Source organism: Oncorhynchus kisutch, linkage group LG3 (assembly GCF_002021735.2).
Source record: "Oncorhynchus kisutch isolate 150728-3 linkage group LG3, Okis_V2, whole genome shotgun sequence".
NCBI lineage: Eukaryota > Metazoa > Chordata > Actinopteri > Salmoniformes > Salmonidae > Oncorhynchus > Oncorhynchus kisutch.
This window is the reverse complement of record NC_034176.2, coordinates 53,113,006-53,182,091: the sequence shown is the minus strand read 5'-3', so window position 1 is coordinate 53,182,091 and position 69,086 is coordinate 53,113,006. Positions and strand designations below refer to the sequence as shown.

The window sequence follows — 69,086 nt, the reverse complement described above, 5'->3', positions numbered from 1 at the left end:
GGTCGAACAGACGACACAAGCTCCACACACGTGGCATGCCTTTTACCCAAAGAACAAGGTGGTGGGAAGAACAGAATGGCTGAGAGGGGTAGGGTTGCTAGCGGGAGATTGTAGATGTTGGACTTCTGAGGGGAGCTGGGACGTTGCTTACCCAGGCTAGAGAGCATTGTGGTGGGGAGAGAGGTCTAGATGAGAGGGGGTGGAGGTGGTTGCAGCGGATAACAAAAAAGCTATACGTTTTATTGTCACATACACTGGATAGGTGAAGTCTGCGGTATTTGACTGGGTCGGGCCATAGCAGTACGGTGCCCCTGGAGCAAATTAGAGTTAAGTGCCTTGCTCAAGGGAAATTCGACAGATTTTTCACCTTGCTCAGGTATTCAAACCAGCAACCTTTTGGTTACTGGCCCAACGCTCTAAACGCTAGGCTACCTGGCACCCTGAGCACCTTTGAGAACCTATGGTATACAAGGACACAGGTACAGAAGTGGTTACTGGCCCAACGCTCTAAACGCTAGGCTACCTGGCACCCTGAGCACCTTTGAGAACCTATGGTATACAAGGACACAGGTACAGAAGGTGACCCGAATGGATGTGTTCATATGGGAGTGGAATGATGTCATGTCACTAGCAGCTCTCCATGACCAATCAAATGCAATGCAGTGCAAGAGCCAATGCTACTACAAGCCAATGATTCCAGGGAATATGAACTAAGTTCCCAGAGTTGTTTTGTTCCCTCCAGTAATGTGGAAAATGACTAGTAGGGTTACACAGTAAGTCATTAGCATAGTTCTCTACTTACTATGTAACCCATTGCATATAAACGTAAAGCCTTCACATAAGTATGGTAATGAGACCAGAGTACGGGTTCCAACTGCTGTGTGACCTCGCTAACTGGCATGGTCATATAGGACTGTGCCCCTCTCTCTCATCCATAGTGTTGTAAAGGGACTTTGGAGTGAGTATTACAGTGTGTGTGTGTGTGTGTGTGTTACAATAGGCTACTGTATGAATGTACACCCTAATGTGTGAGTTCTATATTGATGAACGCAGTTCAACACAGACAGGCCATGTCACTCTCACCTCTACACAGCCCTGGAAGTGGTTGACGTAGATTTGAACTTGTTACTGAATTAACAGAATGTGACAGGGCTCCTATTGCAAAGGATGCATATGAAGGACAACCAGAAGTCCGTGTAAAAAGCAGCCAAGACAAAATTGGGAATAATTACGGAGGGAACGTTATTAACAAGGATTAAATGGAGAAAATCGGACTTCTCAGCAAAATACACAGAACCTTTCAAAAATCAAATCAAATAAAACAATTGGTCACATGCACCGAATACAACAGGGGGTAGACCTTACAGTAAAATGCTTACTTACAAGCCCCTAACCGACAGTACAATTCCCCAAAAAAGGATAAGAGTGAGAGATAAAATTAACAAGTAATTAGAGAGGAGCAGTAAAAAATAACAATATATACAGGGGGGTGCCGGTACAGAGTCAATGTGCGGGGGCACCGGTCAGTTGAGGTAGTATGTACATGTAGGTAGATTTAATTAAAGTGACTATGCATAGATGACAACAGAGAGTGGCAGTGGTGTGGGGAGGGGGCGAGGCAATGTGAATAGTCTGGGTAGCCATTTGACTAGATGTTCAGGAGTCTTATGGCTTGAAGCTGTTTAGAAGCCTCTTGGACCTAGACTTGGTGCTCCGGTACCACTTGCCGTGTGGTAGCAGAGAGAACAGTCTATGACTAGGGTGACTTTAGTCTTTGACAATTTTCAGGGCCTTCCTCTGACACCGTCTGGTATAGAGGTCCTGAATGGCAGGAAGCTTGGCCCCAGTGATGTACTGGGCTGTTCGCACTACCCTCTGTAGTGCCTTGCGTTCGGAGAATGAGCAGTTGCCATACCAGGCAGTGATGCAACCAGTCAGGATGCCCTCGATGGTGCAGCTGTAGAACCTTTTGAGGATCTGAGGACCCATGCCAAATCTTTCCAGAGGGGGAATAGGTTTTGTCGTACCCGCTTCACGACTGTCATGGTGTGCTTGGACCATGTTAGTTTGTTGGTGATGTGGACACCAAGGAACTTGAAGCTCTCAAACTGCTCCACGCTTAGCCTCATCAATAAGAATTGGTGCGTGCTCGGTCCTCCTTTCCTGTAGCTCACAATCATCTCCTTTGTCTTGATCATGTTGAGGTAGAGGTTGTTGTCCTGGCCAGGTCTCTGACCTCCTCCCTATAGGCTGTCTCGTCGTTGTCGGTGATCACTATTGTGTCATCAGAAGATTTAATGATGGTGTTGGAGTCGTGCCTGGCTGTGCAGTCATGAGTGAACAGGGAGTACAGGAGGGGGCTGAGCACGCACCCCTGAGGGGGCCCTGTGTTGAGAATCAGCGTGGTAGATGTGTTGTTACCTACCCTTACCACCTGGGGGACGGCCCGTCAGGAAGTCCAGGGTCCAGTTGCAGAAGGAGGTGTTTAGTCCCAGGGTCCTTAGCTTATTGATGAGCTTTGAGGGCACTATGGTGTTGAAAGCTGAGCTATAGTCAATGAATAGCATTATCACATAGGTGTTCATTCTGTCCAGGTGGGACAGGGCAGTGTGGAGTGCAATAGAGACGGCATCATCTGTGGATCTGTTGGGGTGGTATGCAAATCGGAGTGGGTCTAGGCTTCCTGGGATAATGGTGTTGATGTGAGCCTTGACCAGCCCTACAAAGCACTTCATGGCTACAGGCGTGAGTGCTACGGGTCAGTAGTCATTTAGGCAGGTTACCTTAGTGTTCTTGGGCACAGGCACTATGGTGGTCTGCTCGAGGCGAGCATATAAGTAGTATAGCTCGTTCGGTAGGCTCATGTTACTGGGCAGCTCTCGGCTGTGCTTCCCTTTGTAGTCTGTAATGGTCCTGCCACATCCGACAAGCGTCAGAGCCGGTGTAGTATGACTCGATCTTACTCCTGTATTGATGCTTTCCCTGTTTGATGGTTCGTCGGAGGGTATAGCAGGATTTCTTATAAGCTTCCGTGTTAGAGTCCAGCTCCTTGAAAGCGTCAGCTCTAGCCTTTAGCTCAGTGCGGATGCTGTAATCCATGGTTTATGTTTGGCGTATGTACGTACGGTCACTGTGGGGAAGACGTCATCGATGCACTTATCAAATCAAATCAAATCAAATTTATTTGTCACATACACATGGTTAGCAGATGTTAATGCGAGTGTAGCGAAATGCTTGTGCTTCTAGTTCCGACAATGCAGTAATAACGAACAAGTAATCTAACTAACAATTCCAAAAAAAACTACTGTCTTATACGCAGTGTAAGGGGATAAAGAATATGTACATAAGGATATATGAATGAGTGATGGTACAGAGCAGCATAGGCAAGATACAGTAGATGATATCGAGTACAGTATATACATATGAGATGAGTATGTAAACCAAGTGGCATAGTTAAAGTGGCTAGTGATACATGTATTACATAAGGATGCAGTCGATGATATAGAGTACAGTATCTACGTATGCATATGAGATGAATAATGTAGGGTAAGTAACATTATATAAGGTAGCATTGTTTAAAGTGGCTAGTGATATATTTACATCATTTCCCATCAATTCCCATGATTAAAGTGGCTGGAGTAGAGTCAGTGGCATTGACAGTGTGTTGGCAGTAGCCACTCAATGTTAGTGGTGGCTGTTTAACAGTCTGATGGCCTTGAGATAGAAGCTGTTTTTCAGTCTCTCGGTCCCAGCTTTGATGCACCTGTACTGACCTCGCCTTCTGGATGACAGCGGGGTGAACAGGCAGTGGCTCGGGTGGTTGATGTCCTTGATGATCTTTATGGCCTTCCTGTAGCATCGGGTGGTGTAGGTGTCCTGGAGGGCAGGTAGTTTGCCCCCGGTGATGCGTTGTGCAGACCTCACTACCCTCTGGAGAGCCTTACGGTTGAGGGCGGTGCAGTTGCCATACCAGGCGGTGATACAGCCCGCCAGGATGCTCTCGATTGTGCATCTGTAGAAGTTTGTGAGTGCTTTTGGTGACAAGCCGAATTTCTTCAGCCTCCTGAGGTTGAAGAGGCGCTGCTGCGCCTTCTTCACGATGCTGTCTGTGTGAGTGGACCAATTCAGTTTGTCTGTGATGTGTATGCCGAGGAACTTAAAACTTGCTACCCTCTCCACTACTGTTCCATCGATGTGGATGGGGGGGTGTTCCCTCTGCTGTTTCCTGAAGTCCACAATCATCTCCTTAGTTTTGTTGACGTTGAGTGTGAGGTTATTTTCCTGACACCACACTCCGAGGGCCCTCACCTCCTCCCTGTAGGCCGTCTCGTCGTTGTTGGTAATCAAGCCTACCACTGTTGTGTCGTCCGCAAACTTGATGATTGAGTTGGAGGCGTGCGTGGCCACGCAGTCGTGGGTGAACAGGGAGTACAGGAGAGGGCTCAGAACGCACCCTTGTGGGGCCCCAGTGTTGAGGATCAGCGGGGAGGAGATGTTGTTGCCTACCCTCACCACCTGGGGGCGGCCCGTCAGGAAGTCCAGTACCCAGTTGCACAGGGCGGGGTCGAGACCCAGGGACTCGAGCTTGATGACGAGCTTGGAGGGTACTATGGTGTTGAATGCCGAGCTGTAGTCGATGAACAGCATTCTCACATAGGTATTCCTCTTGTCCAGATGGGTTAGGGCAGTGTGCAGTGTGGTTGAGATTGCATCGTCTGTGGACCTATTTGGGCGGTAAGCAAATTGGAGTGGGTCAAGGGTGTCAGGTAGGGTGGAGGTGATATGGTCCTTGACTAGTCTCTCAAAGCACTTCATGATGACGGATGTGAGTGCTACGGGGCGGTAGTCGTTTAGCTCAGTTACCTTAGCTTTCTTGGGAACAGGAACAATGGTGGCCCTCTTGAAGCATGTGGGAACAGCAGACTGGTATAGGGATTGGTTGAATATGTCCGTAAACACACCGGCCAGCTGGTCTGCGCATGCTCTGAGGGCGCGGCTGGGGATGCCGTCTGGGCCTGCAGCCTTGCGAGGGTTAACACGTTTAAATGTCTTACTCACTTCGGCTGCAGTGAAGGAGAGACCGCATGTTTTCGTTGCAGGCCGTGTCAGTGGCACTGTATTGTCCTCAAAGCGGGCAAAAAAGTTGTTTAGTCTGCCTGGGAGCAAGACATCCTGGTCCGTGACTGGGCTGGGTTTCTTCCTGTAGTCCGTGATTGACTGTAGACCCTGCCACATGCCTCTTGTGTCTGAGCCGTTGAATTGAGATTCTACTTTGTCTCTGTACTGGCGCTTAGCTTGTTTGATAGCCTTGCGGAGGGAATAGCTGCACTGTTTGTATTCAGTCATGTTACCAGACACCTTGCCCTGATTAAAAGCAGTGGTTCGCGCCTTCAGATCCACACGAATGCTGCCATCAATCCACGGTTTCTGGTTGGGGAATGTTTTAATCGTTGCTATGGGAACGACATCTTCAACGCACGTTCTAATGAACTCGCACACCGAATCAGCGTATTCGTCAATGTTGTTGGCTGACGCAATACGAAACATCTCCCAGTCCACGTGATGGAAGCAGTCTTGGAGTGTGGAGTCAGCTTGGTCGGACCAGCGTTGGACAGACCTCAGCGTGGGAGCTTCTTGTTTTAGTTTCTGTCTGTAGGCAGGGATCAACAAAATGGAGTCGTGGTCAGCTTTTCCGAAAGGGGGGCGGGGCAGGGCCTTATATGCGTCGCGGAAGTTAGAGTAACAATGATCCAGGGTCTTTCCACCCCTGGTTGCGCAATCGATATGCTGATAAAATTTAGGGAGTCTTGTTTTCAGATTAGCCTTGTTAAAATCCCCAGCTACAATGAATGCAGCCTCCGGATAAATCGTTTCCAGTTTGCAGAGAGTTAAATAAAGTTCGTTCAGAGCCATCGATGTGTCTGCTTGGGGGGGGATATATACGGCTGTGATTATTATCGAAGAGAATTCTCTTGGTAGATAATGCGGTCTACATTTGATTGTGAGGAATTCTAAATCAGGTGAACAGAAGGATTTGAGTTCCTGTATGTTTCTTTCATCACACCATGTCACATTGGCCATAAGGCATACGCCCCCGCCCCTCTTCTTACCAGAAAGATGTTCGTTTCTGTCCGCGCGATGCGTGGAGAAACCCGCTGGCTGCACCGCTTCGGATTGCGTCTCTCCAGTGAGCCACGTTTCCGTGAAACAGAGAACGTTACAGTCTCTGATGTCCCTCTGGAATGCTACCCTTGCTCGGATTTCATCAACCTTGTTGTCAAGAGACTGGACATTGGCAAGAAGAATGCTAGGGAGTGGTGCACGATGTGCCCGTCTCCGGAGTCTGACCAGAAGACCGCTTCGTTTCCCTCTTTTTCTGAGTCGTTTTTTTGGGTCGCTGCATGGGAACCATCCCGTGGCGCTGGTTGTAAGGCAGAACACAAGATCCGCATCGCGAAAAACATATTCTTGGTCGTACTGGTGGTGAGTTGACGCTGATCTTATATTCAGTAGTTCTTCTCGGCTGTATGTGATGAAACCTAAGATGACCTGGGGTACTAGTGTAAGAAATAACACGTAAAAAAACAAAAAACTGCATAGTTTCCTAGGAACGCGAAGCGAGGCGGCCATCTCTGTCGGCGCCGGAAGCTTATTGATGAAGCCAATGACAGATGTGGTGTACTCCTCAATGCCATTGAAGGAATCCCGGAACATATTAGCATCTGCTTCATCTGACTACTTATTTATTGATCTAGTCACTGGTGCTTCCTGCTTTAATTTGCTTGCTTGTAAGCAAGCATCAGGAGGACAGAATTATAGTCAGATTCGCCAAATGGAGGGCGAGTGAGAACTTGTATGCATCTCTGTGTGTGGACTATATGTGGTCCAGAGTTCTTTTCCCTCTGGTTGCACATTTAACATGTTGATAGAAACGAGGTAAAACTCATATAAGTTTCCCTGCATTAAAGCAATACGTCCATTTTATTGTCCAAAGATTGTATGTTTGCGAGTAGAATTGAGGGGAGTGAGGGTTTATTCGATTGTCGCCTACACCTCAGAAGGCAGCCCGTCCTCCGGCCTCTCTTTCTCCGCCGCCTCCTCACGCAGATCACTGGGGTCTGGGCCTGTTCCCGAGAGAGCCGTATATCCTCCGCCTCGGGCTCGTCAGAGTCGTGAAAGAAGAAAAAGGATTCAGCTAGTCCGTGGTGAGTAATCGCAGTCCTGATGTCTAGAAGTTATTTTCGGTCATAAGAGACGGTAGCGGCAACATTATGTACAAAAATAGTAAAATAATAAGTTACAAACAACGCAGATAAACAAACAAAATAGACTATCGGTGGGGGCATGTAAAATGTCTGCCTTCTGCTTTGGTGTCATTTTAACAAAAATGTTGAATTCTTTGGGGTCACTTAGAAATGTCCTTGTTTTCCATGAATACATACATGACATGAGTTGCAAAATAAATAGGAAATATAGTCAAGATGTTGACAAGGTTAAAAATAATGATTTATAATTGAAATAATAATTGTGTCCTTTAAACTTTGCTTTTGTCAAAGAATCCTCCATTTACAGCAATTACAGCCTTGCAGACTTTGGCATTCTAGTTGTCAATTTGTTGAGGTAATTTGTTGAAGAGATTTCACCACATGCTTCCTGATACACCTCCCACAAGTTGGATTGGCTTGATGGGCACTTCTTACGTACCATATGGTCAAGCTGCTCCCACATAAACTCAATAGGGTTGAGATCCGGTGATAACAGACAGAATACCAGCTGACTGCTTCTTCCCTAAATAGTTCTTGCATAGTTTGGAGCTGTGCTTTGGGTCATTGACCTGTTGTCGGAGGAAATTGGCTCCAATTAAGTGCAAAATGGAGTGATAGCCTTCCTTCTTCAATTTCCCTTTTACCCTGTACAAATCTCCCACTTTACCACCACCAAAGCACCCCCAGACCATCACATTACCTCCACCATGCTTGACAGATGGTGTCAAGCACTCCTCCAGCATCTTTTCATTTTTTTCTGCATCTCACGAATGTGATCCAAACACAAGCTTAGATTCATCTGTCTACAACACTTTTTTCCAATCTTCCTCTGTCTAGTGTCTCAGTTCTTTTGCCCATCTTAATATTTTATTTTTATTGGCCAGTCTGGGATATGGCTTTTTCTTTGCAACATTGCCTAGAAGGTCTGCATCCTGGAGTTGCCTCTTCACTGTTGACGTTGAGACTGGTGTTTTGCGGGTACTATTTAATGAAGCAGCCAGTTGAGGACTTGTGAGGTTTCTGTCTCTCAAACTAGAGACTCTAATGTACTTGTTCTCTTGCTCAGTTGTGTACCAGGGCCTCCCACTCCTCTTTCCATTCTGGTTAGAGCCAGTTCTGGGAAGGGAGTAGTACACAGCTTTGTATGAGATCTTCAGTTTCTTGGAAATTTCTCGCATTGAATAGCCTTCATTTCTCAGAACAAGAATAGACTGATGAATTTCAGAAGAAAGTTTGTTTGTTTCTGGCCACTTTGAGCCTGTAATCGAACACACAAATGCTGATGCTCCAGATATTCAACTAGTCTGAAGAAGGCCAGTTTTATTGCTTCTTTAACATGTCTAGGACTGGGGCCGCTAGCGGACTGGGGCCGCTAGCTGGGGCTAACTGGGGCCGCTGGCGCCCTGCAATGAAATTGCAGGGCGCCAAATACAAATCAACAGAAATCTCATAAATCACAATTTCTCAAACATACAATTATTAGGCACCATTTTAAAGATAGAATTCTCGTTAATCCAGCCACATTGTCTGATTTCAAAAATGATTTACAGCGAAAGCTCCACAAACGATTATGTTAGGTCACCACCAACTCACAGAAAAACGCAGCCATTTTTCCAGCCAAAGAGAGGAGTCACAAAAAGCACAAATAGAGATTAAATTAATCACTAACCTTTGATGATCTTCGTCAGATGGCACTCATAGGACTTCATGTTACACAATACATGTATGTTTTGTTTGATAAAAACCTATTCCATTGGCACGTTACGTTCAATAGTTCTAAAACATGCGGTGATTGTGCAGAGAGCCACATGAATTCACAGAAATACTCATTATAAATGTTGATGAAAATTCAAGTGTTATGCATGGAACTTTAGATACACTTCTCAATAACCAGTTGGATTTAGGGGGCGCTATTTTAATTTTTGGATGAAAAACGTTCCCGTTTTAAACAAGATATTTTGTCACGAAAAGATGCTCGACTATGCATATAATATACAGCTTTGGAAAGAAGACATTCTGATATTTCCAAAACTGCAAAGTTATTGTCTGTAAGTGCCACAGAACTGATGTTACAGAAAAAACCCAGATAAAAATCCAACCAGGAAGTGCCTCATTTTTTAAAACCACCTCATGCCAATGACTCCTTATATGGCTGTGAATGAGCTACGAATAAGCTTATGTTTTCCACGTTTTCCCCAAGGTGTCTACAGCATTGTGACTTCTTTTTAGTCATTTCCCTTGAGAATGGTAGATGGTGTCAAGCACTCCTCCAGGGACCATATATGGCATGTGGTCACATGGTGTCTCCCGCAGAAAACCTTGCGTAAAATACTGAGGTAGCCATTTTTCCAATCGCTTCTTATGAGAAACCAACTGCCTCGACGGATATATTATCGAATATATTTGTTAAAAACACCTTGAGGATGGATCCTAAACAACGTTTGCCGTGTTTCTGTCGATATTATGTAGCTAATTTTTCAAAAAGTTTTGCGTTATAGTTGTAGCATTTTTCGGTCGATTTCTCAGCCAAGCATGGTGAAGAAACGGGAGTTTTTTCGCCTACAAAAATAGGGAAATTTGGGAAAAAAGGAACATTTGCTATCTAACTGGGAGTTTCCTGAGTGAAAGCATCTGAAGTTCTTCAAAGGTAAATTATTTAATTTGGTTGCACTTCTTATTTTTCTTAAATGTTGCCTGCTGCCAGCAGAGCCTAGCATAGCATTATGCCATGATAAACTTACACAAATGCTTGTCTAGCGTTGGCTGTAACGCATATTTAGAAAATCTGAGATGACAGTGTTGTTAACAAAAGGCTAAGCTTGTGTTTGAATATATTTATTTAATTTAAATTGCGATTTTCATGAATAGGAAAAGTTTATAGGGGTATTTATGTCCGTTGCGTTATGCTAATGCGTTTGAGGCTATGATTACACTCCCGGATACGGGTTTCCTCGTCGCAAAAGGTTAATGCTACCACTGTGTCATATTTTTAAAAAACGTTACAGAAAAAGCATAATCTGAGAACAGCGCTCAGAGCCCAATCCAGCCAGAGAAATATCCGCCATGTTGGGTAGTCAACATTAGTCATAAATAGCATTATAAATATTCACTTACCTTTGATGATCTTCATCAGAATTCACTCCCAGGAATCGCAGTTCCACAATAAATGTTTGTTTTGTTCGATAATGTCCATCATTTATGTCCATTTATGTCCAGATAGCTTATTTTGTTAGGGTGTTTGTAAACAAATCCAAAAGCACGTTATGGTCCAGTCGGATGAAAAGTTCAAAAAGTTATATTACAGGTCGAAGAAACTTGTCAAACTAAGTATAGACTCAGTCTTTACGATGTTTTTATCATAAATGTTCAATAATGTCCCAACCGGAGAATTCAATTGTCTGTAGAAAAGCAATGGAACGAGAGATACCTCTCATGAGAAAGCGTGTGACTGAGAACGAGGCTGCCAGCAGACCCCTTAGTCAAATAGCTCTCATCCAGCCCCGCTTCACAGGAGCAGCCTGAAACAAAGTTTCTTAAAGACGGTTGACATCTAGTGGAAGCCTTAGGAAGTACAAAATAACCCATATCCCACCGTGTATTCGATAGGGGTGAGTTCAAAAACTTCAAACCTCAGATTTCCGACTTCCTGTTTGGATTTTTTCTCAGGTTTTTGCCTGCCATATTGTTATATTCACAGACATCATTCAAAAAGTCTTAGAAACTTCAGAGTGTTTTCTATCCAATACTAATTATAATATGCATATATTAGCATCTGGGACTGAGTAGGAGGCAGTTCACTCTGGGCATGTTATTCATCCAAAAGTGAAAATGCTGCCCCCATCCCAAACTAGTTAATCAGAAGAACACTTTTCAGCTGTGCTAACATAATTGCGAAATGGTTTTCTAATGATAAATTGGCCTTTTAAAATGATAAACTTGGATTAGCTAACACAACGTAACCTATGTTACACCTATGTAGATATTCCATAAATATCTGCTGTTTCCAGCTACAATGGTCATTTACAACATGAACAATGTGTACACTGTGTTTCTGATCAATGTTATGTTATTTTAATAGGACAAAAAAAAATGCTATTCTTTCCAAAACAAGGACATTTCTAAGTGACCCCAAACTTTTGAACGGTAGTGTATATATTACCTAAACCCTCTCTGAATGCTTTTTTTTTCAGAATCTTTTTTAATACCACACAAATGACCGAAATTGCAGGCTAAGAAGGGACAGAGAGATAGGCTATGTGTTCATCTTATCATATTTCTCCAATGCCAAATCAGTATGTCTTGTTTGCAATGAATCTGAGATATCATTAGGAATCGGAGCATGGCACTTTCAAAAGGTAAGCCTACTTTTCCACCCCAGACAGTAGGCCCCAGACAGTAGGCCCCAGACAGTAGGCCTACTGATGCAGAAAAATGTAAGCTTTAAATACTGGCTACCCTTCTTCCATGGTTTAACCCAACGAGAGGAGGTCACAAGTCTTTCCTTAAAAGCTGTCTGGGTTTAAACATCTTCTATTGTACAGGAAGTGAAAGATGGTGACGGAATTACAAAAATTTTTGTCTCCTCGGCTGTAGAAAGTTGTAGCTCAGCCTCTGAATGTCAAAGAAATGTTATCCCCATATGCATCAGAGTCATGTCTGTCCAGAGTATTTTGCAGCTTGTTTCTAGCATAAAGCATTGTGGAACAAAGCACTGTTATAGATCACCTTATATAACCAGATTAGTTTTATTTTCTTCAAAATCTTAAGCTAACAATGGGTAGGCCTGTGCTTTTCATCATTTACTTTAATAAAAGGTATGCCTAGAGATGAAACGGTACAAAAATGTAATTTCACGATTATTTATAGTGACCAAAATTACCACGGTTATCAGTATTGTCGCGGTGTTGTTAAAATGTGCTGGAAATGTTTTCAAAAAGTACTGATACACACACTGAAATAATTTCACCAAGTTTTATATTGATATCCAACAGACAACAAATAAAATGAGCAGCACTATGCACTTGTTGTGTGCATAAACATTCAAATAATAACATTAACATTAAAGATGGCACCATGTGGCCATGAGAGGTAAACATTTCCCTTGTGCAGGTTTTAATGAACACAACCTTAAATAAGCAAATCAAATAAACAAACAACAAATACCATTAGCAGCACTCACTTTGTAGTGAGGCACGGCAACCCTCATCAGCCTCAGAAAGCCAGGCCTCTCAACAATTTGAAATGGCATCATGTCCTTTGCAATGTAATATGAAAGGGCTGCAGTGAGGTCTTGAGCATTTTTTGTTGTTGATGTGGGTGCATAAGCAGCCTGCCTTTTTAAATGCTTGATCAAGTGTCCGTGTCACAACTGAAGTTGAGGAGCGACCGGTAGCATCACTGGGTTTGCCTGCTGCACGCCCACTCTGTAAACAAGGGAATAGCATTACTAATGTATTATTATTATTATTGGTGTTGTTACATTATTATTATTATTATTCACTTACACACACACACAAGCATGCACACACACACACACACACACACACACACAGTCTTCTGTGTTGCATTTGAGTATATGCAATGACCCCATTGCACAATTGACATAAATACAAATGAGTCTTAAGAAGACAGTGATAGTAATTGCAATGAGCCCAACAATTGACATAAATATAGGAGTGTTGTATATAGGAGTCTATAGTGTTTCTCCTGTTGGAACACTTTTACAACAAAGTCGACGTCTGCCGGATTTTAAATGAACAAAATATGTTGGTTGGGTGACTAAACTACAGAACCTGTTATCGTGTGCAATGGGCGAATAGAGTCTGCAGACACACGACGCATACAGCGACGGAACCACGTGTAGTGTTTTTACAAGAGTAGGTAACACTGAAAGCTTCAGTTTACATTATTGACGAGCTATTAGCAAGTTAGACAGACAAACCATGACATTTTCCCCCAGTCCGAAGTTTCCACATCAATCATTGGGCTAAAAGTTAACTTACCTTGCATTCGCTGTGAAGTGGTGGTCACGAAGATGACTCAAGAAATTTGAAGTGGTGCCCCCTTTCGCAGCAATTGTTTTGCATGTTCTGCAGACAGGGTGACCATCTTCGATTAAGTTTCCCTCAGCACTCTTGTAAAACCCAAAATACGACCACACTTCAGATTTGGTCCGCTTAGAAGGCTGAAAAATCTCCCGAGCGCTGTCACTGCCTTCCACCATGTTTTCACACAAAACAAAACCCTTGTTGCATGATGCGCCTGCGTCAGACTTTTGCTAACTGTGGTTGATGCTGGATAGCATTTACCGGGAGTTTTTCAAACTGTGGTAATCAAACACGGTTTTAATGATAATTCAAATTTGAAACAGTAATACTAATTGCTGGTAATTTTACCGTGGTTTATCGTGAAACCGGTAACAGTTTCATCCCTAGGTAGGCCTATGGCGTACCCTCTCATACCCCCTCAATTCAAGTCCTGGTTTTAACATAACAGCCCTTCACTGACAGTGAGGTAGGCTATTTAAAGAGTGCATTGTGGGTGGATGGATTTACCGACAAATCTATTTACAGTACCATTCAAAATTTGGACACACCTACTCATTCAAGGGTTTTTCTTTATTTTTTACTATTTTCTACATTGTAGAATTATACTGACATCAAAACTATGAAATAAAACATGTGGAATCATGCAGTAACCAAAAAAGTGTCGATTTTGGATTCTTCAAAGTAGCCACCCTTTGCCTTGATGACAGCTTTGGACACTCCTGGCATTCTCTCAACCAGCTTCACCTGGAATGCTTTTCCAACAGTCTTGAAGGAGTTCCCACATATGCTGAGCACTGCTTTTCCTTCACTCTGCAGTCCAACTCATCCCAAACCATCTCATTTGGGTTGAGGTCGGGTGATTGTGGAGGCCAGGTCATCTGATGCAACACAGCCTGGAGGTGTTTTTGGTCATTGTCCTGTTGAAAAACAAATGATAGTCCCACTAAGTGCAAACCAGATGGGATGGCGTATCACTGCAGAACGCTGTGGTAGCCATGCTGGTTAAGTGTGCCTTGAATTCTAAATAAATCATAGACCATGTCACCAGCAAAGCACCCCCACACCATCACACCTCCTCCATGCTTCACGATGGGAACCAAACTTGCGGAGATCATCCGTTCACCTACTCCGCGTCTCACAAAGACACAGCGGTTGGAACCTAAAATCTCACATTTGGACTCATCAGACCAAAGGAGAGATTTCCACCGGTCTAATGTCCATTACTTGTGTTTCTTGGCCCAAGCAAGTCTCTTATTATTATTGGTGTCCATTAGTAGTGATTTATTTGCAGCAATTTGAACATGAAGGCCTGATTCCCACAGTCTCCTCTGAACAGTTGATGTTGAGATGTGTCTGTTACTTGAACGCTTGCTGGTAACTCTAATGAACTTAACCTCTGCAGCAGAGGAGTGGTGGTGATCCTCATGAGAGCCAGTTTCATCAAAGCGCTTGATGGTTTTTGCGACTGCACTTGAAGAAACATTCAAAGTTATTGAAATGTTCCAGATTGACTGACCTTCATGTCTTAAAGTAATGATGGACTGTCGTTTCTCTTTGCTTATTTGAGCTGTTCTTGCCATAATATGGACTTGGTCTTTTACCAAATAGGGCTATCTTCTGTATACCATCCCTACCTTGTCACAGCACAACTGATTTGCTCAAATGCATTAAGAAGGAAAGAAATTCCACAAATTAACTTTTAACAAGGCACACGTGTTAATTCAAATGCATTCCAGTTGACTAACGCATGAAGCTGGTTGAGAGAATGCCAAGAGTGTGCAAAGCTGTAATCGATTCAGTAATCTGGCATACTTTGAAGAATCTTAAATATAAAATATATTTTGATTTGGTTAACACATTTTTGGTTACTACATGATTCCATATCTGTTATTTCCTAGTTTTCTGTATTCACTATTATTTTACAATGTAGAAAATAGTCAAAATTAAGAAAAACCCTTGAATGAGTAGGTGTGTCCAAACTTTTGACTGGTACTGTATATAGCAGCCTACAGTGTGATTTCTTGAATAGGAAGAAAGAGCCTCAAACACAAAACTCTCTTGTTGTTAGTAGTCTAATTCAAATTAAGATGGTTTAAATGTCGTATGCCTATTCGAATTTGCCTACTTTCAGCACCCTGAGCTGTCCATTTCCAATTGATTTTGCCTTGACTGCTGCTTTGGGTTTCAGCACCACAATGTAAGTGACTCTACTCTGGCTTATTGTGAGGTCAATAACTCTGATAAATGCGACATGGTCAAACATATTGTTTTTATTCAAATCAATTATAGTAGTAGCAAGCTATCATAGTTCACCTCCTGTCCTCTTGCTCATCTTCCACCTCTCCTTCTCAAATTAAACAGTACATAGGCTATAATTTGGGCTAGACCTAATCCCAAATTATTTTCGAAAATAATTATTTGACCCTCCTCCTGAACTGCCACTGTAGGCTTAAACAGCGCAGCCTTGGTTAGACAGCACAAACCAATTGTTTTGATCGGCAAGAGCTCAAGGTTGGAATATCCATTGCAGTGTGTAATGCAGCCTTGTTTTATTTACACCATCCCAGCAGCCATTTTAGAATTATAACTTTGCTTTGTGCTTCTCTGAGCATGCACTTTGTAGCCTATAGGCTACGGATCTTTTGATCAGTCAAAAAAGTAGCCTATAGCCTATGACAGTGGTACCCGCATGACAGTGGTACCCACATCATTGCCTAGTCGTTTTGGGGATGCTGTGCCTCCCACATAGTCTATTTATTGTATTCAAAACTGCTTTAGCCGGATACAAATAGAGGATCGGGAAATTACTAGACTATGTCAATCTTTCGTTAATAAAAAACAAAATTCACCACATGTGTGTAGTTTGGGATTAAAAATCGAAATTGCAGCAGCAATTGCACGGATAGGTGTTAGTGCTTGTCATTGCGGGGACTGACAGAGAAGCAGGCTTGTGTAGTGCAGTAGCTTTCCCTGTCTTATTTGGCAAAGATCAGCGCAGACTTCCCCAAAGAAGCATTGTAACCTGACAAATGTGTGCATGTTGGAAGACAGCGACACGCTACAAGGTAACAGACCCACAACATGCAACATTGGGATACCATCTACCCGTTGTCTGGCAATGAGGATTAAAGGGACATTATTATAATATTTCAATAATCACACCTAAGCCGTGTGAACTACATGTAGCCCTACCGTAGCCAGCTGACTAGGCTATAGGGCGGACCAGTGTATTCCCTTTTATTAGAAAGTAGAATTTGAGGATAATCCACAACAGACATTCAAATGCACAGTCCCACTGACTGAAAGCTCTCAACCCCGATTGATGCAATGAGTCAAAAGCAATCAGTGAGAACTAGAAGCAACCAGCCCGCACGTCTGTGATGCAACCTAAAACAAATCCATCCAACCCACAATGACCTACAGAGTAGCCCATATGTTCTAGCCCATGTCAGCATAACACATAAAAGACAACCAGTGCTTTCACTGACAGCCAGCAACCGAGAACGATAGGCTACACATCATCCCCGGCTAGACAAGAGACAAGGACTAACCTGTCTGTCCTTTGCCGAGGGTCTTTTCCAAACGATAAGGTCCCACATAGTTCATATAGTGTGCGCTGTTGTCTTTGCCAGAAGATGACATTTTGTGGGAATTTAGTAAAACGTCTCACAGAATAATAAATACAATTCAAAATTCTCCTTTCAAATCAACGGGAACCGTAGGTTATTCCAAAGCGCAGTCTGCTGCTGCTCTCCCTTCGGCCTCCTCCTCCTCTCTCTCGCCTCACGCAGATGGTCGGTGGGATTCTCTCTTCTCCGAGTCCCTTTCTAGCCTATGTTGTTAGTTCACTCTCCTCCGTCTCTCCCTCCTCTTTTCACTGCTGAAATGTAGCGTCTTTAAATCTGGATAACATGGTGTTCTTTTCGTCCGTGTTCGTTCTGTGGAGAGGAAGCAAGGCGCAGTGAGCACAGTTTTGGCACAACCCGTTGACGGGGAAATCTAACCGGATAGCATTTTAGTGCTGACTGACGCCAACGTCGGAGCTGTAGGACGACGCATGCGCACAGCACGCTCAACGCAGGGGCTGGTGGTTATTGAGGGAGTTTTATTACTCTGGCCCGGGTTTATCGGGGCGAAAGCGGGGAGCGAGGAGCGCTCTCCTCAACTCAAACAATAATCTGACTTTGCGCTGCTCGCTGCATGTTATCGACAATGGAGCATTGTGCATCGTCCAGACACATACAACATCTATTTTCCTAAAAATAAATGTTGGAAATTTCAATCTATTTTTCACTGGGCGTTTTTGGGAAAACACAGAATCCTCATCACAACTCTTTTGTTTTGAGCCGACTTCGCGGTCGGCCAGAGCGTGGCACCTGGCTCACGCCGGGAGGCAGCCCGCTTATAAAACGAATGCAATCACATTCAACCGGTTTAAACTCCTTCAACCGGTGTAACCCAGGCCAGATAAAGGAATCCCTTCATTTAATTCAGGTCGAAGTGACAGGAGAGCATTATGGTGAATCGGCGCAGTAGCCTCCTAGTATTTTCCAAGCATGTTTGTAGATATTCACAAAATTGATTAACATTGACAAGCCAAATATATAATATAATAGTGACCAACAAAGATAATTGGTGACGAACCCTATCCTAATCTCGTTTTGCCTTTACCCCAATAAAACAAGTGGCTTTCTGATTAGGTGTATTAACTACACTCTGTAGCTACTGTAGCCTACCTCTGGCTCCCTGTCAGTTGCTCCTCCTCAGAGACTACTTCAGAGCTGCTTCAGTACTTTGATGTCAGTCTGAACATCTGTACAGGTTGTGTCCCTATGTCCCACCCTCTCCCCCTCCTCCTCCCCACCAACAGTAACATCTTGCCTAGGTCAACCTTCTCATACCTTCACTGGCACTTCCTCTCTTCCCTCTCTCATCTCTCTCTACCTCTGCATCAGGACCTTCTCCATTCTTTCTTATGTCGCTGGTGAGTTGAAATGTTTGGTGAAAAACTTTTTTTGAGAGATCCTCTGGAAATAATGATGCCACCAATAAAATATATAAATAAATGAATTAAATAAAAATAAAAATATATATGTAATACATATTTTCACTACCTGTTTGTGTGTGTGTGTGTGTGTGTGAGTGGGCTCTCGCGTGTATATGCATGCACATGTTTGTGGAGGAGGCCATGATGCATTTGTGTGTATCACACTGTGTCACTTGGCTTGATTAAAGCAGTGGTTGGTCCCTAATTCATGATGTTGACTACCATCTATCTCCTCACGCATGCATACACGCACGCACGCACGCACGCACACGCACACACACACACACACACACACACACACACACACACACACACACATCTATCTCATCAGTCCTGAACAACAAAAGTACTGACCCAACCAGCTCTGTGACAGATGGGGCTTCCCCCTCTCTTCTCCTCTCTTCCGCCTCCTCCCCCCCTTCTCCCAGTCCTCCCCCACCTCGGCTGCTAACAAAGGAAGGGCTCTCAGATGCACCCTGGGACAGTGTTGGTCCCTCACAAGAGAGCTTTCACTCAAAACCACTTCCTGTTAATTATTTGTGACCCCTCCCCCGAACCGTACCTATGAGAGGGATCCATCATGTGCGTTCTCTTAAATTGATGTTACGGCGCAATGTGTCTTCACTGAGGACATTATCCCCCCTGTGTTATGATCCCTTATGGATGGATACACGATTTGACAAAACACCAGTCCATGCCAACAGGATGGATAGAGGATATTCAGCCACACTTGGAGGACAATGGAAATTGAAGGCAAAAACCCGCCCTTTTCCGACATTACATACAGTGCCCATATTAGAACATACAGCCATCATCAGGGAGCATCAATCATAATGCACCTTGCATGGACTGCAAGCTTGAGGTAGCTGGCGACATCATACTTCCACTGTGTTAGACAACACATCGAGCAACACTATAGCCATGGGGGTTATTTTTAGTATGAATCCCTTAATCCTAACTGGAAGGGTGATTCCACGCCAAAGGGAGCAGAAAATATTTTCAGTATTGTTCTGGCAATTCTCCCATATTGGGAGGAAGAATGTTTAACATGCTATTTCTTTATTTTTAAACTCTTTATGAAATTGGCAATTTTAGGGCCTTTTTTTAGACCTGTACATGCCTCTTGTAACACCCTATGATCTGTGAACCACGCATGACACGGGCAACATTATGGTGCCATTATTCTCCTTTAGTTTTTTTTCTCAAATATGCAGTATGTCTAGATTCTGAAAGATACATTTTCACATTCATTAGTTCAACAGTAAACATATTAATATTAATATCTCAAACAGCCTTCATTTATTTTGCTTATTTGTAGACATTGTTTGGAACAATATAATCTTCAAACATGTACATTTTCAGAGTGGGCTCTGGTACTTTTAATGATATGACCCATTTTATACATTGAAATGTACATTATATGACATGAACCGATCACAACCCTCCTTTAGGATTGCACATTCGGCAAGTCACGAGCAAAAGGATTCACAATGTTGGTGGTGCTTATAAAATGTATCATACCTTCAGAACTAGCGGAGAGCCCACTATGTAAATGTTATGTATTTATAGAGTATATTGGGTACAAACAACATGTCTTAAAATGAACCAAATCAAAAAGAGTCGTTTTGAGCTTTTCATCTTTTTTAAAAAATGTTGAAATAATGAATTTGAAGATGTTTATTTCAGTGTCAATACATACTCTATATTTTATTTGGAGCACACTATGTGGAGTATAATGCAACCAAGATGTTGTTTGTATCATGAACGGTTCACAGATCATAGGGTCTTACAGGAGGCATGTACATGTCTAAAAAGGGCTTAAAAATGTCCACTTTCACCATCATATTCTTAAAAAAGGTTTGTAAAAAGCATTTAAAACATCACTCATGGTGATTTAAGTTTCTATGTGAGAATTACCAGAACAATCTGAGATACTAAAAATATTTTCCGCTCCCGCAGGTGTGGAATCGCCCAGAAGGCTCTGCCACTAGACATCTCCAAGGGGATGTTTGTATCCATACTCAATGTGGAGTCCAGGTGTCTAATCTGTTAAGACGCTGGAGTTCTCACACCCTGATCTGTTTCACCTGTCATTGTGCTTGTCTCCACCCTACTCCAGGTGTCGCCAATCTTCCCCAATATCCCCAGTGTATTTATATATGTTTTCTCTGTTAGTCTGTTGGCAGTTTTTTTTTCATCAACCCTACCAGCATTTTTCCCATGCTCCTGTCTTTCTTTAGTTCCTATCTAGTTTTCCCGAGTTTGCCATTCTGCCTGCCATGACCCTGAGACTGCCTGCCGTTCCATGCATTGTCACACCACCCTGGATTACTGACCCCTGCCTGCCCTGAGCCTGCCGTTCTGTGCCTTTCGGGCTCTGTTCTGGATTACTGACCTGTGCCTGCCATTGACCTGTCGTTTGCCTGCCCCCCCTGTTTTTGTAATGAACTTTTGTTACTTCAAAACTGTCTGCATCTGGGTCTTCTTCTGAGCCCTGACAGTACGAACTGGCCATGACGAACCCAGCAGACTTTGACCAGCTCTGCAACCCCATCTCCTCCCAAGGAGCCACCCTTGGAAGGCACGAGGAGTTCCTTCATGGTCTTACGGAGGGGTTCCAGACCTTGGCTGAACGCCATGACCACACGTTGAACACATTGCTGGAGCAATTCATTGGTTTGTCTGTCAGGCAGCCTACCACAATGATAACCTCTCAGCCTTTTAGTAACCCGGCTGTTAGCAGCACAGCCATCCCAGTTTCCAGAGAACCCCGCTTACCTCCCCCAGAATGCTTCCCTGGAGAGTCGGGAACCTGTCAGGTGTTTCTCACGCAGTGTTCTCTATTCATCGAGCTGCAGCCCTCTTCCTTCCCCTCGGACAGCTCAAAGACAGCTTACCTCATCACGTTGATTTCCAGGAGGGAACAACAGCCATAGCCAAGGCTTCAGTCTGGAGGAGTTTGTGGCGTAGGAGAAGGTTTTTGAGTCGTTGTCCGGGAGAGAGGCTGCCTGGAAGTTACTCCATCTTCGACAAGACTATACAGTGGTTTTAGGCACGTAGGTAGCGGAGAGTGCCTGGAACCCGGAATCTCTGTTCGACACGTTCCTGCACGGAATATTGTAGGAAGTGAAGGACGAGTTAGCAGCCTGGGAACTACCAAAACATCTTGAAGCGCTCATTGCCTTCACCATTTGGATCGATGGGCGGCTACAGGAATGTAGGAAGGAGAGAAGGTCTAATTCCACTTTGACTCCGAGGCATACCGGAAGTCCCCGATGTATCCGTGGCCAAGAGGACCCGAGGCTACCCGAGTTCCTCCGAAGTCTGCCGATTCACCTTTTCCCAAGCCGATGCAACTAGGCAGAGCTATGGTGTCCCCAGCCAAACGTCTACACAGGCTTCACACAAAGAGATGCTGTATTGCGGGACTACTGGTCATTTCGTGTCCTCCTGTCCACTGAAAGACCAGGCTCACTGGTAGGGGCGAGTACTCTGGTGGGCCATACGGAGAACTTTCCCTTACTTGCACCACTTTCCACCACGTGTGGGAACCAGTTGAAATATCTCCGGATACTCATCGACTCTGGGGCCGATGAGAGTTTTATGGACGCTACCCTGACATCCGATCTGTGCATCCCCACTCAGCCCCTCTCCATTCCCATGGACGTTATAGCTCTGGACAGGCGCTCTATAGGCCGGGTACTCACAATACCACTCCCATCACCCGACGAGTATCAGGGAACCAGAGCGAGGCAATCCAATTCATGCTAATTAAGTCTCCTCCGGTTGCCGTGGTATCGGGATTGGCTCCAGCGACACTATCCCCTCAAAGACTGGACAACTGGTGCCATCATGGGCTGGTGCCATCATGGGACGCCCATTGCCTGAAGTCAGCAAAGCCTGCCCCGTGACGTCTTCCTGTGGGCTCTGAGGTTTCCCCGAACCTCTCCACCATTTCGGCAGAGTACCAGGACCTCCGGGAGTTTTTCAGTAATGCCCGGGCCACTTCACCTCCTCCGCACCAACCATATGACTGCAGGATGAATCTTCTCCCAGGCACCACACTGCCCTGGGATGACTGTACAATCTGTCGGGTCCAGAGACCAAGGCTATGGTCTATGCTACCCGCTACCACTCATCGCCTCGGCCTTCGACTTCTCCAAGGGGCCACCGTTTTCTCCAAGTTGGACCTGCATGGTCTACCACCTGATGCGGATATGGAAAGGAGAGAGTGGAAGATTGCCTTCAACAAGGCCAGCGGTCACTAGGAATATCTGGTCATGCCATTTGACATTACCAATGCCCCAGCTGTGCTCCAAGCCCTGGTTAATGACATTCTCCGTGACATGTTGAACTGGTTCATCTTTGTCTACCTCGACGACATCCTTGTTTTCTCCAACTCAGTCCTCCAGCGCCTCCTGGAGAACCAGCCTTTTGTGAAAGCAGAAAAATGCTAATTCCATCACTCCACCATCCCCTTCCTTGGTTACGTCATCGCTGCAGGGACTGTACAGATGGATCCCGGGAAGTTGAGAGCGATGGTGGATTGGCCCCAGCCTACGTTCAGAGTGCAGCTGCAACATTTCCTGGAATTTGACAACTTTTATTGTCGCTTTATCTGGGGTTACAGCACCCTGGCTTCCCCTGTCTGCACTAACTTCTCCCAAGGTTCCGTTCACGTGGTCCTCAGCTGCTGACTGGGCATTCCGGGACCTCAAGCACTGCTTCACCAGAGCTCCCAAATTGGTTCATCCTGACCTGTCCCATCAGTTCGTGGTGGAGGCCAATGGTTCTGATGTCGGAGTGGGGGCTGTCCTGTCCCAGCGTTCAGCCCTGGAGCCCAAGTTACATCCCTGCGCCTTCTTCTCCCATCACCTCAATGCCACAGAGAGGAATCACAATGTGGGGATTCGTGAGCTTCTCGCGATGAAGATGACGTTGTAGGAGTGAAGACACTGGTTGGAGGGAGCGGAACAGCAGTTTATTGTGTGGATAGATCACAAGAACCTGGAATATCTCCGCACCGCCAAGCAAATCAATTCCAGGCAAGCTAGCTGGGCCCTGCTGACGGGATGTTTGTTCCTGATGTTGTCCACCCCTCGGTCCTGGAGTGGGGCCCACTCCTTCAGGCTTACCTGCCACCCGGGCTCTTGTCATTCCCTGGCCTTTGTGCGGTAACGCTTTTGGTGGCCTACCATGGTTCCTGACGTCTTTGCGTTTGTCGCCGCCTGCACGATCTGTGTGCCAGTTCGTTTTGTTTCGTCAAGCCTACCAGCGTTTTCCCCGTCCTCCTGTCTTTCTCTAGTTCCTATTTTCTAGTTTTGACCATTCTGCCTGCTCTGACCCTGAGCTTGCCTGCCGTTCTATACCTTTCGGACTCTGCTCTGGATTACTGACCTGTGCCTGCCCTTGACCTGTCGTTTGCCACACTGCACCAATAAAATGCATTGCATTTGCAAGTACACATGCATTGCAAGTACACTATTAACAAAAAAGGGTTATTTGTTTTTTCCCTATAGGAGAACCCTTTTTGGTTCCATGTAGAACCCTTGGGTGGTGAACACGGTTCTAAGAGCATTTCGTACTATTCTGTACAGAAATTCGAGACACTCCTTTTCGTATGATATGTTACAACTCGTATGGTATGTATTTATTTGTGGATGTCCATCACCCATTTCATATGATATGTTATGAATTACAATTCCTCCTATATGTGACGAATTTGCAAAACATACAATATGTTACGAATTAGCAAATCATATGTTACGTAGTTGCAAAACGTATGATATGTTATGAACTCTAGCTAGGTGGCTAACATTAGCTTGTCTAGGGGTTAGGGTTAAGTTTAGGAGTTAGGTTATGGTTAGGGTTGTGGGAAGGGTTAGCTAAAATGGTTAAGGTTAGTGTTAGGGGAAGGGTTAACTAACATACTAAGTAGTTGTAAAGTAGCTAAAAAGTAGTAAGTACTTTAGTTGAAAAGTTGGTAATTAGCCAAAGTTGTCCTTGACGAGATTCAAACTCGCAACCTTTGGGTTGCTAGACTTCCGGCGTTATCCGCCTATTCATCCAACCAGACCAACCACCCTACTTTTGTTTTTGCCTTAAGTAACCATATGTCTTATGTAACCATTCCAAATGTAACATATCATGCTAATTTGATTTTTGACTTACTTTACCATGTTACTAGTCTATGGCTGTACTGATAGAACATTTTAGTGGTGAAACGGTTCCATCTGGTACCAAAACATTTTATTTTCAGAAGATTCCTTTAGGGGACAATTGAAGAACCCTTTATGGTTCTAGGTAGCACCTTCTTTTCTAAGAGTGTACATGTAGTATCTAATTTCTAGCAAATTTATTGTGGCTACTGAGTTACACAGTCCTGTTGGCTGTATATAAATGTAGTCTACACAGAACCCAGACTTGCTCTTTTGAAGGTTTGGGTTTTTGTCAAACAGATTGTGACAAATTATTTTGTACAAAGTGCTATGAAGTCCAAATAAAGGTGATGTATTGATTTGAGTAAAAACATTGTTTTATCAGAGCATGGTCGAACCAGTGAGAGATCACAGGCAGTGAGGAACACTGTTAGCTGAGACTATTTGCTGCAGACAGCAAAGAGCATGCTTGTTTTTTTCTCTAGCTGTTAATTGTTCTCTACCTCTCTACCTCTTTCCCTCTCCCTCTCCCTCTCTCCCTCTATCTCTCTACCTCTCTACCCCTCTACCCCTCTACCTCTACCTCTCTCTCCCTCTCTCTCTCTCTCTCTCTCTACCTCTCTCTCTCTACCTCTCCCCTCCCTCCAACATCTCTCCACCCATTCATTTCTCCTTCCCTCTCCCACCACCCGTTCTCTCGTCTCCCTCGCTTTCTCCCTACATCTTTCTTCCTCTGCTCCCCTCCACCCCTCCATCTCTCTACATCCCTCCATCTCTTGACCTCCCCCATCCAGCCCTTCGTCTCTCTTCCCCCATCCCTTCGTCTTTCTACATCCCTCCGTCCCATTACCTCTCCCCTCCATCTCTGCCTCTCCATCCCTTAATCTCTGACCCTCAACCCCTTCCTCCCACTCTCTCCCTCCCTCCTTCACTCTCTCTCCCTAGATATCTCTCTCTCAATCAAGTTCTCGTTCCCCTCCCCTCCATCTCTTCCTCCGCTCCATCTCTTTCCTTCCACCCCACGTCACCCACACTTAATGATTAGTGTATGAACAAGCCATTAGCACCAGAGACAATTAAGTGGCTGTTCCAGCCATCACGTCAGAGACAAACACACACAGGCCACAGCACCCGCAGACATCTTTTAGGACGGGACTTGCCCACCCCTGTTCTGTGGGGACAGCCGAGGAACCCAGTTAGGTTCTAGATAGCACCTTTTTTTCCTAAGAGTGTATACAAGCAACAACCTTAGACTTTTTTTTTACTGAGCAAGAGCTAATGAATTATCAACTACTGTCAAAAAATAGAATCATGTTTTAGAAACCACTGTGACTGCCTATGACAGAATGAGGTCTGATAAATTGCAGATTGTACACAACACTTTGAGTTTGGGTGATAGTTCTATGTTTACTCTAGAAAGTTCTGTGGCCATTCCCTCTGTAAATAAGAAATGCGTGCAAAAATCTTGTGACTGATACAGAACAGAGACATAAACACATGCATGACAGTTTAGAGAAGCAGTATGCACATACAGTAATAGATACAGCAAAAACATAAGTTCCAGTCTCTGACATTTAGAGGCATCTAGTGCTAGTGGAGGCTTAGCCTGCAGTCTATTTCTGCATTAGTCAGCTCTATTGTGGCTGTCTGGCCAACATAAGCTCCAGTGACATATTTCAAGACTAATGGAGAAAATATCTCCCCACAATGTTACACAACAAATAATAAAAACACAGTACAATCCAGTACACTACAACAACACAGCACATCACAGAGCAACACAACACAACACAGGACTACACAACACAAGAAAGCACAACACAGCACTGCCCTACACTGCACCACACAACAAAGCACATCAAAGCATAGAAAAAGCACAGCACAGCACAGCAAAACGTAACACAACTCGACACGACACAGATAAAGACAGGGGTTAAGTGAAACCAGGCTCCCCAATGAGAGCATTTCCCCACTAAAACACCTGCTAACATTACAGTTATTAGGACAAGGACAGAGCATGGTATCAGCAATAACCTCTCTGATAGGAATACCACACTACCACCTGTTTGGCTGACCTATTTATTCTTATCAGAACCCATATTCATAAAGCATCTCCGTGCTGATCCAGGATCAGGTCCCTCCTGTTTATGTAATCTCATTCATTATGATCTAAAAAGCAAAACTGTTCCTACATCAGCACTCCTACTCTGTGATGCTTTATGATTATGAATATGGGCCGGGGTCAGTTTGCACTGTTCGGTAAAACACAGACATACCGCGTCTTTACTCACTTTAACCAACATAGTCCACTCAGCAACAGTCGTCACCGTTTTCCTGGAAGTTCTGGGAAACGTCAAAACATTTAAAACGAATACACACAAATAATCCAAACACACGATATAATATTATTGTCACAATGTTGTTATGCATCCCATGTGTCCATCCCTAAGAGGGACCTGTTAGGTACTCAAAACTCTAAACACAAAACACAAACCATCAAATTAATCTAATTTAGCAACAACCGAGATCAATCTAATGTGACATATTCAAAACACTACTATCAGAACCTATTTCAGTGTAAAGACTAAGATGTTGTTATAATGTATATTGTTTGTGTGTACTCAAACAAGAAAGGAACACAAATGCAAAACAATTTTGTTTCACATTTCAACATGACTCAATAAATGTCAAACAGCATACTGTAAGCACACATTCAGTAAAAATACATAAATACAGTAAATATATTTGTCTTTGTCTTGTCTCGTCCCATGTAAATATCTTTTTATATCTTTTTCTTCGCATTTTTCATATTTTTCCTAAACTTCAACTTCAAAATACTCTCCTGCAACCCGCCTCACCCAATGTGGTGTGGATCGGTTTTTTTCGAAAGTATTTCTATTTACCTCTGAACTGGAATACCTCAACTGAAGCTAGCTAGCTAACTAGCTACCAGCTATCAGTCAGCTAACTAGCTAGTTAGCTAGCTAGCTAACTAGCTACCAGCTATCAGTCAGCTAGCTCGGAAAGCTATCGTCAGCTCGTACAACGCGTTTCAAACCAGAGCAAACCGGACCTATTTTTCTCTCCATATCCCCGGATTCCTACCGCAAACTCTGAACTCTTTCATCTGGATCATGGCAGCTAGCTAACCGCAACCCGGGTTGACTACTCCTGTGGTTTTTGTCCCGAAGCAACTGTAGAGCCTATAGCCCTGCTCAATATGCCTTAACCAACCATGTTGTTCCACCTGCCGCAAAGGCGATGACATCACCTGGTTTAAACGTGTCTAGAGACTATATCTCTCTCTTCATTACTCAATGCCTAGGTTTACCTCCAATGTACTCTCTTCCTACCATACCTTTGTCTGTACATTATGCCTTGAATCTGTGCTATCGTGCCCAGAAACCTGCTCCCTTTACTCTGTGTTCCGAACGTGCTAGACGGCCAGTTCTTATAGCCTTTAGGCGTACCCTTATCCTACTTCTCCTCTGTTCCTCTGGTGATGTAGAGGTTAATCCAGGACCTGCAGTGCCTAGCTCGCCTCCTACTCACCAGGTGCTCTCATTTGTTGACTTCTGTAACCGTAAAAGCCTTGGTTTCATGAATGTTAACATTAGAAGCCTACCCCCTAAGTTTGTTTTATTCACCACTTTAGCAAATTCTGCCAACCCAGTTACGACAGAGCCTGAGGCTGGGGGAGACACTCTAGACCCAAACTAGTACAGACCTATATCTATCCTACCCTGCCTTTCTAAGGTCTTCGAAAGCCATGTTAACAAACACATTACCGACCATTTCGAATCTCACTGTACCGTCTCTGCTATGCAATCTGGTTTCAGAGCTGGTCATGGGTGCACCTCAGCCACGCTCAAGGTCCTAAAAGATATCATAACCGCCATTGATAAGAGACATTACTGTACAGCCGTATTCAACGACCTGGCTAAGGCTTTCGACTCTGTCAATCACCACATTCCTATTGGCTGACTCAACAGCCTTGTTTTCTCAAATGATTGCCTCGCATGGTTCACCAACTACTTCTCCGATAGAGTTCAGTATGTCAAATCGGAGGGCCTGTTATCCGGACCTCTGGCAGTCTCTATGGGGGTGCCACAGGGTTCAATTCTCGGGCCGACTCTCTTCTCTGTATACATCAATGATGTTGCTCTCGCTGCTGGTGAGTCTCTGATCCACCTCTACGCAGACGACACCATTCCGTATACTTCTGGCCCTTCATCGGAGACTATGTTAACTAACCTCCAGACGAGCTTCAATGCCATACAACTCTCCTTCCGTGGCCTCCAACTGCTCTTAAATGAAAGTAAAACTATATGCATGCTCTTCAACCGATCGCTGCCCGCACCTGCCCGCCTATCCAGCATCACTACTCTGGACGGTTCTGACTTAGAATATGTGGACAACTACAAATACCTAGGTGTCTGGTTAGACTGTCAACTCTCCTTCCAGACTCACATTAAACATCTCCAATCCAAAATTAAATCTAGAATCGGCTTCCTATTTCGCAACAAAGCATCCTTCAGTCATGCTGCCAAACATACCCTCGTAAAACTGACCATCCTACCGATCCTCGATTTCGGCGATGTCATTTACAAAATAGCCTCCAACACTCTACTCAACAAATTGGATGCAGTCTATCACAGTGCCATCCGTTTTGTTACCAAAGCCCCATATACTACCCACCACTGTGACTTGTATGATCTTGTTGGCTGGCCCTCGCTTCATACTCGTCGCCTAACCCACTGGCTCCAGGTCATCTACAAGTCTCTGCTAGGTAAAGCCCTACCTTATCTCAGCTCACTGGTCACCATATCAGCACTAACCCGTAGCAAGCGCTCCAGCAAGTATATCTCACTGGTCACCCCCAAAGCCAGTTCTTCCTTTGGCCGCCTCTCCTTCCAGTTCTCTGCTGCCAATGACTGGAACGAACTGCAAAAATCTCTGATGCTGGAGACTCTTACCTCCCTCACTAGCTTTAAGCACCAGCTGTCAGAGCAGCTCACAGATCACTGCACCTGTACATAGCTCATCTGTAAATAGCCCATCCAATCTACCTCATCCCCATACTGTATTTATTTATTTATCTTGCTCCTTTGCACCCCAGTATCTCAACTTGGACATTCATCTGTAACGGCCGTTGATGGAAGAAATAGGAGGCAGGATGCAGCCTGTCTTTTTTCTTACATTTTGCATGCGTTTTTGTCTTTTTGTGTTTTAAAAGAATGAGCCACTTAAATTTTTTATTTTTGTACAGAAAACCTTTCATCTTACTGAATGTTTTTCCTGGTTTTCTCCTGTTGGGTATGGAACATGTTTCATACAAAGCACAAGTGTTCAAAAATACTGCATTTTGGAAATTCCACATATTTTTGTTACTGTATTGGATTTGTGTGTGTCACGGATCCCTCCGGAACTTTCATCACGCACACCTATTCCCACTGATTAGTATTTGTATATACAGTACGTATGTGCCCTTTGGTTTACATGGTCTGGTTGATTATTGTTACTATGTCCATTGGTTCGTGTGAGTACCTGTGCCGTGTGTTTTGGGCTTTCGTGCCCTTGTGGATTGCGCAGATAACGGGTCTTGTCCCGTGTGTTAATCATTGTGCGCGTGTGTATTTATTCGAGGTACTCCTCGCTCTTTTGTTTGGGTTTCAACCCTGTGTTTGGTCTTCGTCCCCATGCCTTTACACGACAAGCTGTAATTTGGGCTGAATAAAAAAAAACGATTATGCATTCTTGCGCCTGTCTCCCGAATCTCTTCATGCCAATGTGACAGTGTGTGTTAATTTGAGTAGGTATACATTACTGTAACAATCTTTTACAACCGGCTACAGTGTAACACTGAACACGCAAAAGGCATAAACCTAATGGGATATTCATAGTAGTGTTTTGTGTTGAGCACGTCAGTGTGTTGGTTGGTAGACAGATCTATTCATATGACGTGTGTGTCATTTTGAAAGAACAGTTTTGAATGCAGTGTTTGCTTTTGAGATTTGTAGAGTTTTACATTTTGTATTTGTGGTTTTGTGTTTAGAGTTTTGGGAAAAATGCCCAAAGATTCAGCAAATGTGTGTAAACAATTGTGGAAAACTGTGGAAGCGTTCTACCACCATGTGGTGGTCGTCACTCAGTTCTACAAAAACCAAATAGCATACAGTACTTTAAACACTACAGTAATACAGTATACAAGATAAACACGAAACAAAATAGTATAGTTCCCAATTTCAGATACAATTTCAGATACAGTAATAATGAACTTTATTTCCCCTTACAGTATGTATTGGAATCTACAGTCTTTACTGTGCTTTGTGTTGTACTACTTCCAGGTAGTAGATAGGTCCCATGTCTGCAGTACATACCTATTCTCATTTTGGAACGTCCGGATAATGGACGCTAAGATGAAGCCGCTCAGATTGGGCTGCACTTTCTGCCCAGCCTCTCTCAAGGTCAAACCGTGGTTGACCACATGGTCCACCACAGTCACCCAAATTTCATCAGCAATTACTCTCCTTGTTCTTGGTCTTCATCCATCTCCACCTCTACCTCTTTCTGCTAAGTTTGCTTTCATTGTTCTCCAAACACAGGAGTACTCACCGGTGGTCTTTTTATCCATACCAAAAGTCTGATTTCAAGGTGAACATTTACCCAATTTGTGTTTGCACATGTGAAGAGTGAAAGTGATCAATTGGTAATTGAGCTTAGCTTCTTGAACAGTGTTGCTATTCATTTGCAAACAAGAGATTTTAGTTGCGAAGGTTGTGCCAAAGGTAGAGAATTGTTTGTTGTTTTGCCAAATGTTTGTTATAGAACTGCAATCTGAGTGTAAAGCAAAACATGTGTCAGTAGTATTGCAGATTTGGTGTATGATTCTGCTAAATGATTTACAGGTTTGTGTCATTGTGCCTCATGGGCCAGTTTTAGTGTGTAAACAATTGGGAAAGCTGTAAGGTAATACAACAAAATGGAAAACCGTCTCTGCTCTTAAGGTTTCCCTGTCTTCTGTTAAACTGTACACAAGACTGCTGAGCTGTCTCTCTCTCCCTCCGTCTCTCTCGTCTTACTCTCTAACTGCCTCCCTCACCTCTCTCTCGTTGAGGGAGAGTCTTTCTCTCTTACTCTCTCCCTTTCACTCTATTTCGGTCTGTCTCCCTCCTTTCATCCCCTTCAACCTATTTCCCTGAGGCAGGTGGTTACATATCATCACTTACAAAACCAAAAAAATGGACAAAGTGACATTCAGAGTTACCTAAGTATGTTGGTAAACTCAAAGCACTCATAGGCCCCTATTCAATCAAACACAATAACCAGACGTTTTCAAGACAAGGTAGACCAATAATCTCCCTGCACTGCAAGGAACCGTGTTTGAATTGATATCCAGCCAGGTTTATCTTTGTTCTCTGACAGAGTAAGTATTGCTTTATTGTTCTGTCTTAACCTAAAAAGGGCCGACTCAATATAATCTGCTTTTATTGACAGCGAACGGGGAAGACACATCTGTTACATGGTGGTGAGAGAACAGACTCACCAAACCATTCATTTGAATCACAGACAGACCCTCAAAGGGCGTCATGATAACAGCACGTGCTAAGCAGTGCAAATCAGGTATTTATTCATTCAGTGGTACTGCTGGTCCAGTAGTTGTTTATATAGGCTTACTTATATGTACAGTCTACAGGGTTCAGTGGGTGTCTTTGTTTAGCTGGTGGTCTCAGGGGAATAGATTAGTATTCTAACAAGAGTGTGTGTGAATGTGTGTTTGTGTGTGTGTGTGTGTGTGTGCGTGTGTGTGCGTGTGTGTGCGTGCGTGTGCATACAAGAGGAGGATAGGGGAGAAATAAGAGCTACTTAAGCACAACAACAGAGGAGAAGTCATACACTCTTAGAAAACAGGGTTCCAAAAGTTGGTACATTGGTACATGGAACCAAAAAGGGTTTTCCTATGGGGACAGCAGAAGAACCCTTTTAGGTTCTAGATAGCACCTTTTTTGTTAAGAGTGTAGGTAATCCTGTGTGTTTCACCAATATCACTCATCACTACAAAGCCCTGCTCCAACACGATAACAGCAGCCATGTTACACACCACACCTCCCCATGGACACGTCACAGATCACATCTGTGTGTGTGTGTGTCTATGTGTGTGTGTGTGCGTGCGTGAGCATGCACATGCACGTGAGTGTCTGTGTTTTCACACATACTGTATGTGGGTGTGGGTACATGTGTCTGTGCTCTCACATGTACATGTCTGCTAGTGTGTACCGTATGTGTGTGTGTGCACATATTTGTGTGTGTCTTCAGTACAGTAACATATAGCTGTGCTGCTGCCTAGGGGATACACTCAGTAGTATGCCGCTGCTGAGTCTTGTCTAGTTAACAGTTCTGTCTGTTTGGGGAAAACTAACAATGCCCAGTCTGGTGTCTTAGGTCCGCCTGATTCTGCTTTTCTGCTCTCCACAGCACTTCATTGATGAGTTGGAAGTTATCGATCCACCAGACGATGCACTACTCACCTGGCTAACCGAGTCTAATCATTTCCTGCTGAGAAGGTAGAGTGTTAGAGAGAACTGTCAGAGACTACAATGCCATCTACAAGGAGTGGACTGGAGTTTCACACTTCTGCTTAGATCAAGTATACTTATACAGCACCCAGGTCAGTCTTACAAAAGAGAGATTATCTCAATGAGACTAACTAACCTGAATAAAGGAGTGCTGATCTAGGATCAGTTTTGCCATTTAGATTATAATGAATGAAATGGGGGGGGCCTGATTGTAAATCAGCAGTCCTACTCACAGATCAGCAAGTCCTACCCACAGACAAACAGCAATCAAGCAGAGAAAACAAACCAACACAAACAGAAATCAAGCAGAGAATATAGTCATACGTCTTTCTGCAGTGCATTGGTAATTACACAATGCTAATGGAGAATGCTGCATTGCAAATCTATTCAGACCAGAGGAGTGAAATTACATTTACAACACACAATAATTACTAATCATGCATAACAACATTGGACTGAATTCTCCTCGTCTCTCTCTATTCTTTTCCCCTTCTTTGTCTGCGTCTGTCCCTGGGTTGTTTGCAACCTCCTCCCTTCCCCCTTCTGTCTACGTGCATTAGAGTTCAGATAATTCACATGATTGTTTTGAAAAGAGACTGATGGTTGTTTACCTGTGCCCTATGAGTTATGTTGGAGTCATTACTGTGTGTGTGTGCCACCGGGATTTTTGCCCATTCTTCAAGGCAAAACTGCTCCAGCTCCTTCAAGCTGGATGGGTTATGCTAGTGTACAGCAATCTTTTAGTAATACCACAGATTCTCAATTGGATTGGGCTGGGCTCTGTGCTTTGAATAGGCCATTCCAAGTGTGAGTGTTGCTTTAGCAGTATGCTGAGAGCCATTGTCCTGCTGGTAGGTGAACCTCCGTCCCAGTCTCAATTCTCTTGAAGACTGAAACAGGTTTCACTCAAGTATTTCCCTGTATTTAGCGCCATCCATCATTCCATCAATTCTGACCAGATTCCCAGTCCCTGCCGATGAAAAACATCCCCACAGCATGATGCTGCCACCACCATGCTTCACTGTGGGGATGGTGTTCTCTGGGTGTTGAGAGGTGTTGGGTTTGCGTCAGACATAGTGTTTTCCTTAATGGCCAAAAAGCTCAATTTTAGTTTCATCTGACCAGAGTACCTTCTTCCATTTGTTTGGAGAGTCTCCCACCTGCCTTTCGGGAAACACCAAATGTGTTTGCTTATTTTTTTCTTTAAGCAATGGCTTTTTTCTGGCCACTCTTCCATAAAGTCCAGCTCTGTGGAGTGTACGACTTAAAGTTGTCCTATGGACAGATACTCCAATATCCGCTGTGGAGCTTTGCAGCTCCTTCAGGGTTATCTTTGATCACTTTGTTGCGTCTCTGATTAATGCCCTCCTTGCCTGGTCGGTGAGTTTTGGTGGGCGGCCCTCTCCTGGCAGGTTTCTTGTGGTGCCATAATCTTTCCATTTGTTTTATAATGGATTTAATGTTGCTCTGTGGGATGTTCAAAGATTTGGATAATTGTTTCTGAGTATGTGACTTCTGAAGGTAATTGGTTGCACCAGATCTTATTTAGGGGCTTCATATCAAAGGGGGTGAATACATATGCACTCATCACTTTCCATTTTTTTTTATAAAAAAATAATTGAAACAAGTACTTTTTAAAAATGTCCCTTCACCAATTTGGACTATTTTGTGTATGTCTATTACATGAAATCCAAATAAATATCCATTTACAGTATTTAGTTTCGCCTGTATTAAGTACAACCTTCAAATCAAGTAAGGGCTTCCTGAACAGCTGAAGAGAAATTGCACACATAATAGTGTCATCCGCACATAAATGAAGATCAATACGTTTGTCACGACTTCCACCGAAGTTGGTCCCTCTCCTTGTTTGGGCAGCATTTGGTGGTCGACGTCACCGGTCTTGTAGCCGTCCCCGATCCATTTGTCATTTTCCATTTGTTTTGTCTTTGTTTTCTACACACCTGGTTTCTATTCCCCAATTACATGTTCATTATTTAACCCTCTGTTTCCCACATGCTAGTGTGCATGTTTATTGATTGTTCATGTCGGTTCTTGGCGGCTGGTTATTGTTTGTCGGGTTATGCATTTACGCCCGTTATTCCCGAATGACCGGTATTTCGCCGCACCTTGAGTATTGTCTGTATACTGGTACTGTTGTGGAATTAAATATATTGTACACTCATCTCTGCTCTCCTGCGCCTGATTCACTGCACAAGTTACCCACCGTCTGACAATTTTGGTGGTAGGGTTACACTGTAAACTTGGTATCATTTGATTGATCAAAAGTGATTGGTTTTGGGTTGAGAAGGTAACACCTTCAGATGTTATGAATGGAACTTAAGGCCTTTGTTCTCTCTCTTGTCCTGTATCCAGTCCATGGAGGAAAGTTGTATGATCAATTCTCATTTCCTAGGCTTCTAGGCCTCTTGCCTAGTAAGCATAGCTTTGTTCATGCTTTGTGTTCTAAGTTAACCTAAGGATCTATATGCTAGGAATAATGCCTTGTAATGCTTGTTAATGCATTGCCACTTAAGCTTTATGCCTTGTATCTGAATCCATTCATTTTACAAGTAATGAAATACACTTGTATTTAGAATTCCATTCTCAGGCATTTCTTTGTTGCCTATTACTGTAACTCAACTATAGTGTCCTTGCATATATTGCTATTTACTATCTTATGGACTCAGATGATTCAGTTAATGGGCTAATTGCATAGTCTTATTACGAGCCGTTTGTGAGGTATATATAATATAGTTCATAGACACATATCAAATATTACTGCCCACTACAACACCTTCCTCACTCCCAAAGGCAAAAGGAAAAACCGTCCAGCAAAGCTACTAGAAAGCCCTTTGTTAGAGCTTAATCCTGGAATACAAACCTGACCCTTCAAAACAGCTTACGCCAGCCTTACAGCATCCCATAAAATCCTCTCACTTGAACCATGGCTCTTTGTTAAAAACCACTGGGGGCCTGACAAGCTGTCCTTCCAGATTGACCACTAGAAATAGACTGCAATATTGGACGTTTGAAAAGGTCCCCAGAACGTCGATATAAAGTACCAGTCAAAAGTTTGGACACACCTACTCACTCAAGGGTTTTCTTTATTTGTACTATTTTCCACATTGTAGAAAAATTGTGAAGACATCAAAACTATGAAATAACACATATGGAGTCGTGTAGTAACCAAAAAAGCGTTAAACAAATCAAAATTGATTTTATATTTGAGATTCTTCAAAGTAGCCACCTTTTGCCTTGATGACAGCTTTGCCCACTCTTGGCATTCTCTCAACCAGCTTCATGAGATGTCACCTGGAATGCATTTTAATTAACAGGTGTGCTTTGTTAAAAGTTCATTTGTAGAATTTCTTTCCTTGTTAATGCATTTAGGCCAATCGATTTTGTTGTGACAAGGTAGGGGTAGTATACTGAAGATATAACTATTTGGTAAAAGACCAAGTCCATATAATGGCAAGAACAGCTCAAATAAGCAAAAAGAAATGACATTTGATCATTACTTTAAGACATGAAGGTCAGTCAATCTGGAAAATTTCAAGAACTTTGAATGTTTCTTCAAGTGCAGTCACAAAAACCATCAAGTGCTATGATGAAATTGGCTCTCATGAGGACCGCCAGAGGAAAGGAAGACCCAGAGTTACCTGTGCTGCAGAGGATAAGTTCATTGGTTACCAGCCTCAGAAATGGCAGCACAAATAAATGCTTCACAGAGTTTAAGTAACAGACACAACTCAACATCAACTGTTCAGAGGAGACTGTGTGAATCAGGCTTTCATGGTCAAATTGCTGTAAAGAAACCCCTACTAAAGGACACCAATAATAAGAAGAGACTTGCTTAGGCAACAAACATGAGCAATGGACATTAGACCGTGGAAATCTGTCCTTTGGTCTGATGAGTGAAGGAAAAGCAGCCAACAAGTGCTCAGCATATGTGGGAAATTGCCAAGAGTGTACTGAGCTGTCATCAAGGCAAAGCGTGGCTACTTTGAAGATTCTCAAATATAAAATCTATTTTGATTTGTTTAACGCTTTTTTGGTTACTACATGATTCCATATGTTTAATTTCATAGTTTTGATGTCTCCACTATTATTCTCCAATGTAGAAAATAGTAAAAATAAAGAAAAACCATTGAACGAGTAGGTGTCTCCAAACCTTTGACTCTTACTGTATGCCGTCCTCGGCACTCAGAAAAATCAACTAAAAATAACTGCCCAGCACTGGGATTGAAGTTGTTATACTCGGTGTCAAAGAGCACTGCTTAAACCACTGCCCGTCCACAGTCACAATGCTTGAGCAAGCCGCAAGAATACTTGACGGTAATAGCACGTCGTTTTATAAATATTTTCTTTAAAGAATGACCAAAACATAGCCCTAACCTCAACCACTCGGGATTAATACCTAAACCTCAACCTTTGAGTTGTTTCTGTTTTAATTAACCCTGTAACCACAGTGAATCAAACCTGTAACCACAGAGAATCAACCCTGTAATCACAGTGAATCAACCCTGTAACCACAGTGAATCAACCCTGTAACCACGGGGAATAAATGTGTACAAAAATGAGATGTTCATTCATAATAGTAGAAACCTTGAGATCTTGTTTTCCATCCCCACTCTCTTTATCTGAATCTATTAACTTTCTGAATGAGCTGAAAGCTTGGATGGAATAGAACCAATGGACAACTGATTACCTGAGGCACTTCCTTCTTTTTGACAAATTATGATGATGATTTAGACATTTTGTCCACTGAGCTCATATTCTCTGTTGTGATTGATGTTGCCTGGGGTGCCATCTCGGTGAGGGGTTGCCAGGCTGTCTGGTAGTGAAGCTGTTACGTTGTAATTGCTCTTTTGCTCTCTCTCTCTTTCGCTCTCTCTCTCTCTCTCTCTGCAATATGTTAATAGCTCCATCTACCTTGTCCTCTAATAAGCTAGGTGTAATTTTCACCATGCTAAAACCAGTTAGCGTAGCCACCCATTTCAGATCTACACGGGCAGTGGTGGAAAAAGTACCCAACCCAGCACCCAGTAAAATTCTACTTGAGTAAACGTCTAAAAGTATTTGGTTTAAAATATACTTATGTATCAAAAGTAAAAGTATAAATAATTTCAAATTCCTTATATTAAGCAAATGTATTTACGGAAAGCCAGGGGCACACTACAACTCCCAGACATCATTTACAAACAAAGCATGTGTGTTTAGTTAGTCCACCAGATCAGAGGCTGTAGGGATGACCAGGGATGTTCGGATGATAAGTGTGTGAATTTGACTTTTTTCCTGTCCTGCTAAGCATTCGAAAGGTACTTTTGGGTGTCAAGGAAAATGTATGGAGTAAAAAGTACAATATTTTCTTAAGGATTGTAGTGAAGTAAAAGTACAAGTAGTCAAAAATTTAAATAGTACAGTAAAGTACACATACCCCCAAAAACAACATACGTAGTACTTTATAGTATTTTAAGTACTTTCACCACTGTACACAGGTACCTAGGGGATACAGTGTATGAAATCAGGGTGAGTGGTCGATTCGGAATTGGGTTATTAGGTGGCAGGCAATTTCTCTCTGTCACCTATGTGCTGTCGCTCTTAGCCATAGCTGCCACTCTAGGTGAGGGGCAGGCAATTGAAACTGAACTGATTCCCACTAACATCCAGGGCAAATCCAAGGTTACCTGCTGGTCTGCAGTGAAGAGAATCAGTTTTTCCATCCATGAGGCTATAGCATTTAGATAATTAGAGTATGCAGTATGTATGTACCAGGTGATATAAAGAGTTATGGAGGTTGAAACAGGAGCAAGTAGTGTCAACTAGGGGGTGGATATCTATTGGCTTGGGATCTACACTTGTAATTCTAAACATGTATGCAGCCTAAATCATGCATTTGAATCAATGGGATATTTCTGTGAGCCATTCATGTCTATCCCAAGTTAGGATAAGGCCCCGGTTTTAACTACCAGAGCAAGCAAGCTGTTGATTTAGACACCACCCCCTCCTTTACACCAACACACACACATGTACACACACACACACACACACACACACACACACACACACACACACACACACACACACACACACACACACACACACACACACACACACACACACACACACACATACACATACACATACACACATACACACATACATACATACATACATACATACATACATACATACATACATACATACATACATACATACATACATACATTCAGATTCCAGCTGGACAGCGCCTGGAGATACACTCACAGGATATTTCGCTACATGTTAGAGCTGAGTGAGCTGTAGGCTACAGATTATACAATAACAGTAAGTGCATGTTTAGAAAGATTATTTAAAAAGGTTGATAAATTATGACTTTGAAATCAAATCCAATTGATTTCAAGTCTATTTATAGGGCAACAGCCTTTAATGTACTAGTGATGGATATTTAACAGTCTGATGGCCTTGAGATAGAAGCTGTTCTTCAGTCTCTCTGTCCCAGCTTTGATGCACCTGTACTGACCGCGCCTTCTGGATGATAGTGGGGTGAACAGGCAGTGGCTGTCACTTTCTGACCTTTTTTATGTCTTTGTGTTAGGTTGGTCAGGGTGTGAGTTGGGGTGGTTAGTCTATGTCCTTTTTCTATGTTGTTATATTTCTATGTGTTTGGCCTAGTATGGTTCTCAATCAGAGGCAGGTGTCGTTCGTTGTCTCTGATTGAGAATCCTACTTAGGTAGCCTGTTTTCCCCATTTTGGTTGTGGGTGTTTATTTTCTGTTTAGTGTGTTTTGCACCTGACGGAGCTGTTTCGGGTTGTTCTTTAGTTGCTTGTTTGATAGTGTTCAGTTTTACCATTAAAATGATGAACACTTACCACGCTGCACCTTGGTCCTCACCTTCTCCTTCCAACAGCCATTACAGAACTACCTACCACCAAAGGACCAAGCATCATGGTGAGGAGCAGCAGAGAAATGAACATGGGAGGAGATACTGGAAGGCAAGGGACCCTGGGCACAGGCTGGGGAGTATCGCCATCCACAGGAGGAACTGGAGGCAGCTAAGGCTGAGCGGAAACACTACGAGGAGTTGGCTCGGCTGGCAAGGAAGCCCCAAAAATGTCTTGGGGGGGAGCACACGGGGAGTGTGGCAGAGTCAGGAGTCAGACCTGAGCCAACTCCCCGTGCTTATCGTAAGGAGCCAAGGATGGAGGTGAAATTGGAGGTGAGCGACGGAAGCGAAGCAGAGACAGTGAAGGAGTTAATGGGGAGATTGGAGGAGAGAGTAATGAGGGAGTTGCTGTGTTGGTGCATGAGGCACGACTTCCGCCCGACGGAGCGTGTCTGGAATTTGATGTTACCTGAGTCAGCTCTCCATACTCGTCCTGAGGTGCATGCTAGCCGTCTGGTGAAGACTGTGCCAGCCCCGTGCAGCAGGCCTCCTGTGCGCCTCCCTAGCCCTGCGTGTCTTGTGCCAGCTCGGCGCTACAGCTCTCCAAGACGTGCTTACCATGGCGGGCATCGTACTGGTCAGGCACCGTGTTATGCGGTGGAGCACACGGTGTCTCCAGTACGTGTTCTTAGCCCGGTGCGCTACATCCCAGCTCCCCGCATCTGCCGGGCTAGGGTGAGGATCCAGACAGGACGGATGGTGCCAGCCCTGCCCTCCAGACCTCCAGTGCGTCTCCTCGGGCCAAGATATCCTGCGTCAGCGCTGTGCACTGTGTCTCCCGTGTGTCTGCACAGCCCAGTGCGTCCTGTACCTGCGCCTTGCACGTGCCAGGCTAAAATCACCATCCAGCCAGGACGGGTTGTGCAGGCCCTTAATTCGAAACCTCCAGTGCGCCTCCATGGCCCGGTCTATCCTGTGCCTCCTCCAAGGACCAGGCTGTCTCTCCGTCTCCTTCCTCCAGAGTCTCCCTCCAGCCCGGAGCTGCCAGAGTCTCCCTCCAGCCTGGAGTCCGGAGCCGCCCTTCACTCCGGCGCTGCCAGAGTCTCCCGCCTGTCCGGTGCTGCCGGAATCTCCTGTCCATTCGGGGCCCGTAGCGTGGGTCCCCAGTCCGAGGTCGGCGGCGAGGGTCGCCTCGCCAAGGGCGCCACTTAAGTGGGCCAAGACTATGGTGGAGTGGGGTCCACGTCCCGCGCCAGAGCCGCCACCGCGGACAGACGCCCACCCAGACCCTCCCCTATAGGTTCAGTTTTTGTGGCCGGAGTCCGCACCTTTGGGGGGGTACTGTCACATTCTGACCTTAGTTTATTTTTATGTCTTTGTGTTAGGTTGGTCAGGGCGTGAGTTGCGGTGGGTAGTCTATGTTCTTTTTTCTATGTTATATTTCTATGTCTTGGCCTGGTATGGTTCTCATCAGGGACAGCTGTCTATCGTTGTCTCTGATTGAGAACCATACTTAGGTACCCTTTCCCCCACCTGTTTTGTGGGAAGTTAACTTTGTCTTTGTTTAGGGCACATAGCCCAAAGCTTCACGGTTTGGTTTTTATTCTTCCTTTTGTCGGCGTCATTTTTGAATAAAGAGAAAATGTACACTTACCATGCTGCGCCTTGGTCCAGTCCTTCAGCCAGCCGTGACAGTGGCTTGGGTAGTTGTTGTCCTTGATGATATTTTTGGCCTTCCTGTGACATCGGGTGCTGTAGGTGTCCTGCAGGGTACTACCCTCTGGAGTGCTCTGCGGTTGAGGGCAGTGCAGTTGCCATACCAGGCGGTGATACAGCCCGACTGGGTGCTCTCAATTGTGCATCTGTAAAAGATTGTGAGAGTTTTAGGTACCATACCAAATTTCTTCAGTCTCCTGAGGTTGAAGAGGCGCTGTTGTGCCTTCTTCACCACACTGTCTGTGTGGGTGGACCATTTCAGTTTGTCAGTGATGTGCACGCCGAGGAACTTGAAGCTTTCCACCTTCTCCACTGCAGTCCTGTCGATGCGGATAGGGGGGTGCTCCCTCTGCTGTTTGCTAAAGCACAATCAGCTCCTTTGTTTTGTTGACATTGGATGAGAGGTTATTTTCCTGTCACCACACTACCAGGGCCCTCAACTCCTCCCTGTCGTCATTGTTGGTAATCAGGCCTACTACTGTCATGTCGTCTGCAAACTTGATGATTGAGTTGAGCACGCATCCTTGTGTGGCCCCTGTGTTGAGCAAAGTGGAGGTGTTATTTTCCTAGGAAGTCCAGGACACAGTTGCACAGGGTGGGGCTCAAACCCAGGGCCTTAAGCTTAATGATAAGCTTGGAGGATACTATGGTGTTGAATGCTGAGCTATAGTCAATGAACAGCATTCTTACATAGGTATTCCTCTTGTCCAGATGGGATATGGCAGTGTGCAGTGCGACGGCGATTGCATCGTCTGTGGATCTGTTGTGGCGGTAAGCAAATTGAAGTGGGTCTAAGGTGTCAGGCAAGATAGAGGTGATATGATCCTTGACTAGTCTCACAAAGCACTTCACAATGACCGTAGTGAGTGCTTCGGGGCAATAGTCTTTTAGTAGAGTTACCTTTGCTTTTTTGGGTACAGGAACAATGGTGGGCATCCTGAACCATGTGGGGACAACAGACTGGGATAGGGAGAGATTGAATATGTCCGTAAACACTCCAGCCAGCTGATCTGCGCATGCTCTGAGGACCCAGCTAGGGATGCCGTCTAGGCTGGCAGCCTTGCAAGGGTTAAAACGCTTAGAGAAGGAAAGCCCACAGTCTTTTGCAGCGGGATGCGTTGGTGTCACTGTGTTATCCTGAAAGAGGGCGAAGAAAGTGTTTATCTTGTTCTGGAGCAAGACGTCGATGTCTGCGACCGTGATTGTCTGTAGACCCTGCCACAAAGGTCTCGTGTCTGAGCCGTTTTGCCTGTTTGATTGCCTGAAGGAGGGAATAACTACACAGTTTGTATTCAGCCATATTCCCAGTCACCTTTCCATGGTTAAACGCACGTTCAGTTCAGTGCGAATGCTGCCATCTATCTACGGTTTATGGTTAGGGTAGGTTTTAATAGTCACAATGGGTACAACATCTCCTATACACTTCCCTATAAACTCAGTCACCATATCAGTATATTTGTCTATGTTGTTCTCGGTGGCAACACGAAACATATCCCAGTCCGCATGATCAAAACAATGGATTCTGATTGGTCAGACCAGTGTTGAATAGTCCTTAGCACGGGTGCTTCCTGTTTTGAGTTCTGCCTATAGGAAGGGAGCAGCAAAATGGAGTCATGATCAGATTTGCCGAAGGAAGAGCGGGGGAGGGCCTTGTAGGTATCCCAGAAGTTGGAGTAGCAGTGGTCAAGTGTTTTAGCAGCGAGAGTACTACAGTAAATGTGTTGATAAAACTTTGTTAACGTTTTCTCAAATTTGCTTTGTTAAAATCTCCATCTACAATAAATGCGGCCTCAGGATACGTGGTTCCACTTAAAGTCCAGTGAAGTTCATTGAGGGCCATCGTGGCATCGGCTTGAGGGGGAATATACACGGCTGTGACTATAACCGAAGATAATCATTTATTCATTTCCATAATATGGTAACTGTGGCAGGGCTGTTATGCTAAAGTGGTTGATATAAACTTGCATTCTTCCTACAATGACTTTCACATAGAGATCCTATTAAACAAATATTCTAATTCCTAATTCTATGGACTCATTTGCTTCCTGATTTGACATCAATGTTCCTCAGTCTATAAGAGGCTGCCCTCTAGTGATCAAATAAAGGCACTAACACCCAATATCTGGTTAGGATCTGCAGTTGTTTTTATTTTTTAATGCTACCCTGTCACCTTTTAAAGACATCTCTTTGTTTTTTTGTTTTACGGTTTCTTCCAGTGAAAAGAGGACCCCTTGGGACCCAACCCTGAATGGGGTCCCACTAATGGGAAACACCAATAGGTTGGAGCAAAGTCCATCTGAATTCTAAAACAAAGTCAAAACAAGACATAGAAGAGATTAAGGTTCATGTTAAGGTCAAAGGTGAGGGGCTATAGATTCCTATGGCAACTGTCACTGTGTGTTCTACCATATGTACCATCTTGTCTCTCTTTCCTTCTCTTCCATCTCTATGATTCTCTGCCTCAGACAGTCAATGACATCCATGGCACTCCATTCCTGCAGCATTCTCTCCTGCCACCCTCCTCATCTTCTCCATCTCCATATCCATATTTTCATTTAAATCTTCATGATATCATCTCTCTCCCTCCTAACTTCGCCCTTCTCTCTCTCAATATTCTTGCTGTTCTTGCTGCCCTTCCTCTGTAATCTCCTCCTCTCTTGCCAACCACCTCCTCCCTCTTTTCCATCTCCCCTTCCCTCTTCTCCACCTCCCCCTTCCTCTTCTCCACCTCCACCTTCCTCTTCTCCACCTCCCTTTTCCTCTTCTCCATCTCATCCTCTCTGCTCCTAACCACCCCCCTCTTCTCCTCTCCCAACTTCCACTCCCCTCTTCTCCATCTCCACCTCCCTCTTCTACATCTCCCCTGCCATCTTCTCCAACGTGACCTTCCTCTGTTTAGCCGTCTTCTCCCTCTTCTGCACTGTCTTTCTCCAAAGTGCCAGTGTTTTCTAAACTATGTCTTACAGTTTTTTACAATCGCTAGGACCCACTTCTCAATACTTAGGTCACTTTTTCAAAACTCTTCACACAGTTCTCCTAACTAACTTTCAGCTTGGCACAGCAGTTAATTTCACGTTCAAAATGCCTTAAAACTATGAAAACACTTCATACATGTCTCAAATCAACTCGTTCTTCCATAACACTAGCAAAGGTTGTCACCCAACAAGCACACGTTGTCACTCATAAAACAATGACCTAAACAACACTAACAACAGGTAGCATCACACAATGTTTTCTTTACAAAACAAGAATGACACCTCTCTGCTGTTTAGAATTCACTGCAGTTTATGTTACAGGAATTTATCAGACATGATACAATATGCTTCAATATGTTTTATGGCATTTTATGGCATTGAGTGATTGCAAAATACAATAATTTGTATATACACCATCTACCGATACATATACAGTAGCAATACTAGTCAACCCTGTCTTGTGCATTTGGCCACAGGTTCTGATCCACGTCACTCCTTAAGTCATCTTGGGCAATACACCTAGGAAATAATCTTTTGGCATACCTGGTCCATCCCTGGCAATCTTCTGCAGATATGTCTAGGCATCCAGCATTCATTGCATCCAGGAGGGACATTTGATCATGTGGATGGTGGTCATAAACCTTCCACCTCCATGAGGAAAATAATTCCTCTATGGGGTTGAGGAATAGAGAGTAAGGAAGGAGGAAAAGTGACATCATCCTGGGATGGGCTGCAAACCACTCTGTGACTTCACGGGAGTGGTGAAATGCCACATTGTCCCATACAATTACAAACGATGGCCGAGTTCGCCTCACTGCAACCCTTTCCTCACCTGACACAACCCTCCCATAGAGGTCATCCAGGAATGAAATGAGATGCTCGGTGTTGTATGGCCACAATTAGTGGTTTGTGTATCAGCAATCCATCAGAGGATATTGCTGCACACATTGTGATATTGGCACCCCTCTGGCCCAGGACATCCACTGTGGCTCTTTTTCCAATCACATTCCTTCCCCGCCGCCGTGTTTTGGCCAAGTTGAAACCAGCCTCATCCACAAAGATGAATACGTGGGGTGTTTGCCTGGCTTCAATCTCCATGATCTCCTCTAAAATAAATCCACAAGGCTACATAAGAGTTACGCTTACATTGTCTGCCGACACTCGTCCCGAATCTCTGTGAGTTTTATGCCATTGTTCTTGATGACTATATCGACGGTTGTAGTTTTCTGCCCAGCAGTGAAAATGCACAGCAGTACAAAAACAATTACAATTACAAACAAGTAGGTTTGGAGGCTTTGTTCACTTTACTTGTGTAATGTGCAGTTCAGTCAGATGCCCTTACAGAATGTAAGAACATATTACCTGTTGTTTTGTCGGACATTTCTCAGAATAGATGCCACTTGTGGAGCGTTGCAGATTTGGCTGCACTCTCAGACCAGCCTCTCTCATTGATGGATCATGGTTTATTACATGATCAATTATAGTAGCCCTAATCTCATCTGAGACTACAGCTCTTGATCTTCCTCTCAGTCTTCTACCACCGCGCATACGTACTCCTCTCCCTCTCCCTCTCCCAGCCAGTCTTCTTCCTCTGTCAGCCACTTCTCTATCTCTGGCTGGGTACCATGTTTACATTACAGTACAGCATTATTCCTAAGATGTCCCCTTTTGTATAGATGGTAAATGTAATTGAAAGACTAACACCTGGGTAGGTGTTCAGCTACAATGGGAATCAGCTGTGGTTGGTCTAATTGTTTTGATAGTATTTCATTTTTTAGATTTGGAATATATTTCAATACGGTATTACTGTAGAAAATGTAGCAAATGTATGTCTTATTCAATTTTGTGCTATTTTAGGTTTTGAACTTAAGTTTAACCGTTTTGAAAAGAGTATGTCAACATGTGCAAATTGGCCTGTAGGTACATAGAGTTTTGGTGGTGGTTGTGTCTGAGTGAGAAAAGAGTTCATGAAAATTGAAAGATGTAGTCATTGAATGCATTTCGTGCCAAAGAAATGTAAAATGATACATAGTTTGGCCCACATAGACTGCTGTTATGCTCACAGTGTGAAGAGTTTTGAAAAAGTGACCTAAGTATTGAGAAATGGGTCCTAACAATTGTAAAAAACTGTAATGCAAGTTGATTGGTATTGATTAATTCTGGTTCAGAGCCATTTCAATGACTGCCCAATAGAAGGAGTGACACGGTTGTCCTTGCTTGAGTTTCAAATGTGCTCATTCCAGAACGTAAACCATTGAAGTCCTATGTGTGTGTGTGTGTGTGTGTGTGTGTGTGTGTGTGTGTGTGTGTGTGTGTGTGTGTGTGTGTGTGTGTGTGTGTGTGTGTGTGTGTGTGTGTGTGTGTGTGTGTGTGTGTGTGTGTGTGTGTGTGTGTGTGTGTGTCGTCTGTGTCTGTGTCTGTGTCTGTGTGTGTGTGCGTTTGTGTATCTTTGCCTCTATTTGTCTGTTGTGAGTGCTGGAGTTGTTCAGGATCAGTTGACTGGGGACACCTGGCGAGTTGCTAATCACCATCAGGGTTTCTGGAGAATGGTATTGTACACAACAACGAATCCTGGAATGTGTGTGTATTAGTCAGAATGAAAACATTCCCCTTTGTTACTACCTTCAATGAAGGAGGAGCAAGGCTAGATCACAGAGTGAGTTCATTGTGTGTGTGTGTGTGTGTGTGTGTGTGAGAGAGAGAGAGGATCTGAACCAGTGTAGCTCCAGTTTCAGTGTGACAGTGTGCCTGGGAGGGCTGCATTCCAGAGCACCATTTAACTGCGCTCTCCCTGATCTGGGCTACAACTACTCATTACCTATTTCAACGAACAGCTTTTTGACTTTTTGTATGCTCGGATTTCCTTTCCACTTGGACTTCTCAAAGTGAAGAGTCGGGGCAACCAACTAAAAGGAAGCCTAAACCAAGAGGTAAAGAGAGTAAACCTCAAACAGGTTTGTCTTCCATCTGTCTGATGTAAATCAGAATGTAGTGTCTTTTGCTGCTGGCTAATACTGCATGGAGACAGGTAAGACATTCACAAGAGCAATTTTGACTTCTCGACAAGGGTTGGAGTCAACTCTATTAAACCCAGACCTTGGAATACATGTGAATACTTTCTTGAAAATAAGACCATTTCATAAATGACAGTTGTGCTAGTTGAAATTGACCACAAATCCTGCTTTCAATTGGTGACTGCCGTACCAAACACTGGCAATCTCAAGAGTTGGGCCTATATTGGAAAAGGTTTTTAAATTCACAGAAAGTGGCTTTTAGAAACATCTAACCTACACACGTTAGCTGCTGTATCACATGGGTGCAATGAAATGAATAAGCTACTGTAATAGTTTTCTTATTTTTATGACTGCAAATCACTGTTCTTGTGTTTGTGTTAAAGGGGTTGTGTGATTCTGCCTCAGGTTGTTGTCAGTCTATGGTTAAAACTCAGTGCCCACTTACACAGTACTTGTCTTTGTCTGGGAAGATAAGCTATGATGCATATAAATCATATTGGTCTATATGGGTCTATGCTAAAACGTCATAATGTTCATCTGTTTGCAGACGACACTGTTATGTATGCCATTGCCCCACCTGTAGACCAGGTGTTGTCAGAGCTGCAATCTCACTTTGTTATTTTAAAAAAAATGCCCTGGTTGGTTTAAAACGTGTACTTATTGTGGGCAAGACTAAACATATGTTGTTTTTCTAATTCTCCCAGAAATGTTTCAGATGGACTACATATTTATTAATTGACTGGTTCTCCCATCGATCGGGTTCCCGCCTATACATATCTGGGCTTTTGGATTGACAAGGATTTCATGTTTTAAAAAACATACTGACTTATGATTTTTTCTTAAATAGATCTCACCTCTACCTTAACAGCAGGAAGCAGATTGTATAAGTCAACTTTCCTGACAGTTCTTGACTATGGTGACATAATTTACCAGAATGCAGCAGCGATTACTCTTAAACCTTTGGATGCCGTCTACCATACCACCCTTTGATTTATCACAGGTGACAGTTGTAATAATCATCACTGCATCCTGTATCGAAAGGTTGGCTGGTCCTCATTAAAGAACCGTAGATCACTTCACTATTCACGTTTTGTTTACAAAGCTCTACTACATAAGTTTTCAACTTTGTTGTTGAAGTATAAAAATATGAGTTACCAAATTTTGTTGACGGAGTTGGTTAACTCTTGAGATTACTCTGAGGTTTTGTTTTACTTTGTATTGGTTGGGCACCCTTTCGAATAAGACCATGGTCTCAATGGGGTTTCCCTGAATGAATAAAGAAGAAGAATCAAAAATAACCTACTACAACTACCTCTGCAATATCACTCAGTTAGCGGGAGAGAACTAGTCTTCTGCCATTTTTTTTTTTCATTTTAGAATCACATCTATTTAATTTGGTGTGCAGGTATACAACTTTGATTATATTTACATTTTTTGGCATCTGACAACGTTCGCACTCTCAAATTTAAACTTTACATCTTTACATAACGTATAGTCAAACAAACATTACTATGTCTTGTAACAATCACCCTGAACTTTATCTTGGGTAATAGTCAAACCAAACCACCTCTGTTTAAACTAGAGTGAACTGTATATACTCTCCTCTCTCAGATGTGTTTGTAAACAGACCGTGTGGTGTAGAGGTATGTGTAGGAGGGGAGGTGCCCTAAGGAATGTCAGTCTATCATTACTACATTCCATTCCTCCACTTAGCTAACCTACCAGCAGGTCTGCAGTTCGGCCTCGGAAATGGACAACTATAAAGGGTTATTTCTACCAAAGCTGGTTGTGGTAGTTTGGGCTGGAATAACCTGACATTCTGCATACCTGCATCTCTCAGTGCTCTCTCTCTCTCTCTCTCTCTCTCTCTCTCTCTCTCTCTCTCTCTCTCTCTCTCTCTCTCTCTCTCAAGTGCTCTCTCTCTCATACGTGCTCTCTCTCTCTCTCTCCCTTTCATGTTCTCTCTCTCTCAAGTGCTCTCTCTCTCTCTCAAGTGCTCTCTCTCTCACACGTGCTCTCTCTCTCTCCCTTTCATGTTCTCTCTCTTATGTTCTGGGCTAACAACTACTGGCTCTCCTCTGCTGACTGTATTTTGTCGTACTGTTAAATTTTAAACAACCTCATAGAATATGTTTAAATGTCCCAGACATATTTTGGTTACAAGCACATTTAAAGACGTACCAGATAGGGTTTCCTTGGCTTGTCGCCATAGAGAAACCCTTTTTGGTGCTATATAGAACCCTTTTTTGAAGGGCATCTGTATTATGCTATAAAAAAAACATTTCCCAAAGTGCTACAAAAAAAACATTTTCTAAGGTGCTATAAAGAACCATTCAAAAAGGTTCTATATAGCACCAATATATAGCATATATAGCATCTATATAGTTCCGCTATGGTTACAACCCTTTCTGGAGCTACAGTTGAAGTCTGAAGTTTACATACACTTAGGTTGGAGTCATTAAAACTCGCCTTTCAACCTCTCCACAAAATTTCTTGTTAACAAACTATAGTTATGGCAAGTCGGTTAGGACATTACTTTGTGCATGACACAAGTAAATTTTCCAACAATTGTTTACAGACAGATTATTTCACTTATAATTCACTGTATCACAATTCCAGAAGTTTTATACACTAAGTTGACTGTGTCTTTAAACAAATTGGAAAATTCCAGAAAATGAAAACATGGCTTTAGAAGCTTCTGTTACTCTAATTGACATGATTTGAGTCAATTGGAGGTGTACCTGTGGATGTACATGTGGATGTACCTGTGGATGTACCTGTGGATGTATTTCAAGGCCTACCTTCAAACTCAGTGCGTCTTTGCATAACATCATGGGAAAATCAAAAGAAATCAGCCAAGACCTCTGAAAAAAAATTGTAGACCTTCACAAGTCTGGTTCATCCTTGGGAGCAATTACCAAACGGCTGAAGGTACCACGTTCATCTGTAGAAAGAATAGTACGCAATTATAAACACCATGGGACCACGCAGCCGTCATACCGCTCAAGAAGGAGATGGGTTCTGTCTCCTAGAAATGAACGTACGTTGGTGCGAAAAGTGAAACTCAATCCCAGAACAACAGCAAAGGACCATGTGAAGATGCTGGAGGAAACAGGTACAAAAGTATCTATATTCACAGTAAAAATTTGTCCTATATCGACATAACCTGAAAGGCAGCTCAGCAAAGAAGAAGCCACTGCTACAAAACAGCCATAAAAAAGCCAGACTACGGTTTGCAACTGCACATGGGGATAAAGATCATACTTTTTGGAGAAATGTCTTCTGGTCTGATGAAACAAAAATAGAACTGTTTGGCCATAATGACCATCGTTATGTTTGGAGTAACAAGGGGGGGCTTGCAAGCCGAAGAACATCATCCCAACCGTGAAGCATGGAGGTGGCAGCATCATGTTGTGGGGGTGAGGGACTGGTGCACCTCACAAAATAGATGGCATTATGAGAAGGGAAAATTATGGGGTAAAATTGAAGCAACATCTCAAGACATCAGTCAGAAAGTTAAAGCTTGGTCGCAAATGGATCTTCCAAATGGACAATGACCCCAAGCATACTTCCAAAGTTGTGGCAAAATGGCTTAAGGACAACAAAGTCAAGGTATTGGAGTGGCCCTGACCTTAATCCCATAGAAAATTTGTGGGCAGAACTGAAAATCCGTGTCTGAGCAAGAAGGCCTACACACCTGACTCAGTTACACCAGCTCTGTCAGGAGGAATGGGCCACAATTCACCCAACTTATTGTGGGAAGCTTGTGGAAGACTACCCGAAACATTTGACCCAAGTTAAACAATTTAAAGGAAATGCTACCAAATACTAATTGAGTGTATGTAAACTTTTGACCCACTAGGAATGTGATGAAAGAAATAAAAGCTGAAATAAATCATTCTCTCTACTATTATTCTGACTTTTCACATTCTTAAAATAAAATTGTGATCCTAACTGACCTAAGACAGGGAATTGTTACTAGGATTAAATCTCAGGAATTGTGAAAACTGAGTTTAAATGTCCTTGGCTAAGGTGTATGTAAACTTCTGACTTCAACTGTATTTTGATCTCTTGTTCATGATTCTTTATAAAGAACCTTCCTCAATATTAAATGTTCTTTCTTGATCAATTTAAAAACCAATTTTTTGTATTCTTGTGCCTGATTTATTCAACTGTTCTCAAGGCCATACGTGAATCTTTCACAAGACACCATCACTGGCCATATTCCTGGATTGCCCATACTCGGTCCTGGGGTTTTGGTTTTGGCCCTAGCACTACACAGCTGATTAAAATAATGAACTCTCATCATGCTTTGAATCAGCTGTGTAGTGCTAGGGCAAAAACCAAAATGTACATTCCTTGGGGTCCCCAGGACAGAGTTTGGGAAACTCTGCCATAGTCATATATAATCTGAAAAGGCATTACACAACACATTAGATCAACTGGAATGGCATTCTCACTCACAGATGCACAAAAAGAACTGTGCGCAAACCACGCCCCAAAATATTCGAATGAGCAGCTCCCCTACATTTGAATTTGCACTTAAAGTGCAAAGAACCCTTTTGTGAACTGTTAAGAACCATTGGAGAGCTCAAAGGGTTCTTTGGGTCATTATGGTTCCACATAGAACCATCACTCCCCCCCCCCCCAATTTTTTTTTGTAAATCTTCAACAAATGTCTCCCCTCAGTGCTTCGGAGAGAGAATGTCGAGCAAAAGATTTCAAGAGAATGAAAAGCAGGGCATGTTTTGGAGGGAAGGGGAGTATGAGGGATGTATTTCATTCAAGACAGTTGTTCCCTCCCTCAAGGGTTCTAGTTCACTCCCTTTCACATATCTTACATCACGGCGCAGGTGAAGGCTAAGCAATAGCATCATATTGTTTTCACTACTATTGAAAGCATCTCTGGGTCCTAGAACAGTACTATATAAATCCAATGTATTTATATCATTTGTAGTACTAATCCAGTCATGGTTAGATTTGTGAAGGAAATGTGAACAGGGTCAAAGAGGTTTCGGAAATGAAAGTTTCTGAAATGAAAAACACCCAGAGTGTTGTTTACATTGAATTCTTTGTCGTTTAACAGACACTCTTATCCAGAGTGACTTAGAGTTAGTGCGTTCATCTTAATTATTAAGATAGCTAGGTGATCTTGTAGTGGATGCAAGCTTCGAGAGGAAGCCAGTGGAGTGTGCGGAGGAGCGGGGCAACATGAGAGAACTTGGGAAGGTTGAACACCTATCAGGCTGCAGCATTCTGGATAAATTGCAGGGGTTTGATGGCACAAACGGGGAGCCCAGCCAACAGCAAGTTGCAGAAGTCCAGATAGGAGATGACAAGTGCCTGGATTAGGACCTGTGCCGCTTCCTGTGTGAGGTAGGGTCGTACTCTACGGTAGTTGTAGAGCATGAACCTGCAGGACTAATCCCTGCTTTAATGTTTGCAGAGAACAACAGGGTGTTGTCCAGGGTCACTCCAAGGCTCTTTGCACTCTGGGAAGGGGGACACCTTGGAGTTGTCAACTGTGATGGAGAGGTCTTGGCCTTTTGAAGAGCAACATTCTTAGGCTGCCTTGGTGTCTGTGTCCTCCTCTCTCTCTTCTTCCTATCTCATCCGCCTCTTCCAAAGAGGTATTACGTTCTGTCTCTAGGTTCACAGCATAGGAAGCCATATTTTCCTATCAAATTCTTAGGTGCAAAGCCGCATTGAATTGTTTTTTTGCTAATACCAGGATATTGACACCATGAGAATGGAACACAATACACCTCCTCCTCCCCTCACCTCCCCTTACTCTCTGGTTGGTTCTGCCTTCTCTGGTCAGGCGTCAATACAGATTATCGGTACAGGACTGTAGGTGTCGGGTTTCAGAGTTGGGCGGTCACATTTTTCCAACAAGAGAAATGTGAGAGATTTTCTGGTGAAGTCTTCGGCTCCAGTTATGGGAATACGCACCAAACTAATTTCCTCCATTGAAATACCTGATATTTGCGCCTAGGAGTTATAGGTTGATTTGGTACTGTGAAATAGTTTATTATTTGAACTCAGTATATTGACATTTCCCCTCCTCTCTCACAGGCGGATGCTGTGGTGGCCATGTTCCTCTGAGTTTGATTGAAAGGCCAAGATGGAGCTGAAGGTATGGGTGGAGGGCGTGGTCAGGGTGGTGTGCGGCCTATCATTGGAGACTTCCTGTCAGGATGTGGTCATCGCCCTCGCACAGGCTATTGGTCAGTCTTTGTCTGATGTAATTTCTTTTGCTGTTCATTCGTTTCAAAGCTTTTTGAGCACAGTTTATCAGCTTTATTCCCTCCAATCTCACTCCTGTCTTGGTGTGTCTTTTCCACAGGTCAGACAGGTCGTTATGTTCTCATCCAGAAGCTACGAGGCACAGAGAGGCAGCTTGTGGCAGATGACTGTCCCTTAGAGTCTCTGTCTTATCTGGGTCAGCTGGCCATCGAGGTCCAGTTCATCTTGCGTCGCACAGGCCCCTCCAGCACTGACGGACCTAACAGACCCACCCTGGATAGGGTCCACCCTTTGCCCAGGCACCCTACACCCATGCCCTCCAGATGCCGAGAGCCGAAGAAGGCCCTCACTTTCAACGTGGGTCCTTCTACTATCCCCAGAAGGACTAAAGCTAACAAGGCCTGGTCACCTAGTCCAAGAGCCTCACCAGAGCCCAGGGCCTCGCCTGTTCCATCCCTGGTCTCCCCCACCGCCTCCCCTCCCCCACTCTCCCCGTCTGACCCGTCCAAGGAGGAGGTCCTCAGGCAGGTGCTGCAGCAGCAGGAGATGCTACAGGACCTGGAGTCCCATCTGGTGGCTTTGGAAAGGGAGGCAGAGGTGTGGGAGATGGGGAGGCCTGTAACTCCTGTCCCAGGCCTGAATCCAGGCCTAGTAGAGGAGATGGATGTGCTGGAGACAAGGCTGAGACAGAACGAGGCAGAGCTACATGGGGATTTCTGGGAGAAGCAGATGCAGCGAGAGAAGGACAAGGAGCAGGGTATGTATTCCATTAAATTCCAGTCACTTCAATACACCTATCAATCCCCTCAGGGGCAATTTTGAAAACACATCTTAGGATATCAGTATATGTTACACATCTCTTATGCACACGTAATTTATGCAGCAATAATGTATGTAACCTAGGAATATGTAGGCCTACACTCATATACAGTAGGACCATCCAGGCACCAACACAGATTTGTATTGGCCGTACAGATATCCAGGGACATCTGCACCAACTCTACGCCTCTATGGATGAATACAACTTCCGGCTCAAGGACCTCCAGAGCCATTCATCCAGGCTGGGGCAGGACTTTCGTGTTGAGGCCCGCAGACGGAGCTCTCGTCCGGGCACCCAGCAACCAGAGGAGGCCCTGGGACCGCTGAGGGAGGAGCTACACAATCGGCTTCAGAAGGGGGCAGAGGTGGACATGTCATTGACAGAGACGAAAAAAGCATTGCAGACTGCAGAATTACAGTTACAGGTACAATACATACCCACTGACTGAGTTTTTTCTGAGATCTGGTGACATTATAGTTCCTATTATGGATGCCGTATGTTACGGCATCCATTTTGCCTCATGAAGACCCCAATGGGAGTTGAACCATTTCCCTTGTCTCGCCAATAAATCCCTCTTATGTGGAAATCCCTCTAACCTGTCCAATTGTGTTAGATTACTAGCCTACACTCTTAGAAAAATGGTTCCAAACCCTCTGGAGAAAGAGTTCTATATGGAAACCAATAGGGTTCTACCTGGAACCAAAAAGGGTTCTTCAAAGGTTTCCCCTATTGCCGAAGAACCCTTTTAGGTTCTAGATAGCACTTTTTTTGTGTATGTAGTGCATGTAGCAATCCGACTATAATCCCTTCATTGTGTTCAATGATACAAAATGACTGACAAAGCCACTCACCGCTAAACGTCTCACAAGAGCTAAACCCAGTGAAAGCAACCTAGGATATTCAGTATAAAAGAGCTTTGTTCAAACATGGTTGCGTCACATTCTATATAACTTGTTTGGGGATTATTCTTTGTATCTGACACTGTAAGCCCAGAGGCAGTACATTGTGTAACTCGGCAGTCTGGGGGTTAATTGTATCCTGTAATAGCAGGAGAGAAATAAAGAGGAGTTATTGAGCTTGAGAGGATACCTGTGGAATACACCTGTGTTGTCTACCCAGAGATGGAAACTTGCCTTTGGCTTCCTGTGTTAATAATAGAACAACTGCCTTTCCCTACGCTTCCTTATGGGACGGTTTCCCAGACGGATTAAGCTGAGCCCTGGACTAAAACGTTATTTGAATAGACATTTTCCATTGAGCATGCTTTTTAGTGCAGGACTAGGCTTAATTTGTGTCTGGGAAACCAGCCCTATGAGTTTTTTGGATACTCACCCTCCCCTGAATCATTTATTCCACCCCCATTTGGCTACAAACCTCATTACTAGTATCAGATGAAATCCTACTACATTATCAGAATTTTCAGAAGTGTTATTTTGACCTCATAGTGTGGAAATATCATAAAACCACAGGAAAATTATGTTTTTAACTGTACTGCCCCATTAATAACCTCTCTAAGCTAGGGGGCGGTATTTTCACATCTGGATGAAGAGCATTCCCAAAGTAAACTGCCTGCTACTCAGGCCCAGAAGCTAGGATATGCATATCATTAGTAGATTTGGATAGAACACACCCTGAAGTTTCTGAAACTGTTTGAATAATATCTGTGAGTATAACAGAACTGATTTGGCAGGCGAAACCCCGAGCACAATCCATCCAGGGATTTCTTTTTTTAGGTCAATCTGTTTTCCATTAGGTTTCTACGGCAAGGCCGTTTTAATAGTTCCTATTGCTTCCACTAGATGTCAACAGTCTTTAGAAATTGGTTGATGTTTTTCCTTTGGGTAGTGAACAAGTAGCCCTTTCCTTTCTCGGAGTATAGCCAAGTATACTCTTTTGTTTGGGGCGCGCGACCTGGCGCTCGCTCAACTTTCATTGTATCCTCTATTGAACACAGTTTATCCCGTATTAAATTTGATCAATTATTTACCTTTTAAAATACCCAAAGTTGGATTAGGAAAGTTGTTTGAAATGTTTGGACCAAGATTACAGGTCATTTATTAGATAATTTGTAGTCATGTTGGGCGATTTGGAACTGGTGTTTTTCTGAATCAAACGCGCCAAATAAATTGACATTTTGGGGATGAAACGACGGAATGAATCTAACAAAAGGACTATTTGTGATGTTTATGGGACATAATGGAGTGCCAACAGAAGAAGATTGAATTGGCATGAATTATCTTGTTATTTCTGAGTTTTGTGTCGCTCCTGGCGGGTTGAAATATAATTGTCATGTGTTTGTTTGATGGGGTGCTGTCCTCAGATAATTGCATGATTTGCTTTTGCCGGAAAGCCTTTTTGAAATCTGACATGGTGGCTGGATTAACCTCTCTAGCATCCCATCTGGCCAACATCCAGTGAGATTGCAGAGTGCCAAATTCAAATACAGAAATAAATAAATAAAAATTCAGAAAACAAAACATATTTTACATAGGTTTAAAGATTAATTTCTTGTGAATCCAACCACGGTGTCAGATTTGAAAAATGCTTTACGGCGAAAGCATACCTTACGATTATTTGAGAACATAGCCCAGTTGACAAATTATTACAAACAGTAACCAGCCAAGCAGAAGCGTTACAAAACTCAGAAATAGAGATACAATTAGTCCCTTACCTTTGATCTTCATATGGTTGCACTCAGAAGACATTCATTTACTCAATAAATGTTCATTTTGTTGGATAAAGTATCTTTATATCCAAAAACCTCCGTTTTGTTTGCGCGTTCTTCAGTAATTCAAAGGCTCAAATGCCAATGGCTCGAAATTGTATCCGTAAAGTTCATAGAAACATGTCAAACGATGTTTATATTCAATCCTCAGGTTGTTTTTAGCCTAAATGATCTATAATATTTCAACCGGACAATAACGTTGTCAATATAAAAGGTAAACAAGAAATGCACTCTCTCGGGATTGCGCATGAAAAAACTATGTGACACGTCAGGGTCCACTCATTCAGACTGGTCTTACTCCCTCATTTATAAGAATACAAGCCTGAAACCATTTCTAAAGACTGTTGACATCAAGTGGAAGGCATGGGAACTGCAAATGGAGTCCTAAGTCAATGGATACTGTAATGGCATTGAATAGAAAACCTCAAAACCAAAATGGATTTTTCTCAGGTTTTCGCCTGCCAAATCAGTTCTGTTATAGCTACCAGTTATAGGCATATCATATCTTCTGGGGCCGAGTGGCAGGCCGTTTAATTTGGGCATGTTTTTCATCCAAAATTCCGAATGCTGCCCCCTACCCTAGAGACGTTAACAAGAAGTTAAGCTTCATTTTGGTGTATTGCACTTGTGATTGTATGAAAGTTGTTGTCAAATTGATCCCGCTAATGGGATTTGATCCATAAGAAGTTTTAACAATCAAGTTTACATGAAATTGTTTGATGCTTGACACTGAAATAACATGACATCTTGTCTCTGCCCTCCAGGAGAGGTGTGAGGCGCTGGAGGAGCTGAACAAGGAGCTGAGGCAGTGTAACCTGCAGCAATTCATCCTGCAGACGGGTGTTCCCCCTAGCCCCTCTTATTCAGACCATCCCCTCCCCGACCAGACACACGCCCACCTCCAGCCCATCGCCACGCCTTACCTCTGCATAGCAGGACTACTGGAGGATGACCAGACTGACACTCTGACTGTATGCTAGAAGGTATGCTAATATGCTAATATGTTTCATTGGTGTCATGCCAAACAGTTTGACACATTTATTCCTATCTAACCTATTCCCAAATGGCTTTAGCCAGAAGACGCCCCCTGGACTCTGAGGGAGGAGCTACACAGCTGGCTGCAGCACAAAGCGGAGCCGGACATGTCACTTGCTGACTCCACTAGATGTCAACAGTCTTTAGACTGGGAGCATCTGGATGACTCTCCAATTGCACTGTGTGTGTGTGTGTGTGTGTGTGTGTGTGTGTGTGTGTGTGTGTGTGTGTGTGTGTGTGTGTGTGTGTGTGTGTGTGTGTGTGTGTGTGTGTGTGTGTGTGTGTGCGTGTGTTTAACTATTCTAGTAAACAAACAAGATGTTGACCAACTGGGGATATTTTGTTAGTCCCCACGAGGTCAAATGCTATTTCTAGGGGGTATAGGGTTAGAATTATGTTGAGGGTAAGGTTTAGATTCTAGGGTTAGTTTTAGGGTTAGGAGCTAGGGTTAGGTTTAAGGTTAGGGTTAAGGTTAGGTTTTTGGCTTAAGATTGGAGTTAGGGTTAAGGCTAGGGTAAGGGTAAAAGTACGGGTTAGGTTAGTGTCAGGTTTAGGGTTAGGAGTTATGGAAAATAGGATTTTGAATGGTACTGAATTGTGTCTCCACAAGGTTAGCTGTACAAGACGGTGTGTGTGTGTGTGTGTGTGTGTGTGTGTGTGTGTGTGTGTGTGTGTGTGTGTGTGTGTGTGTGTGTGTGTGTGTGTGTGTGTGTGTGTGTGTGTGTGTGTGTGTGTGTGTGTGAGAGAGAGAGATCTATAGCCGGTGGATTGGTTGACTTTTAATACAGTATCTGCAACATTCTAGTATTAATGTATCTATTAACTTTAAAATATTTTATGAAATATTAATTTTCTAAAGATGTACTCCCTATGCAATAAAGATGACTTAATGTATCTCAGTTTCATTTTTTAAATTTCATTTAACCAGACATTAATTGATTGACAGTGCAATATTTCATGAAGGCCTAAACTCTTAGAAAACAGGGTGCTCCAATGCAGTAGAACCCTTTAGTAACCATTTTTCTAAGAGTGTAAAACCATCCCCAACCAGCACAGGGCATTAGGGATGTGACTATCCTAAAAAGTCCACAGCTGTTTACTGATCATATTTTACATTCATATAGTAAAGTCATGTGGGTAACTTGCCCCTTTCATCACCAAATCGCTATGGTGAAGTTAACTTGATATTCGATATTGACTTTAGCGTATAATAATATTCATAACTAACGGACACTCAGTGGTGAAAATATAACAAAATTGTTATGCTTGAGTAAAAGTAAAGATACCTTAATAGAAAAAAAGTTAACGTCACCTAGTAAAATGTTACTTGAGTAAAGGTCTAAATATACAGTATCTGGTTTTAAATGTACTTAAGTACTGTGGTGGAAAAAGTACAACATTGTTATACTTGAGTAAAAGTTCAAAGTTAAAGTAAATGCTATACATGAAATTCCTTATATTAAACAAACCAGACTGTACAATTTTCTTGTTTTATTTTATTTACCGACAGACATTGACACACTCCAACCCTCAGAAATAATTTCCAAACGCAGTATTTGTTCATAGTGAGTCTGTGACGCACCCAAAATGTATCTTTTCTCCTGTTTAACACAAACTATGATCTGTTTTACGTGGTTCTATGCCTGGGACTTGTAACAGATTTTTGGGAGCTCGTCCAGGATCGGCGCCACCTGTTGGTTGTGTCATGACTGTCCTGATCAGGTCAGGTTACAGGAGACCACAACCCTACAGATTATCTCTCAAAATGATCTCTACACTACAGCCTGTTGAGACTCAGCACACAGCACCACATAGTTATCCACCACACAGTAGCAGTAATTCTGAATCTGTACCACACCAGACACATGAGAAAGTGGTCTCCCGAAGAGATCTTTTCCTAACACTGCAGAGAATAAATAATAAAGGGGGGTCAAATAAGCGACCATGTGTCAGACATAAGCTACAACAATGTTTACAGATGGAAGAAGGTACCAAAGATAACTTCAGTGATCCAGAGATAGTCAGAAGTGTACTGAGGATAATAAAGCCAGCAAACTTCAAGGACATGCTCATAAATAAGGATGATCTGGGGGAAAAACATTGCACATACATGTAACTATTCCAAGAGCTAGTGTGCACCAAACAGAATGAGCATGAGATGCCACAACAGTTCATTTACTGTTCAAGTTCAAGTTAAAGGGCTAAAACTGAGAATTCATTCATGTCTAAACAAGCCAATGCTGACAAAGTACAGCTCAGAGACAGTCCATGTAAAGCCCGGGGTGTAGTGGAGGAAGAAGTCAGGCGCAGGAAACAGAGAGTTCAAGGTAGCAATACTTTTAATTCACCACACTGGTGGAAACGAAGCCACCCAAACAAATGCCCCAAAACACGGGGAACTAAACAGTCCAGAAAAACACACATAGACGGAACACCGTGACTTACAGTCGTGCACAATAGTACACAGAAAATAACCAAGCACACCCAGCAGTCGGGCCGGCTGGATAATTAAGCCCAACCAATTAACCTACCTAAACACAGGTGTAACTAATAAACAGACAAGGGGGAAAAAGGATCAGTGGCAGCTAGTATGCCGGGGACGACGACCGCCGAGCGCCACCCGAACAGGAAGGGGAGCCACCTTCGGTAGGAGTCGTGACAGTCCAAGGTGTATTCCAACACACAGTATAGCAAGGACTAGGGCATAGGCATGGTGATGTCCACAGGGAGCTGAAACCTCTCCTTTCAGACAACCAAGTAAGTGATGAAGAAATACTGAGGCATGTAATGAAAATTACTAATGATGAAAGCGAGAGAAAATGTGGGCTAGGATCAACACCCGGCCATAAACCTACAAATGTATTCAGTATGCAGCTTGAGGAAGAGCCTGGTAAAGATCCTAATGCTAAGGAAAAGGTCCCATAAAAGCAAAAATACCACCACACAACAACTGCACAGGTTGAAGCACTTACACGCATAATAGATTCCTTGAAACAGCCAGTACAGCCAGAGCACCAAGGCCAGTGTTCCGCAAATATGCCTCCTAGGCCTACAGTGGAATGCGAAAGTATTCACCTCTTTGGCATTTTCCCTATTTTGTTGCCCTATCATTTGATTTACACAACATACCTACCACTTTGAAGATGCAAAATATTTTTTCTTGTAAAAAAAACAAGACATAAGACAAAAAAACAGAAACTTGAGCGTGAAAAACTATTCACCCCCCCAAAATGAATACTTTGTAGAGCCACTTTTCTCAGCAGTTACAGCTGCAAGTCTCTTGGGGTATGTCTCTATAAGCTTGGCACATCTAGCCACTGGGATTTTTGCCCATTCTTCAAGGCAAAACTGCTCTAGCACCTTCAAGTTGGATGGGTTCCGCTGGTGTACAGCAATCTTCAAGTCATACCACAAATTCTCAGTTGGATTGAGGTCTGGGCTTTGACTAGGCCATTCCAAGACATTTAAATGTTTCCCCTTAAACCACTCCAGTGTTGCTTTAGCAGCATGCTGAGGGTCATTGTCCTGCTGTAAGGTGAACCTCTGTCCCAGTCTCAAATCTCTGGAAGACTGAAACAGGTGTCCCTCAAGGATATCCCTGTATTTAGCGTCGTCCGTCATTTCTTCAATTCTGACCAATTTCCCAGTCCCTGCCGATGAAAAACATCCCCACAGCTTGAAGTTGCCGCCACCATGCTTCACTGTGGGGATGGTATTCTCGGGGTGATGTGAGGTGTTTTCCTTGATGGCCAAAAAGCTCCATTTTAGTCTCACTTGACCAGAGTACCTTCTTCCATATGTTTTGGGAGTCTCCCACATGCCTTTTGGTGAACACCAAAAGTGTTTGCTTTTTTTTCTTTAAGCAATGGCTTTTTTCTGGCCACTTTAACGTAAATTCCAGCTCTGTGGAGTGTACAGCTTAAAGTGGTCCTATGGACAGATACTCCAATCTCCCCTGTGGAGCATCGCAGCTCCTTCAGGGTTATTTTTGGTCTCTTTGTTGCCTCTCTGATCAAATGCTCTCCTTGCCTGGTCTGTGAGTTTTGGTGGGCGGCCCTCTCTTGGCAGGTTTGTTGTGGTGCCGTATTCTTTCCATTTTGTAATAATGGATTTAATGGTGCTCCGTGGGATGTCCAAAGTTTCAGATGTTTTTTTACAACCCAACCCTGATCTGTACTTCTCCACAACTTTGACCCTGACCTGTTTGGAGAGCTCCTTGGTCTTCTTGGTGCCACTTGCTTGGTGGTGCCCCTTGCTCAATGGTGTTGCAGACTCTGGGGCCTTTCAGAACAGGCATACATATATACTGAGATCATGTGACACTTAGATTGCACACATGTGGACTTTATTTAATAACTAATTATGTGACTTCTGAAGGTAATTGGTTGCACCAGATCCTATTTAGGGGCTTCATCTCAAAAGGATGAATACATATGCACGCACCACTAGAATTTTTTGAAACAAGTATATTTTTTCATTTCACTTCACCAACTTGGACTATTTTGTGTATTTCCATTACATGAAATCCAAATAAAAATCTATTTCATGACAGGTTGTATTGCAACTAAATAGGAAAAACGCCAAGAGGGATGAATGATTTTGCAAGGCACTGTAACAAGTCCGCCAGATTAGATGTAGTAGGGATGACAACACATTATATTGATATCAGTGATGTTCCTTGTCGTTTTAGATGAGGGAGGACAAATATTTTTTATGAGCATGGCCTTATTTCTATTGCAGTATATTGGATGACTGTCATTCATTTTCCATTCACCTAACTCAATGTAACATTGATAGGTTTAGGCTACTACATGATAGTTGAATTTTCCTTGTGACCATCATGAGGTTGCTATAATCTAGCCTATGAAAGTTTACAACGTAGGTGCACAGGTCGAGAGACAATTTTGTAATCAAGGTGACACATTTAATACCGCCTTGCACACTCTTGCCTTGCACACCCTTGTCGTCTTGCATCTACCTAGGGTATAAAATCCTTAGTCCAACAGTGACAGAGTTTCTATAATTCAGGTATGTTAAACCCCATTTTGTTCTGTTTGCTTCCGTTTTTCAACAGAATCGTCAGAACGAATACACCCCTGATTACACGCAACATAATTCACTTTCATAGCAGCCACATACAAACAGCATGATCCCTTTGATTGTTGTATAATTCCTTCTCACTTTGCGCACTCTCCTCCTCTCACCTTCTCTCTTTGCTTGTGGACTTCAGTGCACAAGACGTAAGCTGTATTTGACCAGGCGAAAAAACATTTCCAAGCCAAACCTTCATAGCATAACCACTACACACAGCCTACTTCATTGTCACCATATTAACGTTACAGTCAACATAGTGAATAGAACTAACGCGTTAATAAACCCTCTACAATCAAATAAAATTGGATTTGTCACATGCGCCGAATACAACAGACCTTACCGTGAAATGCCTACTGACAAGCCCTTAACCAACAATGCAGTTTTAAGAAAATATTTACTAAATAAAGTAAAGTAAAAAAAATAAAAAATAACACAATGAAATAACAATATAAATATATAAAAGGGGTACAGAGTCAAAATGTGGTGGAGCAGGTTGGTAGAGGTAATTCGTACATGTAGGTAGGGGTAAAGTGACTAAAACAATGACTAGCAGCAGTGCAAAAACAAAAGTTGCCATACCAGGCGGTGATGCAACCGGTCAGGATGCTCTCGATGGTGCAGCTGTAGAACATTTTGAGGATCTGGGGACCCATGCCAAATATTTTCAGTCTCCTGAGAGGGAAAAGGCATTGTCGTGCCCCCTTCATGACTGTCTTAGTGTGTTTGGACCATGACAGTTTGTTGATGATGTGGACACCAAGGAACTTGAAACTCTCGACCTGCTCCACTACAGCCCCATCGAAGTAAATGGCGGCCAGTTCAGCCCTCACTTTTCCTGTAGTCCACGATCAGCTCCTTTGTCTTGCTCATGTCCAGGGACAGGTTGTTGTCCTGGCATCACACTGCCAGGTCTCTGACTTCTTCTTTATAGGCTGTCTTATCATTGTCGGTGATCAGACCTACCATCGTTGTGTCATCAGAAATCTTAATGATGGTGTGGGAGTCGTGCTTCGCCATGCAGTCGTAGGTGAACTAAGCACAGGCCACATTTGACGAGTGTTAGAGCTGGTGTAGTAGGATTCAATCTTAGTCCTGTATTGACACTTTGCCAGTTTGATTGATTCGTCTGAGGGCATAGCAGGATTTTTTTATAAGTGTCCGGATTAGTGTCCCGCTCCTTGAAAGCGGTAGCGCTGGCCTTTAGCTCTGTGTGGATGTTGCCTGTAATCTATGCCTTCTGGTTGGGATATGTACATACAGTCCTGGCCAAAAGTTTTGAGAGTGACACAAATATACATTTTTACAAAAGTCTTCTGCCTTAGTTTGTATGATGGCAATTTTCATATACTCCAGAATGTTATGAAGAGTGATCAGATTAATTGCAATTAATTGCAAAGTCCGTCTTTGCCATGCAAATGAACTGAATCCCCCCAAAAAACATTTCCACTGCATTTCAGCCCTGCCACAAAAGGACCAGCTGTCATCATGTCAGTGATTCTCTCGTTAACACAGGTGTGAGTGTTGACAAGGACAAGGCTGAAGATCACTCTGTCATGCTGATTGAGTTCGAATAACAGAAAGTAAGCTTCAAAATGAGGGTGGTGCTTGGAATCATTGTTCTTCCTCTGTCAATCATGGTTACCTGCAAGGAAACACGTGCCGAAAGTCCAGCAAGCCTCAGGACCGTCTCCTAAAGTTGATTCAGCTGCAGTATCGGGGCACCACCAGTACAGAGTTTGATCATGAATGGCAGCAGGCAGGTGTTAGTACATCTGCACACACAGTGAGGCGAAGACTTTTGGAGGATGGCCTGGTGTCAAGAAGGGCAGCAAAGAAGCCACTTCTCTCCAGGAAAAACATCAGGGACAGACTGATATTCTGAAAAGGGTACAGGGATTGGACTGCTGAGAACTAGGGTAAAGTCATTTTCTTTGATTAATCCCCTTTCCGATTGTTTGGGGCATCCGGAAAAAAGCTTGTACGGAGAAGACAAGGTGAGCGCTACCATCAGTCCTGTGTCATGCCAACAGTAAAGCATCCTGAGATCATTCATGTGTGGGGTTGCATCTCAGCCAAGGGAGTGGGCTCACTTACAATTTTGCCTAAGAACACAGCCATGAATAAAGAATGATATCAACACATCCTTCGAGAGCAACTTCTCCCAACCATCCAGGAACAGTTTGGTGACGAATAATGCCTTTTCCAGCATGATGGAGCACCTTGCCAAAAGGCACAAGGGATAACTAAGTGGCTCGGGGGAACAAAACATTGATATTTTGGGTCCATGGCCAGGAAACTCCCCAGACCTTAATCCCATTGAGGTCATTCCTCAAGAGGCAGGTGGACAAACAAAAACCCACAAATTCAGACAAACTCCAATCATTTATTATGCAAGAATGTCAGGATGTGGTCCAGAAGTTAATTGACAGCATGCCAGGGTGGATTGCAGAGGTCTTGAAAAAGAAGGGTCAACACTGCAAATATTGACTATTTGCATCAACTTCATGTAATTGTCAATAAAAGCCCTTGACACTTATGAAATGCTTGTAATTATACTTCAGTATTCCATAGTAACATCTGACAAAAATATCTAAAGACACAGAAGCAGCAAACTTTGTGGAAATTAATATTTGTGTCATTCTCAAAACTTTTGGCCACAACTGTACCGTCACTTTGGGGATGACATCATCGATGCAATTATTGATGAAGCCAGTGACTTAGATGGTAAACTTTTACAGATGCTCAATCGTGAGCATCCTGTCAGGCTGTATGACCGCCTGGTACGGCAACTGCTCCACCCACAACCGTAAGGCTCTCCAGAGGGTAGTGAGGTCTGCACAACTCATCACCGGGGGCAAACTACCTGCCCTCCAGGACACCTACACCACCCGATGAAACAGGAAGACCATAAAGATCATCAAGGACAACAACCACCCGAGCCACTGCCTGTTCACCCCGCTATCATCCAGAAGGTGAGGTCAGTACAGGTGCATCAAAGATGGGACCGACAGACCGAAAAACAGCTTCTATTTCAAGGCCATCAGACTGTTAATAAACAGCCACCACTAACTTTGAGGGGCTCCTGCCAACATACTGACTCAACTCCAGCCACTTTAATAATGGAAAATTTATGTAAAAATGTGTCACTAGCCACTTTAAACAATGCCACTTAATGTAATGTTTACATACCCTACATTACTCATCTCATATGCATATACTGTACCCTATACCAGCTACTGCATCTTGCCATCTTTATGTAATATATGCATCACTAGCCACTTTTAAACAATGCCACTTTTATGTTTCCTACATTACTCATCTCATATGTATATACTGTACTCTATACCATCTACTGCATCTTGCCTATGCCGTTCTGTACCATCACTCATTCATATATTTTTATGTACATATTCTTCATCTCTTTACACTTGTGTGTATAAGGTAGTTGTTGTGGAATTGTTAGGTTAGATTACTCGTTGGTTATTACTGCATTGTCGGAACTAGAAGCACAATACACTCACATTAACATCTCCTAACCATGTGTATGTGACAAATTTGATTTGATTTGATGTCAGAGCAAAAACCAAGCCATGAGGTCGAAGGAACTGTCCATAGCGCTCCAAGACAGGATTGTGTCAAGGTACAGATCTGTGAAACAGTACCAAAAGATGTCTGTGGCATTGAAGGTTCCCAAGAACACAGTGGCCTCCATCATTCTTAAATGGAAGATGTTTGAAACCACTAAGACTCTTCCTAGAGCTGGCCTCCCAGCCAAACTGAGTAATCGGGGGAGAAATAGCTCTAGAGTTGCTCTGTGGAGATGGAAGGACCTTCCAGAAGGACAACCATCTCTGGTAGAGTGGCCAGATGGAAGCCACTCCTCAGTAAAAGGCACATAACAGCCCGCTTTGAGTTTGCCAAAAGGCACCTAAAGACTCTCAGATCATGAGAAACAAGATTCTCTGGTCTGATGAAACCAAGATTGAACTCTTTGGCCTGAATGTCAAGCATCACATCTGGCGGAAACCTGGCACCATCCCTAATGAAGCATGGGGGTGGTAATATTTAGTTTTCTAAAAACAGTTTTTGCTGTGTCATTATGCAGTATTAAACTATTTAATACATTTTAGAATTAGGTTGTACCCTAACAAAATGTGGAAGAAGTCAAGTGGTTTGAATACTTTCCGAAGGCACAGTAGCTTCTGCCCGGAAGCAATGCACCCACAAAGCTTGGTCTTAACGTCGACACACCTCGCTTGCAATACGGTTTTAGAAACATTTTGAATTGAACTTCCACATTGGCAAGAAAAATAAATAAATTGTACACAGAGGATTAGGGTTCCCGCACAACCATATTTTCATGTTACAGCCCTTGTTTACGGAAGGCCGAGGCCACCACCTGTTCTAGCTATCGAAGCGTTTCCGAACACCTGTGTGTAACCCAAGAAACACGCCAGAAAAAAATTCTATTGTAACTGAAAAATACTACCGGGTGCAGGTGTATTAAACCCGATTAAAGTAGTGTACAGTAAGTGTATATTTAGCATTTGTGAAATTATTTTGATGTAATGTAAAAAATAAAGCGCTGTATGTTTCTAGATCCGTACCGCAATTGAGACAAATCATGTTTAGATAAAAGTATTTGGTTGTTTTGGCTGACTGAGCCAGTTCACCTCTGCACATAACATACTGTATAAGGTCGCCTACACTCCTTAATAAAAGTCCAATCTTGGGCTAACGTTGTAAAAGATAACTTCCAAATTCAAAGCAAGTCCGATTGTATTTTTTACTCCTTGACTTTAGCTGGTCATATCTCAGCTTCTGAATGTCGTAGAGACAAACCAAAGATATCTGCATGTGCATAACACGTGTTTTACCCACCAAATCAAGCAAGGCCGCTCCAGTGACGGAAGAGGAAGTGAGACATCCCACTTGCAATTTTTGTCTGGTTTATATACAGTCAATGAAGTAAGCAGGCCAGACCCAGCTGCTAATGCATTGGTGCCTATGGGAGAGCCAACCCCTTAAGCTGATCGGAACGGACCATTTATTTAAATGGTAAATGGCCTGAGTGGGACTAAATATATATTTTTTACTTTTACCCCTTTTTCTCCCCAATTTTGTGATATCCAATTGGTAGTTACAGTCTTGTCCCATCGCAGCAATTCCCTTACAGACTCGGGAGAGGCGACGGTCGAGAGCCGTGCATCCTCCGAGACACGACCCTGCCAAGCCGTAATGCTTCTTGACACACTGCTTGCTTAACCTGGAAGCCAGCCACACCAATGTGTTACAGGAAACAGTGTAGAACTGGCGACCGAAGTCAGCATGCAAGCACCCGGCCCAGCACAAGGAGTCACTAGAGCGTGATAGAACAAGGACATTCAGGCCTGCCAAACCCACCCCTAACCCAGAAGATGCTGGGACAATTGTGCACTGCCTCATAGGTCTTCCGGTCAAGGCCAGCTGCGACACAGCCT

General features: G+C 43.5%; 2 protein-coding genes across 5 annotated transcripts in view; one reads left to right on the top strand and one right to left on the bottom strand.

Annotated features, from left to right (window-relative positions):
- The window catches only part of brsk2b (BR serine/threonine kinase 2b), a 179,944-nt gene extending 162,585 nt beyond the window's left edge, over positions 1 to 17,359 (bottom strand). For 2 of the 4 annotated variants that reach the window (XM_031808120.1, XM_031808124.1), the window contains exon 1: positions 16,864 to 17,359. In XM_031808120.1, the coding sequence (XP_031663980.1) occupies positions 16,864 to 16,954 (91 nt within the window). In that variant the 5' untranslated portion in view covers positions 16,955 to 17,359. The remainder of the gene's footprint in view (positions 1 to 16,863) is intronic. The other 2 variants (XM_031808116.1, XM_031808117.1) reach the window with 1 other exon arrangement.
- A 30,019-nt stretch (positions 17,360 to 47,378) lies between these two features.
- Positions 47,379 to 59,406, top strand: LOC109872632 (ras association domain-containing protein 7). Its single transcript, XM_020463940.2, has 6 exons — positions 47,379 to 47,602; positions 53,762 to 53,913; positions 54,033 to 54,689; positions 54,908 to 55,176; positions 58,242 to 58,460; positions 58,551 to 59,406. Exons 2-5 carry the CDS (start codon positions 53,811 to 53,813, stop codon positions 58,455 to 58,457), a joined length of 1,245 nt encoding a protein of 414 aa, XP_020319529.1. The 5' UTR covers positions 47,379 to 47,602; positions 53,762 to 53,810; the 3' UTR covers positions 58,458 to 58,460; positions 58,551 to 59,406.
- Positions 59,407 to 69,086: the final 9,680 nt, after the last annotated feature.

Bases quoted from the DNA above. Each gene is read 5' to 3' on its own strand.
- LOC109872632 (XM_020463940.2), top strand. From the start codon at position 53,811: ATGGAGCTGAAGGTATGGGTGGAGGGCGTGGTCAGGGTGGTGTGCGGC. The intron at 54,690-54,907 runs GTATGTATTCCA...TTGGCCGTACAG, and splicing joins AGAGAAGGACAAGGAGCAGG to ATATCCAGGGACATCTGCAC. The intron at 55,177-58,241 runs GTACAATACATA...TCTGCCCTCCAG, and splicing joins CTGCAGAATTACAGTTACAG to GAGAGGTGTGAGGCGCTGGA.